At 40.4% G+C, this 72089-nt stretch overlaps 3 protein-coding genes and 2 non-coding genes across 5 annotated transcripts in view; 2 read left to right on the top strand and 3 right to left on the bottom strand.

Moving 5' to 3' along the window:
• Positions 1 to 1674: 1674 nt before the first annotated feature.
• On the bottom strand, positions 1675 to 7123 carry serpine1 (serpin peptidase inhibitor, clade E (nexin, plasminogen activator inhibitor type 1), member 1). The gene is made up of 9 exons (XM_074624266.1): positions 6965 to 7123; positions 5093 to 5331; positions 4774 to 4998; positions 4427 to 4621; positions 4110 to 4308; positions 3095 to 3195; positions 2915 to 3001; positions 2221 to 2304; positions 1675 to 2134 (listed from the first exon to the last, which is right to left on the bottom strand). Exons 1-9 carry the CDS (start codon positions 7081 to 7083, stop codon positions 2088 to 2090), a joined length of 1296 nt encoding a protein of 431 aa, XP_074480367.1. The 5' UTR covers positions 7084 to 7123; the 3' UTR covers positions 1675 to 2087.
• A 17165-nt stretch (positions 7124 to 24288) lies between these two features.
• trnat-agu (transfer RNA threonine (anticodon AGU)) lies at positions 24289 to 24362 on the top strand. Its single transcript has one exon. It is a non-coding gene; the product is annotated as a tRNA-Thr (tRNA).
• Positions 24363 to 24520: 158 nt separating this feature from the next.
• Positions 24521 to 24602, bottom strand: trnas-uga (transfer RNA serine (anticodon UGA)). Its single transcript has one exon. It is a non-coding gene; the product is annotated as a tRNA-Ser (tRNA).
• A 4048-nt stretch (positions 24603 to 28650) lies between these two features.
• On the top strand, positions 28651 to 59044 carry zanl (zonadhesin, like). The gene is made up of 63 exons (XM_074624540.1): positions 28651 to 28679; positions 30406 to 30428; positions 31319 to 31468; positions 31640 to 31905; positions 32935 to 33019; positions 33105 to 33257; positions 33366 to 33533; positions 33629 to 33726; positions 33867 to 33972; positions 34058 to 34660; positions 34772 to 34965; positions 35125 to 35266; positions 35394 to 35638; positions 35779 to 35927; positions 36027 to 36155; positions 36281 to 36416; positions 36508 to 36649; positions 36909 to 37105; positions 37216 to 37354; positions 37931 to 38281; positions 38393 to 38586; positions 38746 to 38887; positions 39014 to 39258; positions 39399 to 39547; positions 39647 to 39775; positions 39930 to 40065; positions 40157 to 40298; positions 40555 to 40751; positions 40855 to 40993; positions 41793 to 41909; positions 42228 to 42352; positions 42766 to 42911; positions 44320 to 44463; positions 44934 to 45041; positions 47706 to 47875; positions 48263 to 48465; positions 48677 to 48821; positions 48974 to 49221; positions 49504 to 49681; positions 50541 to 50649; positions 50745 to 50839; positions 50930 to 51106; positions 51990 to 52198; positions 52280 to 52424; positions 52526 to 52623; positions 52990 to 53136; positions 53255 to 53419; positions 53743 to 53870; positions 53970 to 54241; positions 54321 to 54529; positions 54646 to 54790; positions 54928 to 55175; positions 55258 to 55387; positions 55483 to 55684; positions 55806 to 55967; positions 56129 to 56259; positions 56577 to 56779; positions 56876 to 57011; positions 57226 to 57363; positions 57703 to 57796; positions 57977 to 58021; positions 58234 to 58286; positions 58888 to 59044. The coding sequence occupies exons 1-63, from the start codon at positions 28651 to 28653 to the stop codon at positions 58944 to 58946; spliced, it is 10062 nt and encodes a 3353-aa protein (XP_074480641.1). The 3' UTR covers positions 58947 to 59044.
• Positions 59045 to 62095: 3051 nt separating this feature from the next.
• The window catches only part of trappc14 (trafficking protein particle complex subunit 14), an 11898-nt gene continuing 1904 nt past the window's right edge, over positions 62096 to 72089 (bottom strand). Inside the window, exons 2-12 of the mRNA XM_074624260.1 lie at positions 69737 to 69820; positions 69407 to 69536; positions 68999 to 69085; positions 68773 to 68893; positions 67704 to 67851; positions 67490 to 67551; positions 67127 to 67299; positions 65959 to 66101; positions 64752 to 64939; positions 64492 to 64659; positions 62096 to 63066 (exon numbers count right to left, since the gene is read on the bottom strand). Of these exons, the coding sequence (XP_074480361.1) occupies positions 63063 to 63066; positions 64492 to 64659; positions 64752 to 64939; positions 65959 to 66101; positions 67127 to 67299; positions 67490 to 67551; positions 67704 to 67851; positions 68773 to 68893; positions 68999 to 69085; positions 69407 to 69536; positions 69737 to 69820 (1308 nt within the window). The 3' untranslated portion in view covers positions 62096 to 63062. The remainder of the gene's footprint in view (positions 63067 to 64491; positions 64660 to 64751; positions 64940 to 65958; positions 66102 to 67126; positions 67300 to 67489; positions 67552 to 67703; positions 67852 to 68772; positions 68894 to 68998; positions 69086 to 69406; positions 69537 to 69736; positions 69821 to 72089) is intronic.

The following is a 72089-nucleotide window of genomic DNA, read 5'->3' as shown; positions in this document are numbered from 1 at the left end:
TCGATGCTATATGAGGGCTTTTTGTGAATTTGTTAATTCTAGAAACTCCAAGTTACATATTTATTTACAATCTATATTATTAATTTAAAATTATTTTGTTTGTTTTTTTGTCTTTTTTAGGGGGGTCTTTAGGGGTAGATAGCAGGTCAACAGTAGATGTCACATTTAAGTGGATCAGATATAAACATTAATTAATTGATCAATTATTGAAAATAAATAGTAAAAGTGTATAAGGGGTGAGAATATTATGATATAAGTATATGATGGTCATGCCCATGCTCTATTATGTATCTTAAGGTCCTTCCTTCCTGCGGCTGTCAGACTCCACATCCAGCACTGCTCCCATTAGACCAAATACACACCAAAACTGACAATAACTGCACAATACTGTACACTGACTGTGCAATATCAATACTACTCAGGTGTAATTCTCACTATGCAATATCATTTTTCCACTTGTACACTTGTGTTAATAGTCTTTATTTTAATAATGTATTTATTTATTGTGTTGAGTTGAATGTGCTACTTATTTTGGACTGTAATTACCTTGTGCCTTTTCTACCTTTTTTCTTTTCTTAAAGCTGACTCGGTGTAAACTGCTCAGAATTCCAATGTGCTTTGGTGCAAATGGCAAATAAAACTCTTGAATCTTGAATCTTGAATCTTGAGTCTGGTAATAGTCAATACTGTATATATTGTTCCTATTTTTTATTTTTCCTTCTATTTAAATTGTTCATATTTTGTTTCACTTTTGTTTTTGCACTGTGTTGTACTGTGGGACTAATAAAAGGAATATCTTATCTTATCTTATCTTATTTTATAAGTTATTGCAGCAATTTTGGGGTTGATATCTTTTGTTTCACAGATCTGGTGCTAAATTTATAAATTTTTTACCGCTCAAGAATTGATAAAAATTATAAATAATCCCTCCAAAATATCACATGAAGACACCAAGACCTCGAGGAACACCATAGAAGAAGCCAGGCTGTGATTTGGGATCAACAACTTTTGATATATTTTAAGATTTCTGCAATATTGCATTTTTCGGCGATTGGATGGCGAGCACTTCTGTTGTGTAAACTGCTCAGAAACCTCCTTATCATCAATCTAGCTAGGAAAGCCATCCATCCTCTGAATGCTCTAGGTCTCTAGTTTGTGGCTGTAAAGTTTCATGAGGCTGTGATTATCCTAGAGGTCACCACAGGTCATTTTATACAGTGAGGTCAAGTTTTAAAAAAAAAAATGGTCTCACTAAAATGAAATGTCTCCTATGGGGACTAACATCATCACACATGAATACAGTTGGGCTCATTGGATCCACAAGAGTCTCAGCTTTACAGTGAAACCCAATTAATGTAATTCAAAGACTGTTTAGGGACCCCAGTATGCAGAAATATTCAAACACACCATTTTAGAATAGGAGTAAATAACACATTTAGACCCACATCTATGGTGCTTATAGCGACTGATAACGCCTGTTTAATGGCCTGATAATCGGGTGCAAACTACAGCTATTTGAACAAATTATGGCCTTTAATTTACCTAATAAAATTTTTTGTATTATATTGTATTATATTTAAGCAGGCCTTCATTAAGTGTATATAGAGTCGTGATATTTGGCTGTTTGAACACAAGAGGTCAGTGTTGACCACAGATCACAGAACAGACTGCAGATTTGTAAAAACATAGTATTTTAATAAATATAAATACGGAAAAATACAAATGTAACTTAAGGCAATAACAAAAATAGACATTAGACATAACATTGTAAAAAATAGATACATATTTTGGTACGTATGCAGTGCATGTTGTGTCAGACGACAAGTAAACTACTTAATTAGGTAACTCTTTCCTTCATAATTCTTTCTGTCTTCTCAACCACAAACGTTCAGAGGAATAAATTAAACATATAAACTCTCAGTCAATCATGTTTCCAATGTGTTAAATCTGTGTCTTCCTGTATTAAGCGCATTATAAATAAATCTTTTAGTGAATTAGTCTGTCGAATGAACCCTGTACGGTCGGTGTGGTGTGGTCATCGTGAGCAGCAGTAGTCAGACACAGTGGAGGGAAGTCTTCGACGTCGGTTACTGTTGTTGAGGCTGGTTGACCTGACCCATGAACAGAACAGCACCTGGACACAGGAAGTAGAACGTTAGACACACCAGACCCACACAGTCTAAAATGGGATTTCAAAATAAAACGTAACGAGAGTGTTACCTGTTTGTTTGTGCTGGATGATGAAGAGGAAGGGTCGGTCCAGAGTGATCTCCTCCACCGCCATACGAGAGAACATCACAGCAGCTAACGGAGGGAAGGAACGAAGAACAGGTCAGACACTCCTGAATACACCTTCACTCAATGTTGTTTGTTATAATTTGATTAAACACAAAACATATTTAACGAAAAAATCTAACGAAATCATTGGTACCAATCATGTCATACTAGGTCGTTGGGAAGTAGGCTAAATAACGCTCCAAAGTTACGCTATATTTTGGCCATTTCCAAAGGGGTCCCTTGACCTCTGACCTCAAGATATGTGAATGAAAATGGGTTCTATGGGTACCCACGAGTCTTTTTGGATTTGGTGCTAAATTTAAACAATTTTTACCACTCAAGAATTGATAAAAAATGATCAATAAACCCTCTAAAATACCACATTAAGACACCAAGACCTTGAGGAACACCATAGAAAAAGCCATGCTGTGATTTCTGCAAGAATCGCATTTTTCGGCGATTGGATGGCGAGCACTTCTGCTGTGTAAACTGCTCCCCTTATTACCAGTCTAGCTAGGAAAGCCATCCATCCTCTGAATGCTCTAGGTCTCTAGTTTGTGGTTGTAAAGTTTCATGAGGCTGTGATTACCCTAGACGTCACCACAGGTCATTTTATACAGCGAGGTGAAATTCCTACCTGTGGCTGCTGCTCCTTTGGTTCCTAGCTCGTTCACCTCGATCTTCACTCTCTGCAGAACCTTCGACACGCACAGCCTCTCATCAGCTGGAGGGCAGAAACAAACACAGATTAGACACGATGCTCGCTGTAGTCTTTAACATGGTTATAACTAACTACTGCACTGAGAGGTTAACTTACAGGTGATGCGTGTGAAGTCAGCGGTAGCCAGGTTGAACATGTCTCCCAGACCCATGTTGAGCAGAGCGCTCTTCAGATTCACCTCAGAGTCCAGAGTAAACCTGCGAAAAACACACACAAATATTACATTTTTCATCCTGGTTGCTGAAGGCTGGAAGAATGTCACAAACAACCGTGAAACTACAGACTGCAAAGTCTTCACCAGAGGAAAACTTTTGGATGCCTTAAAGTACCCAGGTCTTAACGAGGATATAGACTTTACTGTAAAATAATTAAAATGTTTTGTTTTTTCCTTTAGGCTCCCATGTTTGTCTTACAGCCTATGTTAAAACCCTTTTCATTGGTGTACTGTTTTCTGTTATTTCTTCATGATATATTTTATATATTTCATTCCTCTTTTGCCACTTGTTTTAATATTTTGGAGTGCCTGTATTGGCTTCCTGTCCAACCCTGTGAAAGTACAATTGAGAAAGTGTAAAATAAATAAATTAAATAATGTGATGAAATAATAAATATTAATATATAATTATTAATTAGTGTTTTATTAAATAATTTAAATACATTCTTTATTATTCATATATTCTTTATTATTTATATATTTATATTTTTCATTATTTTTAATTATTTATTTATATATATTTATATATTATCTTATTAAATAATTTAAATTTAAAGAGTTGTTTTAATTATTTTTATTTTTATTATTTATATAATCATTATTTCTTATATATTATTATTAGTTATTATTTTATTAAATAATTTTAATTGAAATATTTTTAAAATGTATTTTTTTATTTCTATTATTTTATATCTATTATTAATTATTATTTTAATAAATAACTTAAATTCAAATATTTTATATTTTAATATTATATAATATTTTATGATTTATATATAGATATGTTTTATATATACATTTTACAAATAAAAATATATGAATAATAATAATAATGAAGTAAATTAAAATAATTTCCTGTTAGCTACCCCCATGCTGTCTGACCCTTCCCCCCCTCACCTAGGCATGGCCAGCTGCCGCTTGACATTCCTGAACTCCGTTCTCCACTGCTTCATCCTCTTGCTGCTCAAATCCGCACTGAGTGTGCTCAGTGAGACTTCAGGCTCAAAGGGCGACACGAGGAGCATGCTCAGTGAGTCGCCCTCGTATGGGACCTCAATGACATCGTAGTCCACCCCTTCGGCAGTCACGAACTCACCTGTTGATTTAACAAGAAGCAGATAGATTGTAATTTATATGTAGTAGCACACACACAGTCTGTCATGATGCGGTATCACGTTTAGATAGGGTGCATTGGGTCAGTGTGTTGAACCCACCATAGTTGAAGCGGTTGGTGAGTCTCATCATGTGCACGGGCACATCGCTGCCGTTGGCGCAGTGGAACATCCTCTCCTGGGTCAGTTTGGGGTCAAAGGGCACCTTCCAGAGGCCCTGGAAGTGGAGGGCGTTAAGGAGAACCAGGCGGGTCTCATCAGTCAGAGATCCAGGCGCCAGGAACTCAGGGATGGTACCTGAAGAAGACAAGAGGTCACAAAGGATTCAAAAGATGTCCCTTAGTTTATTTTATGAAGTACACTTAAGTACAGTTCAAGTATAATCCCAAGTATACTTTATGTAATAAAAGAAAGCAGAGGAGTTACTGCTGGCCAGGTGGTGTGCGTACCTGCTGTGTGGTCTGAGACCCAGGAGTTGATGACGCTGACGGCCTGGTCCGAATTGGTGAAGTCCACCTGGTTGGCGTGGGCCTGGAAGGCCTTGGCCAAGGCCCGGCGGTATCCCTTCTCCAGGCTCATCTTCCTCTCCAACATGACGCCGCTGGCTGTCTCCACGCCCTCCTCGCTGGACACATCCCGCTGCAGGAGGCGCTGCTGCCGGGACATCCCTCGCTCTGCAGGAGAGGCCACATGACGGTTTGATTAGACAAATAATACATATTTATTTGTTAACAGAATCATAATAACGTCAATGTATGTATCACAAACCTTGCAGAGAAAAGCCCATAGCAGCAGTTAAGGCCTTGCGGGTGCTCCCAGCGGCACCGAGCTGAGCCATGGCCAGGACGGAGGCCACGCCGTACGGGGACAAGACCACGTTCTGGTCCGCAGAGTCCCGGGCCAGCTGAGAGAAGACCTTCAGGCCAAAGTCAGTCTGTTTCTCCTGCAGAGAGCCCAGCCCCACTCCGCTCAGGGTCAGCAACAGGACGATATACACGCAAAGCATCCTGGGAAAGAAAGAAAGAAGATTGATTGATTAGTTTGAACACCACTTTCTCAAATATTGATGCCACTGGATCGCAAGAGAAACTGTTGGGAAGCAACATAGCAACCCCAACATTTGTTTGTGAGTTTATTGTTTCTGTTTCTTATTAAGGAGGAAGAACAGTGAGTACGGTATGTTGGATTACTCAGAGAAACAGCTTGCAGATGTTTTCAATCAAACGCTGGGAGTTAGGAAAGAAGCCGAGGCTCAGAACGGTAATAAATAATGGAAGTTAAGTTAAGATAACAGGAAGTGATTCCACATCAGTAGCCTGACCTTTTCTTACAATATTAAAGATATTGTTGCATTACAAGAAGGGCTGTCAAAGTTAACACAAATTTGTTTTAACGCCACTAATTTCAGCTTAAAAGTTAAAGCTAGAGTGAAGATACTGGTATCATATGAAACTAGAAAACCTGATGAATCCATCGGTACCAACCATGTTATACTAGCTTGTCAGGAAGGAAGTTAAATAACGCTCCAAACTAACGCTAAATTCTGGCGAGGAAAAACTGTCATGGCCATTTTCAAAGGGGTCCTTCGATCTCCGACCTCCAGATATGTGAATGTAAATGGGTTCTATGGATACCTACGAGTCTCCCCTTTACAGACATGCCCACTTTATGATAATCACATGCATCATCATTCAAAACATCATTGATCATCATTCAAACCCTAAACCCAAAGCTCTAAACTGTTTGTGTTAGGTATGTGTGTGTGACTCATGCTGGATGTGTATACATTCACATCAACGTGTCAACTGGAAAATCTGTGTGTGTCAGTAACATTGGTTTTCCATTGCAGACATCAATAGTGTATAGTGTATAGTGTAGGTACAGAAGCTTTACATGCTGTAGCTGCTGGGTCAGAGGTCAGCGCTGTGTCCTCAGCCTCTGTTTGCACAAAAGCCGTCACTTCCAGCTCTGAACACACATCGCTGACCACACACAGAGAACTACACACACACATGCTTGATTGCCTTAGTCTAAGAGAAGCCATAATAGTACCTCAAAGTTGACAACCCTGGAAGACTGACAGTGATTCTTTCATTTTGCATGAATTCTGTTATTGCACACTATTATAAAAAAAAACAGTAACACTTCATTTTACAGGTCTTTAAATTATAAGTTCACTTAAAGAAAACTTACAAGTATACTTGCAGTAAAAACTATTAAACTAGTAGTTTACTGAGAGTACATTTTAAAGTGTACTTTCCTATATTAAGAAGTGGGCTACAAGTTTATAATTAGTAAACTAACAGTATATTTTATTTATTTTAATATGATATATATATATATCGTAATAAAATATACTGTTAGTTTACTAGTTATTTACTTGTAGCCCACTTTTTAGTTTAGGAAAGTAAACTTTATCGTTAAAATATATGCTATTTTAGCATATAATTATTAAATAATGTTTACAATAAAGTCATTTTCGATACATTTTGAGGTAAATATTGGGGTAATTTTGTAGTAATTCCAAAGAAATTTCTTGCTAATTATCACGTAATTACCATGAAGTTTGCAGACCTGTAAAGTGTTACCAAAAAAAATATTTAAAAAGCTTTAAATGTTTAGTCCAGTTTTGGTTCTTACCTTTCGGTTGTGTGAGATGTAGTAGAGTAGAGTCTGTGTTGTTTCAGCTTCAGTCTGCTGCTGCTTGAGTCTGAATGTCTGAATGAGTTTCTTTCCTCTTTTATAGTGTAGAGCTGCATGTGTGAAGCTCCACCTCCCTCCTACGCACACGTACAGAAGTTATTAGAGAGGATGATGTCATCTGACACTGTCTGGACAGGCTTCCCTTTCATGAACATCCACTCTCCCTCCCTCTCTGTCTGACTGTCTCTTTTTGCCCCAAAGCATGACAGAGCAGATGGAAATTCACTTAACTGTTTTCCCTGTCTACATCACACACTCACACACACACACACACACACACACACACACACACACACACACATCACTCTGGCATGTTCAGGAAGGACGGCGTCCTCAGAGGGAAAACCTGCAGGTTGGTTTTGTTGTGAAGTATTTTGTGATCTTGACACAACCCCAAACTCAAATGTTTTGCCTGATGTTCATGAAAAGGCTTCAGTCCAGAGAAAAATGTTTTGTCCAGATACAACACGGAAAACTTATGAGAAGTGATAGTGAAACAATAAATCTAATGGTGATAGTGAAAATATACCCTACAGTTTGCCATATTATTGTGCAATGGAACAACAAACCTGTCTTAGAATCGGAAATTCACTGTCAACTAAGAAGAGAAACACAGATTTTACACATTTGATGCACATTTAAAAGTACTTTATCTTGCTTAAAAAAAAATTCTAATTTTGCACAACAATAATAAAAAATAATAAAGACTTGGAAAGTTTAAAGAATTTCCATTTTCGTTGGAAAATTAAAAAAAACAGTGTTTTTATTTATTTTTTCTACTATTAAAGCAGCCCGGACTCACCAAACGGCGTATGAATGACACAACAATTTCTAAGTCATTTCACGTGCAATCACAACGCCGCCATGTAGTCTGTACTGACTGCAATGTAAACATATCTGTGTGACTACTGTATGTACCAATACCCACTAGAACTGACTGATATTAGTACACATTATTTAAAACCAGTTCTTAAAAGGTCTCAGGTTGCTCAGCACAATCTGAGTGTTTTTTTTCAGATGATTTATTTATTTTATTATCTATTCGTTTATTTATTATTATTTTTATTTATTTTGTATTATTATTATATTTTTTTATATTATTATTGTAATTATTTTCCATTTATTATTATTATTATTATTATTATTATTATTATTATTATTATTATATATAATATTTCAGACGTATTTATTATTTTTATTGTTATATTAATTTTGTATTCTTATTCTTATTATTTTTCATTTTTTATTATTATTATTACTTTTCATTTATTATTATTATTATTATTATATATAATATTTCAGATATATTTGTATTTGTTTATTTATGATTTTCATTATTATTATATTTATCTTTTATTCTTATTCTTATTATTTTTCATTTCTATTCTTCTAATTATTTTTTTCATTTATTATTATTATTATTATTATTATTATTATTTTATTATATATAATATTTCAGATTTATTTTATTTCTTCTATGGGGGCTGACAATTTGGGGGTTGCGCAAACAGCTATAGTCCATCCATAATCTCCACAGAATCATTATTTCATTCAATGCCACAATCAGGACAAAATACCCACTTGATCAACACCTCGGCCCGTGCAAGGATGCCAAGGAATCCTAACGTTCTTTTGTGTCTCCTCTGACCCTTTTGTTCATCAGGCCAAAATGACCACTTTGAAAAAACAAATAGCTTTAATCTGAATCGCTTATCTTGCATACAGTCACCCTATTGGCCTCTAACTTTGGGGGGGTGACACATCAAATCACCAAATTTGGTCGCGGCCTCCAGCATTCCTGATCCCGCGACTCACCAGGCATCTGGTAGACAGAACAGAGAAAACGGGAATTAACACACTTTTTCCAGATCTCTCTGGAATGAGGCCTCTGGCAGAGCCACAAAGATCCTAATTGAAGCCACTTTTTCTCTTAGAAGTTAAAAAGCAAAGCCAATAACAACTTACACACAGCTACGGAGCGCTTGATGTCTAATTTTTTGGTTTATTACATCAGTGAAAAAAGGACAAACTAATGTATCCAGAAGTTGTTTAGGCATGGTGCATATTAAACCATACGGGATGAAAGGGCTTCGGTCAGCCACTTTACAAACAGATATGTTTTCTCACTTCCCTCTAGCGGTTCAGCATCTATCCACACAAACAGTGTTTGGTTTTATTCGTCCAGGGTTTGAGATAAATGTCTCAGTGATTTCTTTCTACAATATCTGTGCACGGAAGATACGCTGCAACCACTTCCAATGTTATCAGCCTCATAGATATGGGTTAGAAGTAGGGATGCACTTTTTTCCAGACCGAGTAGAAGTACTTACATTTGGGTGCTCGCCGATACCGAGTACCGATACCGAGTACCGATACGAGTACTTCTCTGTGCCAAAAGACCCTCGTTAACAGCCAGCTGGAGGGTGTGAGCGACACACGGCAGGCTGGGGAGTCCGGCATACGAGGCGATGCGCCGCGACCGGCTCTAGGTCGGCTTGGAAAGGCTCGGAGCGAAGGTGCTGGACAAAGCGTCACCGGGACGGACCATCCTTAGTGCGCCCCAGCCGCGTCGTGCCGCCAGGGCGGGGCTCGGCCTACGTAGAAGGCGCCAGGGGTCTGCGGCGATGTCTGCAACCCACCCGACCCGTCTTGAAACACGGACCAAGGAGTCTAACGCATGCGCGAGTCAGAGGGTGCAAGCAAAACCCCGTGGCTTAATCAAAGTGAGGCCTGACGCGCGCCGGCTGAGGTGGGATCCCAGTCCCGCGGGGTCGGGCGCACCACCGGCCCGTCTTGTCCGCACCGTCGGGGAGGCTGAGCGTGATAGGACCCAAAAGACGGTGACGAGAGGTTAACGCCACACTGCCGTAAAGTGGTATCGGTGCCGTTGTCTCAGAGCCGTTTTGTGAGTACGAGTACGAATACATGAGCACAGTATTGGACCCGATACTGGTATCGGTATCGGTGCATCCCTAGTTAGAAGGGGCCTGCTACACCTACTATCAGGTTCAGAAGGCTGTCATCGTATATTCACATGGATGATCACTGATACAAATACAAGACGGGAGCAAAGGAGGAAGTCAGTTGACGTAGTATAAAGAGCGATACAGTCTTGGGGTGGATGGATGGGTCAAACAAACACAGGAGCCTAAAATGGCTCTTTTGATAGTACATTTTGCAGACCCCTGGTTTAAGGTAAGGCAAAGATCGTAGTTAGGGTTAAAAAAAATCTGTTAAACATTGTTAGATTGTTACGGGAGCACCACCTCGAACCTCTACACCCATCACGTCATCCCTCCTTCAAACTGTGCATGGAGTTTAAGCAGAGTGACACACCTGCTGTCTCACTATAACACCAAAGAAACGGACAAACCCAGGCTATAAACAGAGATGACAAGTGTTAGGAACTAGACTGTCCTGATGTCATTGTCTTCTGCCTTTCATCTTTCTTCATACCAAGACAACAACGTCTGTGAGGGACATTTATAGGCCCATTTACATCTGTCTTGTTTGAGAAGACAGCGTAAATGGGCGGTTATGGTTCTGTGTGTTGCTACACTTTAATTGTTAAATCACATAGTGCCACTAATTTATTATCAAACCTAAAGAGCTGCAGTTACCACTAAATAACCTTGTGAGCGTGTTGAACGAACAGAAGCACACAACAGAGAGAATAATAGCTGTGAGGTCGACGGCTTCATGAGTCATTGATGGAGACGTGTTGTTTCACTACTGTTGTTGCTGCAACATGTCATCGTGTTGTTTGTTGCCAAAAATAAACAGAATGACCCCCACAATCCCCCCGAGGATTTGGTTCATCCCATATACGGTCGTGGATGGAAATTCGGCATGTACCACCCACCCATTTCTCTGTGGGGGCTTCAGGAACATGGGACCAACTGTTGCCAAGACAACACACAGCATCACACACACAGACGTGGTAGTCAGTATAAGGGTAAACTAGTAGCTGTTGCATGACTTGTGAAATATATAAAAAATAATACGAGAAATAAGAACTTCACATTTGCAATTCTTCTCGTATGCTTTGTTGTAACTATGCAGAACATAACAATGTCTGTGACTGGAAATAAAAACATAGAAATGTTGGTCTTGGTCACACAAAAGAGATAAAAAGAAATAAGAAAGAAATAAAATAAAATAAAAAATAAATAAAAAAAGTGGATTGATATAAAATAAAATAAAATAAAATAAAATATTAAAAAAGTGGATTGATATAAAATAAATAATAAAAAGTGGATTGATATAAAATAAAATAAAATAATAAAAAAGTGGATTGATATAAAATAAAATAAAATAATAAAACAGAGAGAGAAAAACAAATTTAAGGTTTAGCTTTAGTTAAGAGTAACGTTAAGTAAGATTATAATAGTAAATAATAATAATAATAATAATATAATAATAATAAGTAAATAAAAAAATAAAAAAATAAATATATATATATATAATAATAAAAAAAGTAGATAATATAAAATAAAATAATAAAAGAGAGAGAGAGAAGAAAAAAAATTAAATGAGTCTACTTCTCACTTGATTTATTACCTCAGTAAACATTGTTAACATGAGTTTATGGTCTCAATTGCTAGTTTCAAGTCTTCTTCAATACAGCATGATGTTCATTTAGTAAATTATGGTCCCATTTAGAGTCAAATAGACCATAAAGCAGGGGATGCTTTAGGGCGGGGCTACTTTGAGACGGCGTTGTCTGTGTTTTCGTCTTACAACTTTAACGCCTTCACAGTCTGTTTTCTGTTCATGAAAGTGAATTATAACCTTTTTGGTCGTCTAAAAATGTCTTATTCAGCGTTCAGTTGTACTTCGACTCGTGTCACTTCTGGTTAAACTCAAGGCTACAAAACAGCAGTCCACAAACCTGCTATGTCTATTTTCATTTTACACAATATGCATTAACTGTAGCTTTCCTAAAATATTAATAATTATTTTGGGGGTTTTTCAGATGACAATAATTAAGTAATCAATACTATTTTGAGAAGAAATAAGTTAACATTTTGCAATGACGGATGTTTCTCCGGGGTCTCTTGGGGTCCCCAGTGGGTTGGTAGGATGAGGGTAAAGTTCCCCCACATTTCTATTGCATGCGCTAACATTAGGAAATTAGAGGAAAACCTCTCGGGAAATATATTCTTAGCAACCATGTTTATCTAGCGAAATTGTTTTTGTATGTCTTTACAGGAAAAAGACATCTACCCACGTATGTTGCAGAGGAGTAAAAGTTGAAGAAGTAAGGAAAGGGCGATGAGACATGGTGTTAAGTAAGAGGAGAGGGAATCCCCTTTTTCACTAGCTGACCTTGTTTGACCTTGAGGTTTTTGCTTTCTTGCACTGGACAGCATGTCATTGTGGATTTGAGTGTTCGTGTTCTCAGTCCAACCATTACCTGAAAAAAAACAATTAAAATATGCCCTGAAACAGAAGACTTAGCATGTGCTGGGTGTGTCATTAGACCGGTCTGAACTGGTGAGTTTTGCAATAAGACATACTGTAGTATTTGCTGCATCATCAGACCAGATGTCAGCACATCAGTGAGCATTTTTATTACCCCGAAATCACAAAAACTGCAAAGACAGGACTCTGCTGTTGGTTAGTCACATTTTCTTTGGAATGGAGCTGATACACATCAAAACTCGCCAGTCCAGACTGTTACGATGACACACTCGTCACAAGTCGTTTTTTGTCTGTTTCAGTGTGTTATTTTTCAGGTGTAATCAATCTCCTAATATCCTTACACTATGTGCTCACTGCCCTTCCCTTTGCTTCCTCATCTTACCACCCTTTACAATATACTTGGATAACGGCATGATATGATTTTAGGATGGCTTAACCATAATTTGTCTCAACAATTGTGCAAAATACATATATGTGATATTTTCATACCGGACAGTGTGGAAAGGTCTGTACGGTAAATATAAGGGAAAAGGGGAAGGGCTGAAAGGGAAATATATATATATATATATACAAATATATATATATATATATATATTAGGGCTGTCTAGGTTAATGCAATAATAACGCGTTAACGCAAATCCGTTTTAATGCCACCAATTTCTTTAACGCATTCATGCAACTTGGAGGCTAAATAACGCTCCAAACTAACGCTACATTCTGACGAGGAAAAACTGTCATGTCCATTTTCAAAGGGGTCCCTTGACCTCTGACCTTCAGATATGTGAATGTAAATGGGTTCTAGGGGTACCCACGAGTCTCCCCTTTACAGACATGCCCACTTTATGATAATCACATGCAGTTTGGGGCAAGTCATAGTCAAGTCAGCACACTGACACACTGACAGCTGTTGTTGCCTGTTGGGCTGCAGTTTGCCATGTTATGATTTGAGCATATTCTTTATGCTAAATGCAGTACCTGTGAGGGTTTATGGACAATATCTGTCATTGTTTTGTGTTGATAATTGATTTCCAATAATAAATATATACATACATTTGCATAATGCAGCATATTTGTCAACTCCCATGTTGATATGAGTGTTAAATACTTGACAAATCTACATTTTGAACAGATAAGAAATGCATGATTAATTAGCGATTGACAGCCCTAATATTTGCTCCAATTTTACGCACTGCAGCTTTAAACAAATAGGACACAAAATATTGACTATAGCCTGCATCAGTATTTGGAGTGGAGTACATCTTTAGGGTTTGAAGCCCCAGTCAGCATAAAGATGCTCTGACGTGTTCCTAGTTTCTGGCAGAAAGGTGTTTGTTTGTACAACTCTGTGGTAACTGTCGAACCCCCCCTGTAAGTAGAAGGAGGAACAAACAGGATCAGCCCTGCTTTTGTCAGGTTTTGTCATGTCGCATCAGACGACAGCACACGCCTCACGGGATTAAAAACAGGAAGTGAATCAAGGGGGCAGAGATAGTCACTTCCCGGCATCCCAGCAGAGACTCACAACAAAGGTTATCTTATTGCTTTTGGACATTCTTAGTACTGTGGTATGCTGGAAAACACGTTGAATAGAATTATACTGAGGTTGGTAGGTGAGGCGCAGTGTCGGACTCATGCTGTCTGAGGGGCCAGCCGATTAGACTGTTGTCAGGCTATTAAATAGGCATTATCAGTCACTATAAGCGCCATAGATGTGGGTTAGTAGCGGCCTACTACACCCACCAGTAGGTTTCTATTCGCATGGTAGATCCCCAAAAGAAGGAATGAAAGAACACGACAGCGACCTCCAAACGTAACTGTTTTTTTTTGCCCAAACCGTAAGAAGTTTTTGTTGCCTAAACTTAAAGAAGTTGTAGTTTTATTACCTAAAGAAGTTGTAGTTTTGTTGCCTAAACCTAAAGAAGTTGTAGTTTTATTACCTAAAGAAGTTGTAGTTTTGTTGCCTAAACCTAAAGAAGTTGTAGTTTTATTACCTAAAGAAGTTGTAGTTTTGTTGCCTAATCATAAAGAACTTGTAGTTTTGTCGCCTAAACCTAAAGAAGTTGTAGTTTTGTTGCTTAAACCTAAAGAAGTTGTAGTTTTGTTGCCTAAACCTAAAAAAGTTGTAGTTTTGTTGCCTAAACCTAAAGAAGCCTTTTTGTTTGTGTTCAAAACGTGACGTTTCATACAATTGTTTTGTTAGAACGTGTTGCTTTTAAGTTTCACTTTCACTTTTACAACATAGTAGGTGTAGTAGGCTCCTAATGACCCACATCTATGGTGCTTATAGCGACTGATGACGCCTATTTCATGGCCTGATAACAGTCGAATCGGGTGCAGCGCAAATAACCCCAAAGAAGGACTGGCTGGATCTGGAATAACAGGAGAATTAGTGTGTGGCAAGAAAACCAGAGCAGACATCAGAATGAATATTATTTCCTCTACTTCTGGTATTTCCAAAGGAACGCCGTCATCAATCCTATATAAAGGAGAAAAGGGAAGTAGAAGTGTGCGTGCGTGTTGTTGATAACAACTCAGACATTAAGGGGAAAGCTGCTGCTGTGAGCGGTAAATGCATCATCTCACACTATAAGAATTTGTCGAAATGACACATTCATCATCCTTGATAACAGCAACAGGACCCATGTTTTCCATGACCAAGAATGACCTGAGCACACTGTGGCGTTATTCATGATGCTGAGTAAACCGCAACAGCCCACTGTGTGGCAATAGTGACAGTTTAGCACTCTTAATGGAAAGTGAACCTAAGTGAAATTAAACCAAATACTTTTTCTTAAAAAAACCCGAAACTGATATTAAAATCCAAATCAACAAACCAAAATTAACTAACAAACTCAGTAACAACTATCCTCAATCAATGATATCACGTCATGGATAACATCTGTGATTTTTCAAGCATACATTATATTGTACTTGAGTAAAGACCTGACAGTACGGTTGTAAATTTCCTCATGATTTCCCAGAAGTATAACACTGGGACTACCAGATTTTCCTCGCCCAACTTTGGAGCGTTATTTAGCCTCCTTTCCAAGCTAGCATGACGTGATTGGTACCAATGGATTCCTTAGGTTTTCTTGTTTCATATAATATCTGTAGCTTCATTTTAACCCTAGAACCGAACCTACTACAGTCTCTGAAAGACAGTTAAGTCAGTCGGGATCGCGGGTCTCAGGGGGTTAAACAGTTTATTTAGCTTAAGACGTATAGGAGAATTTTCTCAACACATAAAGGAACAGTTCTTCCGAAACTTTATTGCATAATCTTTCCATTACTCTGAACAGAATGATGCTCAAAGAGGTCACAGTGTGTACGCAACAGGATGTACAGGATGATCTCTGATAGTGAACCACAAAGTAGGAGTTGAAAGGAAAAAGGAATGGAAACTCTACTGTTTGTCGTGTTAACCCGCATGCGGTTAAGAGTGAGTAAGTGGGTGAGGTTATGGTGAACCAGACCGAATGTACACACAGCCGATTGGCACGCTGCATTCATGAATACACTTGCATTAATCTAGACACCTGGACATGCATAGTTACATAACCTGGCCAGTTCCAAAGATCAGACCAAAGAGTCAGAGACACCTCACATACTGGAGCTCTCCAACACCGGAGCAGTCATAAATCTAGATAAGCCCTGCAGTGATTTCATACTGGACTCTTATCTTGGCCCTGATCTGGATTTGGCCTGGATCCACCTAATTTTTCCTTGCATGGCATGCACACAGACAGCACAAACATTTCCAGGAACCTTCAGCTGATGTAAAACGCAATCATAAATGTGCTAAAGGGAGTTTAATTTGTTGGGTAGCTGCTGTTTAGTTCCTTGGGGCTTCTTAGTTCTTTGGACGATAAATCATTCTGATGTAAAAAAACAAAAAATCCACCTTGTTGTTTCCGAAGTTTTCAGGTGAGGTAAGTTTGACTTTGTGTTGAAAGTTTTCTTGTCAAGCCGCAATTCCCAAGGCCAAGATCGAACCTTCAATTCAAATGTAGGTTCACATCTGCCCTCGGAGGCAACGTAAACATGTCAAAGCTTTCCAAAATGACCCATATAAGCATTTTCTTATCCGCTGTCCAAGTCGCCAGGATGATCATTTTTCAATCTGTTACAAATGATAAATCGCAAAAATGATTCATATAAGCATTTTCTGATCTACCGCCTTTATGGTTAAGGTCCTGTTAAGTTTGTTCTCATCCCAGCTCCTTGGTGTCATTCCCCTTGGCGTTGGCGTCACTCCCCTTGGCGTTGGCGTCATGCCCCTTGGCATCACGCTTTCTACGCTCAAAGGTCCCCCGCAACGTCCTGCCTAATGATGTGTTCGCACCAAGAGCGAAGTGAACTTTTCGCGCTATTACATACAAAGTCAATGCAAAGAGGTGAACAGATGCAAATTTGTGTTGAGCAACGCGAATGACGTGACGCGAACATGCGAAATTCGCGTCATTTGTGTATTCGCAGGAGTTTAAATATTTCAACTTGAGGCAGAAATTGGCGTGACGCTGTGTCGCGAAAGCCTACCAGCGTTGAGATGGAGGAAATAAATATCGCAGCTGTCTGTCACCCAGAGCTACGATAGTATACATAATATTAGTACAGAGACCGGACCAAACTCTGTGTATAAACCACAGACTGTTTATGGTGTAAACAGCAACGTCGCTGCCGTATTTATACCTGGATGACTTTATCTTGAGTGTTGATGGAGCAGCTGCATAGCCTGGCACTGATCGATCCAAACTCCATTCAGAAAACAAGCAATTTAAAAGTGGTTTGATTGTCGTCGTGCGGACAGACCTGACAAAGCATCAATTCAGACTTTCTACAAATTGGCATCATTATGTTGTTATTTCGGCATACTCTTTATCCGTTTACAACAATGTTGCTGCCGTGTTTACGCCTAGATGACGCTATGTTGAGTGTTGATAGAGCAGCTGATTTACCCGCAGATTAATTTATCTGCAAGTTCTGACTTACCTCCACCCCACCCCTTCCTTCCTACCTGCAGAAGAGAGCGACTCACCGTCTCGTTTAACCTCATTTGCACCACCCATGAGGGCCCATGAGTCAGTGTTTGAGAGTGCACCCTCATCTGTAACTGTAACTTCGATAACAGAGTCTAGCAAAAATACACATAGTGTTTAGTCTGGTGCTCTTTAACCCAGTGGGCTTGGGTGTGTATTTGTGTGCACAACCAAAACACATTAATATTACTTAAGAGAACTTTCCAATGACTACACTCACTCATCGGCCCTTAACTCAACCCCATTCCTCACCTAATGACACATCCAACCACAGGGAATTACAAGGATGCTTTTTTGGGCACCATTTAAATGAATTCACATGGAAAAAAAGTGCAGTTAAGGATATAGGGAGAAGTGCAAAAAGGGCTTGGTGATAGAGCGGGTGTGTTTGTGGTTGGAGGTACGCCGGGAAAAATACAGACGGATGACAAATTAGAAGATAAAGTGTGTCAGTAACATGTTGGTCATGTTGGCTCATGTTCAAATTGTAATCGTATAAGGTGTTGGCTAATTTGTGATCATAACAAAGAAAAAAAAATCATTACAAAAAATCTATTTCAAACATTTATCATCTTATTATGTAGGATACATATTTATTGATTCTCCCAAAGGATATTCCCTAATTGGTGTTTTGCTTCAGCCTTTTAAATTTGTCATCCCTGACACACGGCTGCTGTTGTGGCTCCCAGTGACTGGGCCTCATAAAAGGACCTGATTAGACAACAGACTCAGCAGAAGTCATTCAGACTGATAATAGTCCAGGCTCTAGCTGTCAGACAGGGCTGAAGAAACCATTCAGAACACAGATGTTATGTCGTCTGTATTTTTCTGGGAATTTGGCAGTTTACATTTCATGTTATTTTATTTAAAAATGTTTACATTCCTTAAATATGCTTTAAGAAATACATCAACAAACTACTGTAGAAAAGTACACTTAGTAGAGTGCAGAATGCAATCGCAAACAATTGCCACCCGTCTAGACCGCAAGCACGTCAGACGTGATTTTCACTCGCACGTCTTACGCCACAGATGCACTCTCATTGTAATCTATGCAGCTGTCTGCACCGGCTCTGTGCAGTTTTTTCACCCGATTCGACTGTTGTCGGGCCATTAAATAGGTGTTATCAGTCGCTATAAGCACCATAGATGTGGGTCAATAGGAGCCTAGTACACCTACTACGTTGTAAAAGTGAAAGTGAAACTTAAAAGCAACACGTTCTAACATAAAAACTGAATGAAACATCACGTTTTGAACACAAACAAAAAGGCTTCTTTAGGTTTAGGCAACAAAACTACAACTTCTTTAGGTGTAGGCAATAAAACTACAACTTCTTTAGGTTTAGGCAACAGAAATACAACTTCTTTAGATTTAGGCAAAAAAAAAGAAAAAGGGAAAAACACATTACACATTATTGGCTTCACATGGGATGCAAACTCTAGCCTCCTGGATGAAAACCATGTATTTTGTGTCCCATCCATCGTCCCTGACCTCCACCCATTCTGGGGTTACTACGGTCGCTAGAGGTCACTGTCGTGTTCTTTTATTCCTTCTTTCTGTGATCTACCATGTGAATAGATGATAAAACCTACAAGTGGGTGTAGTAGGCCCCTATTGACCCACATCTCTGGGGCTTATAGCGGCTGATAACGCCTATTTAATAACCTGACAACAGTCTAATTGGCGGTATAAAACGATAAATAAATATAATAAATAAAATATGTTTTTCAAAAAGTGAAAATTACTGCATCCACGAGCATGCATGAGCACAAAAAATATCAAGCTAATGGGTCCAGCAGTATGCAAGATTAGCCGTGGACAGACAGACACGCACACACAAGACCGAATACATAATCTCCAGGTGGATAATAATAAATAAATCAGTGACTTTTTTTCCACCAGAATTGATCTATTTATAGAAATAAATGTCTTGGAAAACAACTATGGGAGCAACATGTGGAAACAATAAGGGAAATGCACATTTTGAAGGCACCGGAGACAATATGTTCTTATGTTCCAACAGGAGCCGAACCTCCCTGCAGTGATTCATTCCTCACAGCACCATGACAAACATGCCCCTTCAACCTCAGTCAACTTTCCCCTGCTGTGTTTCCATCTCCCTCTGCGTCCTGGTGGAGGTTCAAACCCTCAAGAGTTGTCGGTACAAGTCGAGGCCCGACCCTGAGCACATTCTTCCATTTGCTCGATTCACAGTTGGGCTCAATAAATCCCGCTCACTTCCAGTAAAGTGTGATCTTTTTACGACAATAACAGAGCGAGGAACAGAGAGCTGCTTCTAATAAATGGAGCACAGATTCAGTTCAACCATCCTGCTGGTTGTAGGGTATGTGTTAACTCGGCCCAGCCCACACCACCGTTACTCAACTGTGCACGCTTGTTCCCCCGGGAATGACATGGAAAAACGGTGTACATTGAAAGTCAGAGATTTATTTATAAAATATTACTCATTTCTCCCAGGCAGCACTTCTCTTGAGGAGTACCCCTCTGAGAGATATGTACTGACTTCATCACCACTTCCTGCTCCTTTGTCAGTTCATTACAGCAACACACACACAGACAGAAAAAGAGATGGGAAAGATGTAAAACAAACGAAAACCAGCTGTGCTGCAATTCCAACTATTGCCTCTTACAGACAAGAAAAGTAGGAGCAGCAGAAGCAGGGAGGGAGGCCCTGAGACATGGGCGCCGAAAGGCCCTGTCCCACTTTCTTTTCAAAAGACTCGATAAATAAATAGATATGTCTTTAAATGTAGCAAAAATAATATTAAAAATAAATGTAGCTTTTAATTAATTGATAAAATGTGACATAAATTTATATTTTTCTTTTAATTTGCTTCTTTATTTACTTATCTTTGTATTAATTCCCTTATTTATTTACTCTTCTGTTTAATTTATTTATGTATTTATTTTTTAAATGTATTTATTTATTTGCATTTATTTTACATTTATTTTTAAATGTGTGTATTTATTTATTTATGCATGATTTTTCCTTTGCATTTTGTCCCTTATTTATTTTACCTAATGTATTTATTTCTGTTTTCTTTTCTTTATACATTTCTTATACATTTTAACAATTAATGGCTACATTTATTTTTAATATTATTTATTTATTTATTTATTTATTTATTTATTTATTTATTTATTCATTTATATATTCATTCATTTATTTTAGATTTTGGCAGGTTCCATCCTCCATAGTAGACACCTGGTGGAAAGCACTAAATAAAAAACAGCTTTATGGTAATTTTTGAGGCCGCGGTTGTTGGAAATTTTAATGTGCCATTTAACACCATTATGATAAATTATAAGATAACTTGGTTTTATTTAATCTGGTCTTTGTTAGCAAGAAGAATAGATTTTTAATGTCAGGCATCAATGTGAGGAGAATTGCAGACCAGAGAAGAAGAATGACGGATGACGAAGTCACATCATGATGTAAAGATGAGTCAGGAACATGCTGTGTCACTTTTAATGTCTTCTCCATATACAGTCAGTATTTAACAGGACAAATGTGTCTGATAATCTGACTCATCAGCTCAGTATGGAGGACTGCAGAGTGTGAAAACATACTATATGTTATATTTAGGTTGTTATACGATACACATCTGTGCAGGAAATAACGTGCAGGAAATAACTTGAGATCCGCAGTGGGACTGAGTTAAATTATGAGCAGCAGTCAGTAACATCCAACAGGTTGACGGGAAACGGCCAAACAAACACATGAACTCTGGGCTTAGAATCACATACGTGCCTCACAATTCAATTCTTTCTATCACCGTGACCACATTCACAGTAGAAGAATCATTGATATGCATCATGCAAGGCCACAGCCAGGATTTAAAATACTGAAGTACACATCTCCCCTAAACACAGACCCCCTCAGAAAAATCTAAAATGTTTTTTTTTTTTTATTGTTATTATTTATTACTCATATTTTTTTATTTGGTTAAAGGGATATTTAAATAAATAAATATAAAGATTTATAAAATTAAATACATGAATAAATATAAGGGAAAATTAAACAGAAGAGTAAATAAATAAGTGAAGTAATACAAAGATAGATAAACAAAGAAGCAAATAAATAAAATAATAAAATAAATAGAAATATTAATTTATGTCACATTTTATCAATTAATTAATGCCTACCTTTATTTTTAATATTATTTTGTCACATTTAATGACATATTTATTTATTTACCATGTAATTTATTTATTTATTCATTCAGTATTGATTTTGACTTGGTATATACTGTAAATGCAAATCCATTTAAACAAATATGGGAATTAGTACAAAGATAAATAAACAACGAAGCAAATAAAAACAGAATTAAAAATTTATGTCACATTTTATCAATGAATTAATGGCTATGTTTATTTTTAATATTATTTTTGCTACATTTAATGACATATTTATTTATTCATGGAGTCATTTATTTATTTATTTTATTATGTTATTGTTGTCATTTTTTGTTTTTTCTAGTCTCTTTTAGCAAAATTATTAAATTATTTATTGTTTTTTGTTTTTTCCTATGTGAAGCACCTTGTATGGAGGACGGAACCTGCCAAAAATAAATTAATTAATTAATGAATAAATAAATAAATAATTATTAAAATGAAATACATAAATAAGTAAAAGGGAAAATTAAATAGAAGAGTAATAAATAAGATAATTAATACAAAGATCAATAAAAAAGAAGCAAATTAAAAAATAAATATTAATTTATGTCACATTTTATCACTTAATTAATGGCTATATTTATTTTTAATATTATTTTTGCTACGGAATTATTTATTTATTTATTCATTCATTCATTTAGTTTTTATTTTGACTTGCTATATAAATGCAAGTCCATTTAAATAAATATGGGAATGGGAGTCATTTATTTATTTATTTTTGGTTCTGTATGAAAGGGGCTATATAAATAAATGACTTAACTTCCATGCCGGTGCAGACAGCGTTCATTCCTAACAGGGAACGCTCCAATAATAGACGCTGAATGTGGTTAGAGAGGAGGAAGCTGAGTGGTGGCTGGGGGTGATTAGTAACAGGAAGTAACTCATGGAAAATGAAAGTTACACACAGAAGAAAAATATGTGTTTGTGTGTCTATTTCATAAGAAATGTTCAGAATGTAGAATATTTTAACTGCTCATAACTTAATGTAGTCTCTGAAGATTTCATTTCAATTTCCTGGCATTATTATTGTGCATTGTGTAAGGATGGGCTTTTTTTCAATTATGCAACTCTGTTGTGATTAATACCATATTTCAAGGCAACATGCAGGGACACGGAGCGAAAAATAAATTAAATAAAATTATTTAAAAAATAACTCAAGGTGGCACAAATGTCATCATATGACCTACAGTGTGACCTGAATCACACATACTGCATGATCATCAATAGGGTTTTATTGGTGGCAGGGCTGCTCATAAGAGCAACACACAGACAGAAAAAGAGAAGATGTAAAAACAAATGAAATCCAGCTGTGCTGCAATTCCAACTATTGAAAAGAAAAGTAGGAGCAGCAGCAGCAGGGAGGGAGGCCTTGAGACGTTGGTGCCGGGAGGCCCTGTCCTACTTTCTTTTTAAATGACTCGATATATAAATAAAATGTCATTTAATGTAGCAAAAATTATATTAAAAATAAATGTAGCCATTAATTAATTGATCAAATGTGACATAATTGATATTTTAGTTTTAATTTGCTTTTTTATTCACTTATCTTTGTATTAATTCCCTTATTTATTTTCTCTTCTGTTTAATTTATTTATTTATTATTTTTTAAATGTATTTATTTATTTTTCGCATTTATTTTGTATTTTATTTTCAAATGTGTGTATTTATTTATTTATTTCTGCATTTCTCTTTTTCTTTGCATTTCGCCCCTTATTTATTTCCCCAAACTAATTTATTCATGTATTCTTTTCTTTACACATTTCTTATACAATTTCTCAATTAATTAATGGCTACATTTATTTGTAATATAATTTTTTTTGCTACATTTAATGACTTATTTATTTAATTATTTATTTAGTTAGTTAGTTAGTCATTTATTTTTCATTTTGGCAGGTTCCATCCTCCATAGGAGGATATTTATTTATGTATTTATTTATTTTTGTATGAAAGGTGCTATATAAATAAATGAGTTGAGTTTCATGCAATAAATTAAAATAAATTAAATAAAATTATTAAAAAAGGTCCACTGGCACAGATGTCATCATGTGACCTACAGTGTGGAGAGTTTTTACCTGAATCACATCATGCACATCAATAGGGTTTTTAATTTGTGGCAGGGCTGTTGTTAATAAATTACAATATATTACTTCTATTATTTTGTCCATGTCTTGTAAGCAGATTGACTTTTTTTCAGATGGGATAATAAAAAAGCTGCACAGCTGCAAACATCTGCAAAAGTTGCACATTGCAAACATCTGCAAAATCACCTGCACATTGCAAACATCTGCAAAATCTGCACATTGCAAACATCTGCAAAATCATCTGCACATTGCAAACATCTGCAAACATCTGCAAAAATCACCCCCAATGATGATGTCTTCATGGCTTCTTAGCGCCACTCTGTGGCACCATATAGTTACTACAGAAACATGCACTGTGAGCCATTCAAGCTGATCTATTTCAAGTCTGTTTGCTGTGATATGCAAACCAAGGCTCTTAAAATTAATGCATACTAAATAAATATACAACTATGAAGGTAAAACACCATTTTATGCATGCTTTTATCACTCATTTATAAACGGTTATCCCGGCCAATGGTGATAGGTGGCGCCGTGGCTTAGTTGGTTAAAGCGCCTGTCTAGTAAACAGGAGATCCTGGGTTCGAATCCCAGCGGTGCCTTTTGTAACCGCAAGAAAATTACATATTGCTGTTTAAGTATTGTTTCTTTAACAACACCACGTTTTAACTTCATGAAAAACTGTCAAATTAACGGGTTTATCTCTACTGCTAGAAAATACGTCACTTCCGTTTGTGTCATCGCAAATGAAAAAAACAACCGCTGCGAGCAGGGTTCGAACCTGCGCGGGAAGATCCCATTGGATTTCAAGTCCAACGCCTTAACCACTCGGCCATCGCAGCCAGTGACTATATAGTTATATACTTTACATTTTTCAATTCACCGATCATGCTATGATGTTGTATTTTGTTGTATTGTTTTGTCCCTTGTATTTTATTAACATTTTGTCATTGTCATAATTTTGTGTTTGTTTTGTGTCTTTTAGGAAAATTGTATTTATTGTCTTTTTTTTTTTCCTATGTGAAGAACTTACGTATGGAGGACAAAACCTGCCAAAATCAATTAATTAAAAAAAAAATGAAACTTGTATGATGTATTTTTTTAAAGTTTTGTTGTATTGTTTTATTCCTTGTATTTTATTAACATTTTATCTTGTCATTGCCATAATTTTTGTTTGTTTTGTCTCTTTTAGCAAAATTGTATTTATTGTCTTTCGTTTTGTTTTGTTTTTTTCCGATGTGAAGAACTTATGTATGGAGGACAGAATCTTCCAAAAATCAATAAATAAAAAAAAAAAAGCAAAAATAATGTAAAAATTAAATTAAATGTAAAATTAAATACATAAATAAATAAAAGGGAAAATTAAACAGAAGAGTAAATAAATAAGGGAATTAATACAAAGATAAATACACAAAGAAGCAAAACAGAAATATTGATTTATGTCACATTTTATCAATTAATTAATTAATGGCTACAAGTCTAAAAGGTCCAAAGTTTTAGCTTCTCCAGAGAGGACCCTTATCTTTCAATGTTCTTTCCACAATAACTCTCTTTAGTAAGATTTATGTCCTCATTAAGAGGTAGCCATGACAATTCAATGTTTGTCACATCCACTTGCACTTTGCTTTAACAGTCAACAGACACTTCTGCGCCACACCCAGTCTGTTGCTAAGGTGATGTGTAGGTGAAGTGGTACAAAGATCAGTGATTAATCCCCTGGTTGGCCCTACCTTGGGGTGTTTTCATGGATGCATATCATTCATTAGGCTAATCATAGGCTTTCCCTATATAAAGAATGTTGATATATGTTTAAATTTCCCCACTGCAGTACTAATAAAGGAATATCTGATCTTATCTTATGTATTTATGTTGCGGTAGACTGAGTTTATTCAGCCCATTAGGTACATTATGTTTCATCTTACTGTGAATTAATTTTAGTACGTATCAAGTCTTTCTGAATGTTACATTCAAAGATACAGAAGAATCAGCTCTTTGTTTGTGTCCCATGTTCCCAGCGTTAAAGGTCCCATATCGTGCTCATTACCCAACATAATTTCAGGTTCATACTTGTATTTTGTGTTCCTCGTACTGTCTGTTTAAATATACCTGTATTTACCCTCTGCCTGAAACGCTCCGTTTTAGCGCATTTCAATGTAATTGCGACGGAATTGCCTTGCTAGGCAACCGTTTGGATCCATGTTTACCTCCTGTCAGCTGATGTTATTTACATACACTGCAACAGGAAATAAACTGGGACACATTTAAATGTTTACGTTTAAAACCGTGTAATGGTCTAAATATTGTATATTTGTGACATCACAAATGGACAGAAATCCTAAACGGCTTGTTTCAAACGCACAATTTCTGAATACGGGCTGTGTGTATATTATCTGTGGATTAAGCGTTTTGATATTTTCACAGTATTTATATATCACTTAAACCTGCTTTATAATATAAAAGACATGACAATCTCCATCCATCCATCTGCAACCGCTTATCCCGTTAGGGGTCGCGGGGGGGCTGGAGCCGATCCCAGCCGACATGACAATCTCACTTTTTACAATATGGGACCTTTAAGTTTCAATATCTTTTTACAAACATAGTAATTTTAAGCCCAACCATGTTGTTTTTTTCCTAAACCTAACAAAGTGGTTTTGTTGCATAAACCTAAGCAAACGTTTTTGTTTAATTAACAACCTTAAGCATGTGTTTACTGCGACCGAAATGTGACGCCAAGGGGTCCTGACAAAGCGTCGGTATGTGGCGAGTTTGGATGAGAACGCGTTGGAAATTAATACTCGATTGCAATCACACCCATCAGAAAGCTCTTTAGTATTCATGTCATGATGAGAATGTCCTCAGCTCACGTTGGAGGAGTTCCCTCCTGTCTCAGTATCTTTACGAGGCCGGGACTCCCACACGCACATAGATAACTGACTCATGTTGATGATGTTTTTTATGATGGTGAAGTCCACAGGACAGCTCAGGGTACAGTAGATTTAATTTTTATGTTTCATTTTTACATGAGTGAGTTTTGGAGGTGAGATTAACTGTGGGAAATGCAGACTGTACGGAGAGTTTTGAAAAAGTAGCTTCAGTATTGACCGATGTCACGTTAACCTAGAGAAAAATTCCAGCATTAATCAAAAGCACTGATACTTGTTCAAACATAAGAAAGGGCACAGGGTGACGGCTCGCCATTCATTACCCCCGTGTGACTCAAAGAAAGGCAAACCATCAGAAAAGATCAGAACAGAAAAAGAAAGTACATTCTCTCTTTATACACACCCGTTGTTCAAATACTGAGTCCCCAGCCTGGATAACCTGCTGACCCTGAACCTCCAGGGTCCCGGGTTCAACGGCTGCTTTGTGGTGATTTGAACAGTTTCAATTCAGTGTGATCACATAACCAAGTCAAGTGCCAAATTAAGACTAACAAGTCTCAAGTCAAGACCCAAATTAAGACTAACAAGTCTCAAGTCAAGATCCAAATTAAGACTAACAAGTCTCAAGTCAAGATCCAAATTAAGACTAACAAATCCCAAGTCAAGTCCAAAGTCATGTCCCGCTTCAAGTCCCAAACTAAGTCTGACGAGTCCCAAGTCATGTCCCAAATCATGTCCCAAGTCGAGACTAACAAGTCCCATGTCAAGTCCCACATCGTGTCCCACATCAAGTCCCAAGTCAAGACCCAATTCAAGACTGACAAGTCCCAAGTCCAGTCAAAATGCAAAACTGTCAAGTCCAAAATCAAGACCCAAGTCAAAACTGACAAGTCCCAAGTAGAGACTGATAAGTCCCAAGTCAAGACTGACAAGTCCCAAGTCAAGTCCCAATGCAAGACTGTCAAGTCCCAATGCAAGACTGTCAAGTACCAAGTCAAGTCTGACAAGTCCCAATGCAAGACTGTCAAGTACCAAGTCAAGTCTGACAAGTCCCAATGCAAGACTGTCAAGTCTCAGGTCAAGACTGACAAGTCCCAAGTCAAGTCTTAAGTCATTTAAGTCATGTCCTAAGTCCAGTCCCAAATCGAGGTTGACAAGGCAAGTCCCAATGCAAGACTGCTAAGTTCCAAGTCCTAAACTTTGAGTTTCAAGTCCTGAACAAGTCATAATGCACTCTTCACTAAATGTAATGCCATTTTAACAACAGAGTAATAATATATTCATTTTACAAAAATCAAGAATGCTTTTTAAAATTTGTATTTAATTTTTTTAAAACAAGTGTGACTGAACTAAATCCTAAAAAAAGCCGACTTACTGGAAATGAATAGTGTTAACGTTAGTTTGTGTTTGGGGGGGAAGGTATCAAGTATTTTGAAGTCGAAAGGCTCAAGTCCAAGTGAAGTCACGAATCATTGAAGTTAAAGTCAAAGTCGCGTTGCAAGCCTAATTTAATTTTGACAAATCGAGTCCAAAGTCATCAAATTTGTGACTCAAGCCTTTCTCTCATGCATATCAAACTCTGAAAAGGTGCGTCCATGTAATCAAAGTATTCTGTTTATTACACAACGAGCTCTATAACGACTTACAGTACGAGTTGGTATTTGTAATATAGTGTTTGATGGGCATCCCCACCCACCTTCTGAACTGCTCAGAGGTCAAAAAGCTCACGTAGACACAAACGGGCTCAGATACACACCTTCAAGCTCACACCCAAAGGGAACACACCCTGTCCCTATCGCTCACAGTTACTCATTTACACATTTTGCGACGTCAAGTAATTCAGCATCCACACCACCCACCCAATACATCCACCCTGGTCCGACCCCCACCCCCATACCATCCTGTCCCTCTATATAAAGTCCTCTGCTCTGCACCTCGGTCTTCCTCTCCTGCTAACTAACCGTTAGCCATGGATAGGTTAAAGTTTATAATCCTGCTCTTATGGATGTGTGGAGGACAGGCGACACAGCTCAGGTGAGTCCCAAAACCGATCACGTCCAAAATATATTTAAAAAAAATTTTCTTTTTTTTTAACAATTTTGTCATACCAACACGTCAAAAAATCTGTTAAAATCATATGAAAAAGTAGAGCAAATTTCTGTATGTATGACTGGAATCAACTATCAAAAGAGTCAATAATTAATATTCTGTCAAATTGCTAATTATTCAAATCTCTGCATTTTGTATTTACTTATTTGCTTTGTGGTATATATGTCAAATATTGCTTGTCTTAATGCAAATATTTGTACATATTTCTTATATTCTCATTTCTTATTTTATATTCTCTACATATATTGTTACATATTACATACTCCTATATTTATATATATATTTTAAATATTTCTTTATGTGATAGCAACTGTTATATGGAGGACCACATCAGTCACGAAAATAGTAATAAAGCATTTAATTGATTAATAACCAATTTACAACAAAAATATCCAATAATAAAATAAAATAAAAACTTTGTTGGCAATTCTTTTTATTAATTTATGAATAAATGGACTAAACACATCTGTTCCTTTTAGCTTTCCCCTAGGGTTTTATAATTACTATGATTTTATTGTATTTTTAGTTGCTTTTAACTTATGTTAGGAAGTAATTTGTCTGTAATTTTACTCGTCCTATTTTGACGCTTTTAAATGTTTCTTGTGTAAATTGTCTTATTTAATAGTAATTCATTATTTTTTACATTTTAATGGGCAATAAAAACAAGAATTAAAAAATTAAATATGAATCCATCAATAAATAGTTCAAATTAAAAAGGGATTTACAATAGAATTTTAAATTTCATTATTTATTTATGAATTCATTAATGTATTTTTAAATTATTTTAAAATTTTTAACAATTTTTTGATGGAATCATATTTCATTTGAAAATTCTTTTTATAATTCTTGTTTTTATTGCCCATTAAAACGTCAAATAATGAATTACTTTAATTTACTTTAATGTAATTTAATAATAATAATAATAATGAATTGAATTTACATTTTACGTGACTCATGTGGTCCTCCGTACTGTAACGCCCTCCATGGATCAATAAAGTATATCTGATTCTGATATCATTGCACTTTTCCCTGCATTTTCTCTACGAGCTGGTGATCGCTAGCCAGACTGTTGTTTCCTTCACAGAATGATTCATTTTAAATAATTATAAAAGCCTGAGGAGTTGCAAAAATATAGACTTTTTTAAATGTATTTCTTATCCTCTCTGAGATTCCACACCCTCGGGTTGAGAACTGCTGCTATCAGTGTGAATTCCTATTAAATCCCTATAAAAATAGTGAGTTTATGGGGATTTTATTGTCCTCAATGATATTTTTTTACTGATGCCATATTACACTTTATGTCATATTATATCCAGCGCTAACAGGGCTGTCGCACGCTCATGCATGGGTCACAATTTCGATGTTTGTTTTGATAAATTTAAATTTTGTTGACTAACCCTTTACATAGGATTATGTTCAAGGTTTAGATACATCTACATTTTAAATTCCAGGCAAATTTATATTCTCATAATAGATGCATCTGGACCTATTACACCGCCATATAGAGGTGTTTGAATTCATAATTCATCCTTGGTAATATTTGGAAATCAATGTTTTCTCTCATTAGGCTTCTTAACTTGATTATAAATGGAAAAAAAGCTTCTTTGAAACCAAACTTTAATCTGTTCCTGTGTCTTTCTCTCTTTTCCAGCCTGCAGAAAACACACAGAGATGGTAAGTTGGTTTTAATCATGCAATTAACTCTGTGCATCTTTATCTCTTAAATCTCAGAGCATAAGTACGAGTTGGTTGGCATGCTTTTACACAGTAGCATGGCATGTGACTCCACCTCACTGTCCTTGGCATGGATGTTGGACTTTACCTCTTTACAGCTCCTTATCTTCCCTATTCATAACCAACAAACACTTCTACACTGCGCAGACATGTTAACACAGCCCAAACATACACAGAGCAAACTATACAGAGAGACATCAGTTCTCACTCAGAGAATTAAAGAGGACCTGTTACTGTATGTCCATTTTCAGATTCATACTTGTATTTGGGGTTTCTACTAGAACATGTTACATGCTTAAATGCTAACCAAACTCTTCGGACTCCGGTCTAGCTCCGCTCTAACTAGCTTTGTTTGAGGGCATACCAAACTAACTAGAAAAAAGTATTTTGGGGCCCAATGGCATCACATGACGGACACAGAAGTTGTAGTACCGCCGTTTGACCACTACAAAAATTGGCATCTGTGGAGGAAGTCTCTCATCATAGGATTGCTCTGAATTTTAGCACCTTTAAGTGTTCATACTGGCGAGTTGATTTACCTTTGACAATTTAAGTCAATGGGGAAAAGTCTGTTTTGGCCAAATGGCATCAAATTGGACCCGGATTTCATATTTCCATGGTTTTGCCACTATGTCAAATTGGCTTCAAACCCTCTGATCTCATCTTTTTGGAACCACTCATCCTTGAATCCCGGAAACTTGTTAATAGCTAAATCCTTTATAACAATGACAGATTGTTTTGGTGGTAAATGATATTAATTGCTATTCTTAACCTAATTGACCTCTACAATATCCAATTGTCTATCTGCCTGTGTTGTGTTTCTCCTGCAGGAGAGGTGCTGACTTCCTGTGACTTTAACCAGGACAGTGCACCATTCTGCAGGTTCAGTCAGGACAGCACAGACAACGGTGACTGGACCCGACACAGAGGTCCAACCCCGACAAATAACACTGGCCCCGGTGGAGACTACCCTAATGGAGGTCAGTCCTGAATGCATGGTTTCAGTGAAATATTTAATTTCTGCACAATTACCTCAGTGGTAATAACCAGGCTATGATTGAGATTAATGTAGAGTCCTAGGATGGAAACACTGAATTGTGACTCATGATAAGATAAATACACATCTTCCTCCTGTCTCAATCTGTCTGCAGAGGGCTTCTACATCTACCAAGAGTGTGACAATGTGGCTAATGGACAGAAAGTTCGTCTGCTGAGCCCTGCCCTCTCATCGTCGGCCTCTCAGATCTGCGTCCAGTTTCGTTACTACATGTATGGCTCGGACAATCAGAATATGTTGAGGGTTCTGGCCAAGAAGCTCGGCGGTGAGACGGAGGTCTGGAAGAAGACGGGTATCCAGAGTCCATCCTGGCTGAAGGGCTCCGTCACCGTGTCCAAACGCAGCAGTCAGAGCGTCACTGTGAGTGTTAGCGGGTCACTGTAGAGTTTGATTTAACCAGCAAAAGTACATCAGACCGGCAATACGTCATCCAGAGTAGGCTCACGTGACCACGCCCCAAACCCGTGTCCCTCATAGACGGTAACAACGTAAACAGAAGCTGAAACATGTCTACAAACTTCTACATTAAACAAACCGTAATATAGTAATAATGCTATGCCGAAGAGATGCTGTGTAGTTGGTTGCACCAACAATAAATCAAAAAACGCTGATCTATGGTTTGTTCCTCTACCATGTCCTAAAAAATATGTAATTGAGGGACTTTATGGCTCCAAGCTGCGCTCCCTTTTGGGGGGAAAGAAACTCGCCGTCACAGGAGAGAAAAGCTGTTGTTTAGCGGGTTAACTGAGGCTTTCACACTGAGATTTGAGGCTCATACGATACCTTAATATTCACTGCCAGTGTGGTAAATCACTAAATGATGCTGGTGACGGTGACTAGCATGAGTGGGAGCCTATAGATCAAACAGTTAGTATTAACACGTTGGTTATCTACAGACAACACTTAGCCTAATGTGATTCAATCAAATATGTAGAGATATCTGGATAACCAATATCTGGCCACTGTGTTGGACGGGCGAAGACTGAAGGGACATGGCGGCGATCAACCTTCATTTATTAAGGTATCACGAATGCTCAGGTTCAGGCAAAATAATTATTAGACATGTGTATAAACAAACGTTTGTATAACAAGAGATGAATGCATACGAACTTGTCAAATTTACAATCCAAATATACATCAAATGGCATTGAAGTCTATGGGATCTTTGTTTTTTTGTATCCCCCAAAAGGGGGCGTGGCCTTGACTTTTTGCAAAGTACCCGTATGTGCATATGGCAACTGGGATCCAGTGCGGAAAAAAAGTGTACCTGAGATCTGCGTGTACCCTAATCGGTCGGACAAAAAGCTGAAATAAATCTATAACTTGTCATACAGTACAACTGCTGTATTATTATCATGCAGGGTGGTAATGTATGCTCTGTATCTATAGATTGTGTTCGAGGCTCAGAGAGGCTTCTCTGCTTCCTGTGACACAGCTCTGGACAACATCGTCATCACTGAAGGAGCATGTCCCTGTGAGCTTACACACAATCACACTCATAAAGCAGCACATAAACTCAAACTGTTGTATCATTGGTTGTCCAAATGTTTTGTTCACAGCTTGTCTGTCTGGCTGTGATTTTGACACCGCTTCTGAGCTGTGTGGGTGGACGATTCAAACTGAGAATCCTGATCTATTTGGCTTTGAGCAGTGGACCGGGCAATCGCCAACTGAAGGCACCGGACCTGATGATGACTTCTCCAAACCTGGATGTGAGTGGTTCTTGTTTTGTTTTGCCTAACTTCAAACATTTTCAACAAATCTTTTCGCTTCCACTCACATCTTTTCTTTGTTGTTTATTTTGACCCTTCTATATGTAGTGGGCCTCTATATGTTGATGGATTCTTTCGAGGCCATCCCCGGAGCCAAGTCTGAGATCAGAAGTCCTCTGATACTCCCCTCCTCTGGATGTCTGGACCTCACCTTCCACTACTACCTGTACGGCACCAGCACCAGCATGGAACTCAGCGTCCACACCGTCACCACAGGTGAAAGACTGCATTTACTGTAATGTCCATATAGACAGGAACACAGACAACATGAAAATGTTTGTTTCACTTGAATTTGTTTTTCTGTTTACCAGGTGGAAGCCTTGGATCTGCTCTCTTCACGGTCAGGGGGAACCAGGGTCAGAGCTGGAAGCCTGTAGAGGTCCGGTACGTGGGATCTGCTGCCATTCAGGTAAAAGGAGGTTTAAGGGAGCTACAGTGTGCGGACCTTCTTCTGCGTTTTTTCATTGCTGTCTTCTACTGGTCCAGCACCGGCACATTGTTTGTCATAGGTTTACATTAACTTTCTTGTCACCTTTATATGTATTTCAGTTTGTGATTGTGGGTACCTTTGGAGAAACTGCTGAGACAGATATTGCTGTTGATGCTGTGTGTGTCATGGCCTGCAAAGGTGAGAAACTGACCAGAGGGAATTCAAGTTACTCTCAGCACCATAAGAAATACGTATATGCTGTGACAGTGACAGAAGACTTCAAGACAAACAACATATTTTTCATTTATAGCTCCGCCAACAACTCCTCTACCACCGGTAACAACTCCAAGACCATCTACACCCAAACCATCAACTCCCGGTCCATCTACACCTAAACCAACAACTCCAAGACCATCTACACCCAAACCATCAACTCCCGGTCCATCTACACCTAAACCAACAACTCCTGGACCAACTACACCAAAGCCATCAACTCCTGGACCAACTACACCAAAGCCATCAACTCCTGGACCAACTACACCAAAGCCATCAACTCCTGGACCAACTACACCCAAACCATCAACTCCTGGACCAACTACACCCAAACCATCAACTCCTGGACCAACTACACCAAAGCCATCAACTCCCGGTCCATCTACACCTAAACCAACAACTCCTGGACCAACTACACCAAAGCCATCAACTCCTGGACCAACTACACCAAAGCCATCAACTCCTCGACCAACTACACCAAAGCCATCAACTCCTGGACCAACTACACCCAAACCATCAACTCCTGGACCAACTACACCCAAACCATCAACTCCTGGACCAACTACACCAAAGCCATCAACTCCTGGACCAACTACACCCAAACCAACAACTCCTGGACCAACAACAGCCAAGCCACCAAGTATGACATGTCCTTATCAATGCTTCATTCAATTATTCACTTCTTTCTTTCTTTCTTACATTTATTTTCCCCTTTTTTAATCAACCAATTTCTGTTCTTTCCGCTGTACAGAACCATGTCCTCCCGATGCAGAGTATATTGAATGTGGTCCAGCTTGTATCCCCACCTGTATGGAACCCTCCACCAACTGTTCTGGCTCCTGTATCAGTGGCTGCTTCTGCAAACCAGGGTTCGTCTTCAAGGGACGGCGCTGTGTGCCACTGGAGAAATGTGGCTGTCTGGATGAACAGAATAACTATTATGAGGTCAGATGTCCTAGTTAATATACCCATATGCATACATTGCTGTTTAGTAAAAATATATAATGGTAAGACAGTAAATGACAAGAAGGTTGTACGATGTTGTTATAGTGACACACGGTACTTTATGCCAATATTAATCCTTTGTTCAATCCTTTGTTTTAGCCTGGCGAGATTATATATGGAGATGGCTGCTCAAAGCTGTGTCGCTGTGCGGGGAACTACACTTTGGAGTGTGTTGATAACTCCTGTGACGCCACTGAAGAGTGTCGCGAGGTTAGCGGTGTTGCAGGCTGCTATCCTAAAGGTAATAATGTCTGGTAAATTGTCAAGGAATTGGTACAGGAACTAGTACTAGAAGCTTCGAAATGATCTGGTTCAAACACTGCGTTGTCCAACCATCTGCTAACATTCAGTTCCTTTTTACCTTGTAGGTACATCCACATGCATAGCATCTGGTGATCCCCACTACACCACCTTTGACAAACGCAAGTACAACTTCATGGGCAACTGCAGCTATTTGATGTCTAAACCCTGCAATGAAACAACTCTGCCACACTTTGAGGTCCACGCCGACAATGAAAATCGCTTTAACAGGCCCACCATCTCCTATCTGAAGGCCGTACATGTATATGTACACACGGTGAAGATCTCCATCCTCAAAGGTGGCACTGTGCAGGTAAGAAATGAGGGGAGGAACTAACAGGGTTCTTTTTAAACGGCAGAGTGTAACCCTGGATATAGGTTTTTAATAACTAACTGTTTCTACTTCCTCAGTAATCACCCATTATGTTATTTCCGCCTGCTTTCCCCACACAGGTGAACGGGACCAATGTAAACCTGCCGGTGAGTCCGGCCCCAGGTGTCTCCGTGTTCAAGTCAGGAAAGCACTACACTGTGTCCATGAACTTTGGTGTGACTGTTCGTTATGATGGAAACCACTTCATGGACATCAAAGTGATCAAAGAGTGAGTGAGGACTGAACAGAGAGATCACTAGCTCTAACTGAAATGTTGCTCTCTCGCTTCCACAAATCACTAACTTGCCGATTTTCGTGTAATCTGCAGCTATGAGAACAAGCTGTGTGGACTGTGTGGAGATTACGACGGATCTGCCAAAGACGACTTCCGTAAACCAGATGGACTGTTGACCAACAATGCCAATGAATTTGGACACAGCTGGAACACGGATCCAGAGTGAGTAGCATACATTAATATTTCTATAAACCACAATCACATACTTTATCTGATTGGTTTTATACGTTAGGTACGGGACAAAAAACTAACTAACCAACTCTCTAACTGACTGTCTGTGTTGACAGGTGTAATAAGAAACCCAACACCACCATCCCTGAGTGTGAAGGCGAGCAGGAACTGTATGAGAGCTCTGGATATTGCGGCATCCTGCTGGACAAAAAAGGTCCTTTCGCTGTGTGCCACCCCAAAGTCAACCCTAATGTAAGTCACTTGAAATACAAGCACTACAATGTCATTAAAAATAAGAAGTTAAGAAGACAGAAATTACAATTTCTGATGTGTGTGTCTTCAGAATTACTTCAGGGACTGCGTCTTCGACCTGTGTGAGCTGGACGGAGCCAAGCCCATCCTGTGTGAAGCCATAGAAGCCTACGTCAATGAATGCCAGGACCGCGGGGTAAACATCGGACCATGGAGGAACGAAACCTTCTGCCGTGAGTGTTTTGGGTGAAAGAATGGATGGAGAAATGATAGATGGATGGAGAGATGTAGGGAGGGTACGATGGAGGCAACTAGGGAGCCGCTTCCCATGGGTCGGTAAGGTTTTTGGCTGGACTGCAGAGGTCCAGCCCAACAAACGCTTTTCAAATCTGTATAACACAATTCATAAATACAAGCCCTGGTCTCAGCATATGCCTCCATACGTCCACCACTATCACTGACTTCCTTCTACCTTCCTATCCTCCCCTCCAGCTCTGAATTGCACCCACAACAGCCACTATGAGCCCTGTGCAGACCCCTGTCAGGAGACCTGCACCGGAAAACCTCCCTCCTGCGGTGGGCCTTGCTCCGAGGGCTGCGTGTGTGATCCCGGCTACGTCCTGAGTGCCGGCAAGTGCGTCAGCAATAGTTCATGTGGCTGCACGCACACCAACGGCCAGTATTATGAGGTACAGTGATGTTTGGTGGGAATGGTGAGGACATTTGTGAGGTATATTGTGACTTTTGATTTGAGCTTCCTCCTGCTAACGCAGTTCAAATGTGTGTGTCTGTGTATCAGCCTGGAGATGAGTTTTATGTGGAGGACTGTAAGCTGAAGTGTAGGTGCAATGCTCCCTCCGTTACCTGTGCCGCCTCTGATTGCCCTCCACTGCACGAGTGTAAACAACAGGACGGAGAGCTGGGCTGCTATCCCACCAGTAAGTTTACACCCACCACACAACTAAAACTACTAACAATACCAAGGTAACTGAATTGGGTATGAAGTATACTGTACTTGTAGCAGCATATAAATGACAAAGCTAAAACATGCTCAGTTGTACCGAAGGGTAGGATTTTGTGCTCAACTTGTACTCCAGTGCCTTGGTAAATACTCATGTAGCTTTGATTTTGGACAGAATTGAAGACAACCCTGTGGTTCCGCTTTTAATAACAGTAAAACCTCTTTGCATAGGCATACTCTGCTTGACAACTATGGAGGACGGAACCTGCCAAAATGAAAAATAAATGAATAAATAAATAACTGACTAAATAAATAAATGAATAAATATGTCATTAAATATAGAGCAAATATTATTAAAAATAATTGTAGCCTTTACTTAATTGATAAAATGTGACACAAATTGATATTTCTGTTTTAATTTGCTCCTTTTTTAATTTATCTTTGCATTAATTCCCTTATTTATTTACTCTTTTACTCTGTTTATTTTTCCCTTTTATTTATGTATTGATTTTTATAATTTTTTTATTTTATTAATTTATTTTTGCAACTCCAGTTACAACACCAAAGCCATCAACTCCTGGACCAACTACACCAAAGCCATCAACTCCTGGACCAACTACACCCAAACCATCAACTCCTGGACCAACTACACCAAAGCCATCAACTCCTGGACCAACTACAGCCAAGCCATCAACTCCTGGACCAACTACACCCAAACCATCAACTCCTGGACCATCTACACCAAAGCCATCAACTCCTGGACCAACTACACCTAAACCATCAACTCCTGGACCAACTACACCAAAGCCATCAACTCCTGGACCAACTACACCAAAGCCATCAACTCCTGGACCAACTACACTCAAACCAACAACTCCTGGACCAACAACAGCCAAGCCACCAAGTATGACATGTCCTTATCAATACTTCATTCAATTATTCACTTCTTTCTTTCTTTCTTACATTTATTCCCCCCTTTTTTAATCAACCAATTTCTGTTCTTTCTGCTGTACAGAACCATGTCCTCCCGATGCAGAGTATATTGAATGTGGTCCAGCTTGTATCCCCACCTGTATGGAACCCTCCACCAACTGTTCTGGCTCCTGTATCAGTGGCTGCTTCTGCAAACCAGGGTTCGTCTTCAAGGGACGGCGCTGTGTGCCACTGGAGAAATGTGGCTGTCTGGATGAACAGAATAACTATTATGAGGTCAGATGTCCTAGTTAATATACCCATATGCATACATTGCTGTTTAGTAAAAATATATAATGGTAAGACAGTAAAAGACTAGAAGGTTGTACGATGTTGTTATAGTGACACACGGTACTTTATGCCAATATTAATCCTTTGTTCAATCCTTTGTTTTAGCCTGGCGAGATTATATATGGAGATGGCTGCTCAAAGCTGTGTCGCTGTGCGGGGAACTACACTTTGGAGTGTGTTGATAACTCCTGTGACGCCACTGAAGAGTGTCGCGAGGTTAGCGGTGTTGCAGGCTGCTATCCTAAAGGTAATAATGTCTGGTAAATTGTCAAGGAATTGGTACAGGAACTGGTACTAGTAGCTTCGAAATTATCTGGTTCAAACACTGCATTGTCGAACCATCTGCTAACATACAGTTCCTTTTACCTTGTAGGTACATCCACATGCATAGCTTCTGGTGATCCCCACTACACCACCTTTGACAAACGCAAGTACAACTTCATGGGCAACTGCAGCTACTTGATGTCTAAACCCTGCAATGAAACAACTCTGCCACACTTTGAGGTCCACGCCGACAATGAAAATCGCTTTAACAGGCCCACCATCTCCTATCTGAAGGCCGTACATGTATATGTACACACGGTGAAGATCTCCATCCTCAAAGGTGGCACTGTGCAGGTAAGAAATGAGAGAAGGAACTAACGGGGTTCTTTTTAAACAGCAGGGTGTAACCCTGGATATAGGTTTTTAATAACTAACTGTTTCTACTTCCTCAGTAATCACCCATTATGTTATTTCCGCCTGCTTTCCCCACACAGGTGAACGGGACCAATGTAAACCTGCCGGTGAGTCCGGCCCCAGGTGTCTCCGTGTTCAAGTCAGGAAAGCACTACACTGTGTCCATGAACTTTGGTGTGACTGTTCGTTATGATGGAAACCACTTCATGGACATCAAAGTGATCAAAGAGTGAGTGAGGACTGAACAGACAGATCACTAGCTCTAACTGAAATGTTGCTCTCTCGCTTCCACAAATCACTAACATGCCGATTTTCTTGTAATCTGCAGCTATGAGAACAAGCTGTGTGGACTGTGTGGAGATTACGACGGATCTGCTAAAGACGACTTCCGTAAACCAGATGGACTGTTGACCAACAATGCCAATGAATTTGGACACAGCTGGAACACGGATCCAGAGTGAGTAGCATGCATTAATATTTCTATAAACCACAATCACATACATTATCTGACTGGTTTTATACGTTAGGTACAGACCAATCACCCCTTCATTATAATGACAAGGGACAAAAACTAAATAACCAACTCTCTAACTGACTATCTGTGTTGACAGGTGTAATAAGAAACCCAACACCACCATCCCTGAGTGCGATGGAGAGCAGGAACTGTATGAGAGCTCTGGATATTGCGGCATCCTGCTGGACAAAAACGGTCCCTTCGCTGTGTGCCACCCCAAAGTCAACCCTAATGTAAGTCACTTGAAATACAAGCACTACAATGTCATTAAAAATAAGAAGTTAAGAAGACAGAAATTACAATTTCTGATGTGTGTGTCTTCAGAATTACTTCAGGGACTGCGTCTTCGACCTGTGTGAGCTGGACGGAGCCAAGCCCATCCTGTGTGAAGCCATAGAAGCCTACGTCAATGAATGCCAGGACCGCGGGGTAAACATCGGACCATGGAGGAACGAAACCTTCTGCCGTGAGTGTTTTGGGTGAAAGAATGGATGGAGAAATGATAGATGGAGGGATGTAGGGAGGGTACGATGGAGGCAACTAGGGAGCCGCTTCCCATGGGTCGGTAAGGTTTTTGGCTGGACCGCAGAGGGCCAACTCTACAAAACGCTGTTCAAATCTGTATAAAACACTTCATAAATACAAGCCCTGGTCTCAGCATATGCCTCCATACGTCCACCACTATCACTGACTTCCTTCTACCTTCCTATCCTCCCCTCCAGCTCTGAGTTGCACCCCCAACAGCCACTATGAGCCCTGTGCAGACCCCTGTCAGGAGACCTGCTCCGGGAAACCTCCCTCCTGCGGTGGGCCCTGCTCCGAGAGCTGCGTGTGTGATCCCGGCTACGTCCTGAGTGCCGGCAAGTGCGTCAAGAAGAATACATGTGGCTGCTCGCACACCAACGGCCAGTATTATGAGGTACAGTGATGTATGGTGGGAATGGTGAGGACATTTGTGAGGTGACTTTTGATTTGAGCTTCCTCCTGCTAACACAGTTCAAATGTGTGTGTCTGTGTATCAGCCTGGAGACGAGTTTTATGTGGAGGACTGTAAGCTGAAGTGTAGGTGCGATGCTCCCTTCGTTACCTGTGCCGCCTCTGATTGCCCTCCACTGCACGAGTGCAAACACCAGGACGGAGAGCTGGGCTGCTATCCCACCAGTAAGTTTACACCCACCACACTACTACCACTACTAACACTACCAAAATAACCAAACTGGGTATGAAGTATACTGTACTAGCCTTGTAGCAGCATATAAATGACATAAAGCTGGAACATACTCATGTAGCTTTGAATTTGGACAGAATTGAGGACAACCCTGTGGTTCCGCTTTCAATAACAGTAAAACCTCTTTGCATAGGCATACTCTGCTTGACAACTATGGAGGATGGAACCTGTCAAAATAAAAAAATAAATGAATGAATAAATAATTGACTCAATAAATAAATAAATATATCATTAAATGTAACAAAATAATATTATAAATAAATGTAGCCATTAATTAATCGATAAAATGTGACATGAATTGATATTTCTGTTTTAATTTGCTCCTTTTTTAATTTATCTTTGCATTAATTCCCTTATTTATTTACTTTTTACCTCATTTATTTTCCCCTTTTATTTATGTATTTATTTTATTAATTTTATTTGTTTATTTTTGTATTTATTTTTTAATTATTTGTATATTTTTAATGTATTTATTTATTTATTTCTGCATGATTTTCCCTTTGCATTTCACCCCCAAGTTATTTTTCTCTCTATACCTTCTTTTTACAGTTCTTTATGCATTTCTGCCTCAATATGCAAATGAGTGTATCATCATAGGGTCAGGGTGATATTTCAGCTAACGTTAGCGTTAGTTTGCTATATCGACATATTGAGGTTGCAATGTTTACCTTTACCTTGGAGATCGTATGGCATATTCAAACTATTCAACTATACTCTCTCTCTCTCTCTCAGCCTCTCAGGACTGTGTGGTGTCTGGAGATCCTCACTACAACACGTTTGACAAGAAGTTCTACAGCTTCATGGGAACATGCACCTACACACTGGCCAGAACCTGCAAGAACAGCACAGGTAGGAACATTTAGTTTAATGTCTATAATTGTTGCAACCTGCCAAAAACTCCTAAATGCACAACCACATTTAAATGGCACATCTACTTCAAGTTATCCTGTAAAATCTGATGTCCTTGCACCAGGAGGTGGCACTACAACTACATGATAAATCAATATAGTGGGCATTAATCCGACTTATTGCACAGTTCATTGTTGTACAGTAGAAAGCAACATTTCCATTTGTGGTTTTTGGACGTTTTGCATGTTATAAATTCACATTTTCATGCTGTTAATGAAACTTAGTAGACAATGACGTGTTTGTTTGCTCCCTGTGCAGGTCCTTGGTTCTCAGTGGAGGGGAAGAATGAGGAGAGAGGAGCGCCAGGTCTGTCCTACCTGAGGAAGCTCTACGTCACCGTGAATGGAATCACTGTGACCCTGATGAAGACGAGGAGGACGCTGGTCAGTATGAACATTTAAACTAGCACACAATGTGTCTATAAATATACTTTTACAAGCTGTCAGTATCACAAGAGGATGACTGGACACCACATGTGTATATACATGTGCTGCACACACAGCAGCTGCATCACTCTCTCTATATCTTAAGCCCGTGGTTTAGTGAAATTACAGCTTTCGCCTTTTTTTATTTCATCTTATCCTTGACTTTTATCTCTTTTTAATGCCATAATCCCACAACTCTTCCTCCTCCTCGTCTCCTGTACTTATCCGTCCACAGATCAAACAGGTTTCTAAATCACAGCTGGGGTTTTTATTCACGTGTCAAATTTGAAAAGCTGACAGGAAACTGTAAATATTTCCAAAATATTAAGTTTAGCTTCTGTTTATCTTTATGTTGTCTTTTTCTCCGACAGGTGAACGGACGGCGAGTGGCCCTCCCTCACTCCCCCTCTCCTCTCATCTCCCTCAGCCTCGCTGGTCAGTACGTCACCCTGCAGACGCCCTTCGGCCTTCGGGTTCGCTGGGATGGAAACCATTACGCCCAGATCTCAGTCCCCAGGTTGGTATGGAGGTTCACTCAGATAAAACAATATGCACACATAAAGTTCAGCAGGTAAATGTTTCCATCGTTTTCCATCTTTTCATCAATAATTAAAGCTTCAGTAGGCAGAATATATTTGGCATCATTGGTCAAAAAAAGCCATAATAACCTTTCAGCATATTGTAATGTGAAAACTAGACTTCTGCACCTCCTCATGGCTCTGTTTTCAGGCTAAAAATAAATGTAGCCACTAATTAATTAATAAAATGTGAGATAAATTGATATTTCTGTTTTAATTGGCTTCTTTTTTTATTTATCTTTGTATTAATTCCCTTATTTATTTACTCTTTTAATCTGCTTATTTTTCCCTTTTATTTATATACAGTATTTACTTTAAATATTTTATAAATTTTATTTATTTATTTTTTAATTATTTATATATTTAACATTTATTCTTTATTTATTTTTGCATTTATTTTTTAATCATTTATATATTTAGCATTTATTCTTTATTTATTTTATATTTATTTTTAAATGTATTTATTTATTAATTTATCTTGCATTTTTATTCACATTGATAAAATGTGAGATAAATTGATATTTTTGTTTTAATTTGCTTCTTTTTCAAATTTATCTTTGTATCAATTCCCTTATTTATTTACTCTTTTCTCTGTTCTTTTTTATTTATTCATTTTTAATTTTATTTGTTTATTTTTGCATTTATTTTTTAATCATTTATATATTTTTGCATCTATTTTATATTTATTTTAAATGTATGTATTTATTTATATTTATTTCTCTCTCCTTGTTTGCTTGCATCTCCATGTGGAATTTTTCTTTTTTTTTATTCACATACACATAAAATTCAGCAGGTAAATGTTTCCATCGTTTTCCATCGTTTCATTGATAATTAAATCTTCAGTAGGCAGAATATTTTTGGCATCTACTGTTTATTAAAACGAAAGGAATTACAAACAATAACATAGGCTAACTGGAATAACTAAAGTACGTAACGTGAAGTGACGGTCAACAGAAAACATTTAAAATGATGAACACTAAATGTATTTAGACTGGAAATGAAGCAGTTGAAACACACCCTGAAAAACAGATTGATATGGGCTGTAAATAGTATAAGATGCTCTGGAAGGTCATAGTTTAATCTCGGTGGAGGTATATTTCAGGGGAAATCAGATCAATCTGTAGTTCAGAGGTCATACAGATGTCCTATTTCTAATAAATCTTCAGTCTTAATACCTTGCCTCTATATCTTCCATTGATGATGACTGATAGTATCAGATGAAGAGATTTATGTATTCTGTTTATTTGTTTATAAGGGCCAAGCACTATTTAACCTTTTAAGTCTTCTTAAGACGTCCGTCCTCATCTCTTAATCCCGTCCTCTCTTTGTCCTTGTCCCCCCCCTCAGCTCCTACTACGACCAGATGTGTGGTCTCTGTGGTGACTACGATGGGAACCCAGCCAACGACTTCACCAAACCAAATGGCGTTCTGGTGGGAAACGTCAACGACTTCGCGAACAGCTGGCAGACAGAAGAGGACGAGGATGACTCGTGAGTTCACACGCATTCGTTTTAGCAGCTGGAATCTGAGAATTTACGGATTTCCTTCAAACTTCCTTAGAAAATCACATGTAGAACGAACATGTGACTGAACTGCATGTGACGAGGCTCCAGAATCTCTACATGCATTCAGTTACTAATAGTAAAACAAACAAATTATATGAGTTATGCAATGTATGGAAAAATATTTTTTGCATTTTTTTTTATTATTATTTATATATTTTAGCATTTATCTTTTTTATATATTTTAGCATTTATTTTTCATTTATTTTATATATTTTTTTTAAATGTATGTATTTATTTATTTATTTTTTTGTTTATTTCTCTCTCCTCCTAACAAAGTGTTACCTTATGTTATACAGTGTGGAGAAATTATTAATATTATTCAAAGAATAATTCAATTTGAGAAAATTAAAAAATGACCTGTAACGTGACCCCGTTGTTGTGTTCGTATTGATCAGGTGTAACCCCGGCACCAAGCCCGACCCCGACTGTGACCCCAAACTGGAAGCTGAGGTGGTGAAACCAGACAAATGCGGCAAAATCAAAGACCCTGCCGGACCCTTCAGGTGAGAAAGCAGCTTTACTTTCTTACTAGTTATTCACTATTTACTTACGGTAAATGTCTTTATTCTTTTATTTGACTGATATATTTGACTTCAGGACATCTCTGACTACATACATGACGGAAAATCAAACATTTTACTGGATTAATTTAGATGTTTTCCAAAGTAAAAGTCCCTAGAAGTGTATAATTCAACTTTTTCCCATGATCTAGTGTTAAAAAAGTTAACAAAGATCGCAATAAATCGCTTTTTTGTTTACATTTTCATTTTTATTCATCATTGTTGTAGGTCTATGGTACGACGGTACTACGGAGTATTAGGGCCACATTGAGGAAAAAAAAAAAAATCTGAGATTTCGAGTATAAAGTCATAATATTACAATAATAAAGTAATAATATTACGAGAATAAAGTCATAATATTATAAAGAAGTAATTTTACGTATTATTTTCCTTTTTTTTCTCTCATAAAGTTATGACTTTATTCTCGTAATATTACGACTTTCTTTTCTTGTTAACTTCTGACTTTATTCTGTAAATCTCAAATGTTTTTTCCCTCAATGTGACCCTAATACTCCGTAGTACATTTGCTCTTTGGCCCTCACTGCATTAGACTTATATACTATATACTTAGACTATAAACTGTGTTACCTTCATCACAATGCTCAAATGTTTTATTTATTTCTTTTGCATAAAATGTCTCTTTAGATAGTAAAGGTTGTTGACTCCTGAACTAGCCTTAATGTTTTACTGTATTAACCTGCAGCTGTTCACCTTAAATCAATATGAGACCTCCCTGTTCTGAGCAGTGTCAGCACTTATTTATCTGGCGGGATGGGGGTCTATCAGATAACGCACTGTGGACAAAGGCTAGTGTGAGGGTGTGACTGTAGAAAGTGTTTTTTCAAATGACGGTTTATTGGTTCAATTTTGCCGCACAGACGGTGGGTGTTTTTTATTTTGAAAGGGGTTACCAGCGGTTACTGGAGGAGAGACAGATTGTGGTATCTTTACAAAGATTGTCTATCTCATTTATCTATTTCAGATTACAGTTATAGCTCGTTCTTGGAAGATCACATGAACAGCATTGGACTCTGAACCATATTAAAGCACACACACATACACATTTACATGTTTTATTGTTATACATACATGTTCGTTCGTTCATGGCGAGTTGATTGAAACCACTGTTTCCCCTTAATGCAAAACTATAAATCTGTTTTTTTCTTTCCATGGCAGGGAATGTGTGGTAGAGGGAGAAATACTTGAGTAACTAAATTCATAATAACACACTTATTGGATAATTTATGCAATTGTCTGTATATAAAACTATTTAAAAATGTATATTTATTTGCTACTTATTAGACCTCATTCTGTTTAAAGACGGTATTTCTGCACAGTTGCAGATAAAGATCAAGCTCCACTAATATTATACTATCATTATATTCTAGTGGTGGCTGCGTAGGATTGTTTCAGACTTGTGTGGTCCAAACGTTTTCCAATAACTCCAGAGCGTCGTGAAGTTCAAAAGTCAACATTTATTGAAAATAGATAGATGTAATCATTTCCAAAATTCACGACATGTTTTTATCTAATGAAATATTCTACTTCGATCCATATTTGTTGGCGTTTAGCCTTTCAAAAACAACATTTTCAAAAGGTTTCGTTACAAATAAAGATGCTTGGCGAATCTGTCAAGACGTCATCACTTTATGTTGACGAAACCGCCGAGTTATGTTCATTAAAGAAAGTTGATTTAATATAAAAAAGTAGGGCTGTTAAAGTTAACGCGATAATAACGCGTTAACGCAAAGCTTTAACGCCACTAACTTATTAAACGCATTAACGCAACTTTTAGGTTGTAGCAGGCTCAGTTTTAAAGCAAGAGTGAAGATACTGGTATCATATGAAACTATAAAACCTAAAGAATCCATCGGTACCAACCATGTCATACTAGCTTGTCGGAAAGGAGGTTAAATAACGCTCCAAACTTGCACTACATTTTGACGCGGAAAAACTGCCATGGCCATCTTCAAAGGGGTCCCTTGACCTCTGACGTCCAGATATGTGAATGTAAATGGGTTCTATGGGTACCCACGAGTCTCCCCTTTACAGACATGCCCACTTTATGATAATCACATGCAGTTTGGGGGCAAGTCATAGTCAAGTCAGCACACTGACACACTGACAGCTGTTGTTGCCTGTTGGGCTGCAGTTTGCCATGTTATGATTTGAGCATATTGTTTTATGCTAAATGCAGTACCTGTGAGGGTTTCTGGATCAATATGTCATTTTTTTGTGTTGTTAATTGATTTCCAATCATAAATATATACATACATTTGCATAAAGCAGAATATTTGCCCACTCCCATGTTGATAAGAGGATTAAATACTTGATAAACTTCCTTTAACGTGCATTTTGAACAGATAAAAAATTAGCGATTAATCACGATTAACTATTTTAATCGATTGTCTTAGATACAAGTAGGAGAGGCTTCAAGGAAAATAGGTTGGGAACCGCTGGTTTAGGATGTGGTTTCATGTATTTCTTATATACATTTTTATATTAGTATTTTTTTCAAGGAACGATTAAGAGGATGGTACAAGGGAAATCAGCAGCATGTCATTAGTTGAGCTCTGTCGGAGTATCTGAGTGTTTTCTATGTTCCAGGGAGTGTATCGGTGTGGTGGATCCCACTCCGTTCTTCCAGAGCTGCGTGTACGACATGTGTCAGTTCAACGGCCAGCAGCACGTACTGTGTGACCAACTGCAGGCCTACACCGACGCCTGCCAGAGCGCCGGAGCCAAAGTCCACCAGTGGAGGACTCCGAGCTTCTGTCGTAAGTCTTCGGTATTTTAACGAGGATCACGAAACCTCAAACTATACTAGTAGTACGTACTGATTTGGCCAAAATGTAGCATGTCGCATGCGAACAAAAGCAAAATCTCCAGTATGCCATTAATACCTGGATGACCCTTTTTAACATGACTCTAATATCTGGAGGGAGATCAGTCCACTGTTTTGTTGCTGTAACTGAAAAATGTTTTTGTGACTTTAGAGATGTGGCTGTATGAAACCTAACATTCATCTTTTCATCCTACTGCCCCTCCTTTTATCTATCCCTGTCTCTATCCAACCCTCCTTTGGTTCATCCTACTACCCCTCCTTAACTCATTCATCCTACCCTCCTACCATCCTACCCTCATCCCTGTGCTCCTCCATGCAGCCCTGGCCTGTCCTCCCAACAGCTCCTACTCTCTGTGCACCAGCCCGTGTCCGGAGACGTGTCTCGGTGTGGTCGGACCAACCGGCTGCGAGGACGTGTGCGTGGAGGGTTGCGAGTGTAACCCGGGCTTCATCCTCAGCAACGACAAGTGTGTGTCGCTGAAAGACTGCGGCTGCGTGGACACCGGTGGATCCTACCACCCTGTAAGTGGGAACAACGTCACGAAAGTCACTTGTCTTTTAGTCAAAGCGTTCATGTCCTGCTGCCACTCATAGTTCACCCTCTGAGACGCACTATAGACCTTAACGGAGGCATCAGTATTGATATGTTCCTGGTATTTATCTTGAAAGCATGAACAGACAATGTTTCAAGCACATACTCAACAATATTTTGTATGTGTGTGTTTAACGTCAGGCGGGTGATGACTGGTACTTGGAGGGTTGTGAGCAGAAGTGTGTGTGTCACAGTGGAGGTTTGATCCAGTGTCACAACACCAGCTGTAAACCAACCACCGAGAGCTGCCAGCTACAAGACGGAGAGTACGAGTGTCGTCCTCTGGGTACGTTAAACACAATCACACGTACAATATCTTTGAATTAAATAATGCAACTGGGAATTCCTTATAGCTCCATACAAGTGTCTGTTTAATGTGATTCACAACAAATTCCAAGCACTCGTACGTCGAGTTAAACTCTCCCCTCTCTCGTTCAGGAAGCGGTATCTGCTCAGTATCTGGTGATCCCCACTACACCACCTTCGACAAACACAGCCACCATTACATGGGAGCCTGCTCCTACACCCTGTCCAAACCCTGCAACGCCTCCTCCGACATGCCCTACTTCACCGTGGACACCCAGAACGAGCACCGAGGAAGTAATAAGAAGATCTCCTACGTCAGGGCTGTGATGATCAACGTGAACGGCGTGACCGTCATCTTCGGCAAGGGACGCACGGTCCAGGTACGTTAAAGCTTTAAGCTCTGCTCGATAGTTTAGTCATAGTTTTAGCAATAATTTCCCCTTCTGGACAGCTCCCCAAAAGTGAAGCCAAAACATCTGTATCGCCCCCTGGTGGCTGGCTGAAGTACAGGTCATAAACCCCGCCCCCTCCATGTTAGCGGATGAGCCATTTCTGACAACGTCGACAAACACGTCACAACTCGGCGTTCATATGGACTCATCTCATGAACACGGTAAACACGACCCCATATGATTCAGAATAAACGTGTCTGTGTTCTTCAGGTCAACGGGACGGCGGTCGTCCCACCTGTCACCTCCATCAGTGGAGTTAAGATCTACTTGAGCGGCAAGTTTGTCGTCCTGGAGACGTCCTTCGGCCTGAGGGTGCGTTTCGATGGCAACCACCACGCTGACGTCACCGTGCCGACCTCCTACAACGGCCTGCTCTGTGGCATGTGTGGTAAGAACCGGTTGTTTTCCATTTCAGGCTCTTAAACATCCTACTTAAACTCTCTCTTTGAAAATTGGGAGCCTATTTTAAGAAGAACTGATACCAATCAAAGCTTTGTCTATTCTTTCATGACTTCCACTGTATTAGCTTCAGTCTACAGTAGTTGTCCAACGCCAAACTACCAGACTACCAAACCAAAATGCTGTCTTAAAGGCAACCCTTAATGTCTTTATTAACATGTTGAGTCTTAAAGGAGAACTATGCCCATTTTCAAATAAAAAATAAATGCAAAAATAAACAAAGAATACAAAATAAATGTGAAAATGAATAAACTTAAAAATTGTATAAAAAAAAATAAATAAAAGGGAAAATGAAACAGAAGAGTAAATAAGGGAATTAATACAAAGATAAATAAATAAAGAAGCAAATAAAAACAGAAATATCAATATATGTCATATTTTATCATTAATTAATAGCTACATTTATTTTAATTATTATTTATGCTATATTTAATGACATTTATTTATGAAAAACTTTGTGTTTTGGCTTTAAGTCACTACGAACACAAAGAGCTGCTGTCGTGTTATTTTATACCTTCTTTTGATGATCTACCATGTGAATAGATGATAAAACCTACTAGTGGGTGTAGTAGACCCCTATTGACCGACATTTATGGGGCTTATAGCGACTGATTACGCCAATTTATTAGCCTGACAACAGCCAAATCTACTGACAGATCTTCTCTGGTTTCTGGCTTTTAGACCGAGTAGGTCACAGATATTGATTGACCTTTACTAGGCCATGGAAACAACATTTCCAATTTTTTATTTTGGTGGTGTTCCCCTTTAATGTTTGTTTCCCCCGGCAGGAAATTTCAACGGAAACTCCAAAGATGACAACTTGAAACCAGACAAGACACCAGCTGCTAACACCAATGAGCTGGGAGACAGCTGGCTGGTTCCTGACCCGCGGCCTGAGTGAGTCACATCACAGAATACATAAATACATGAGCCATTATTACACAACTAAATCAACACTTTACTAACAAATCTAATAAACCTCTCTCCTCCAGCTGCACCAACGGAGGTGGACAGGAAGACTGTGATGAGAAGGTGGAGGAGGAGGCCGCGAAGCCCACCAGCTGCGGCATGATCACGGATCCTAATGGTACGACACACACACACAGTCGCCCGATTACCATTGAGTAAACTGTCTGGCGCCTCCACTACATCTCTGTGTCTCCGATGTTGACTTTAGGTATCTTTAAGTCCTGCCACGCCGTCGTGCCCCCGGAGCCGTACTTTGAAAACTGCTTCTACGACATGTGTGCCACCGGAGGTCAGACCGTGGCTCTGTGCCAGGCCGTAGAGAGCTACGCTGACATGTGTGCTGCTGCAGGAGTCCCCATCGCATGGAGAAACAACACCTTCTGTCGTAAGGACCATTTATGATTTTATCATTTCAGAGAATTTTAAATTTTTTCGTAAATTTATGAGTTTGTTTTTTCTCGCAAATTTATGATTTTATAATCTCAGAGAATATTCAAGTTTCTTTCTGGTAAATTTGTGACTTTAATCTCAGAATTTCTTTTTCAATTTTTTCGTAAATTTATTTGAATCTAAATTTTTCTCGTAAATTTATGATTTTATAATTTCAGAGAATTTAAATTTTTTTTGTAAATTTCTTAGTTTTTTCTCGCAAATTTATGGCTTTTTAATCTCAGAGAATATTCAAGTTTTTTTCTCAAATTTGTGAGTTTTTGTCTTGTAAATTTGTGATTTTATAATCTCAGAGAATATTAAGACTCTTTCTCGAAAATTATATTAACGTTTTTATCTCGTAAATTTACGACTTGAATTTCGGAAAATTCTTAATTATTTCTCGGAATATTACGCCCTCTCCCCCAGCTTTGTAATTATTATTTATTTTACCTACAACGGCCCTAATCAGCGTCGTAGTGGGCGCTTTTCAACAAAAGGCTTCTTCAAGAATATAAACTTCATCTCCTTTAGATTGGGAAACACGAGATACACATCCTCCACCAGTTCTTGCTCAGGCAACAGACACAGTTCAGATTGTGATTCAGTTCAGTGAATTTCAACAGCAAGATTTGACTTGCACTACATATACTGTATGGTTATATAGCTGCTTAGTATTCAGTATTTGGACACACAGACACAGGATTTATCAGTACTGACATCCTTGCCAGCATTTACAGTAGAGTTGCCAGTATGAGAAAACTATAAATTGCAGCTTTGCATTTGAAGAAAAAAACTCCAAACGTCCTCCAAACATCCCTCTGTCCTCGTCCCTCCAGCTCTGAAGTGCCCCCCAGGCAGTAGTTACGACCCGTGCGGCCCTGCCTGCTCCCAGCCCAGCTGCCAGAACCCCGTGGGCTCCGTCGGCTCCTGCAACCACCCCTGTGTGGAGGGATGCATCTGTAACCCCGGCCTCGTCCTCAGCGGAGACAAATGTGTCCCGCTCACCGAGTGCGGATGTACTGATGGAGACGGACACTACAGACCGGTGAGTGTGCTCAGGTGGAGGTTTTTTGCTAGATGAATATGTTGCATTGAACTTATTTATGTGCACTATTTGTGTGTGTAGGTTGGAGACAGTTGGTTCACAGAGACGGACTGCTCAGAGCGCTGCAAGTGTAACGGCAACCACAACATCACCTGTGAGCCGTGGCAGTGCAGCCCTGCACAGGAGTGTAAGGTAGTAGAGGGAGTACTGGACTGCCACTCGACAGGTAAACTTAACAACCAAAGAGTCACTGCACTGCTCATCATTTCTCTTTCAGCCAATCGTCAAATATGTTCATATTTCACCGAGCCTCGTTTCCCTTCGCAGGTAAAGGAGTGTGTCACGTGGCTGGAGATCCTCACTACTACACCTTTGATGGTGTGATGCACACATACATGGGCACCTGCACTTACACTCTGGTGGAGGTACGTGTCTTTTTCAACTTGATACACATCTGGGATGTTTGTGCTGCTGCTGTTTTGAGTCTCTTTGTGGTCAATTTGCGTGTCTTTGTAGTTATTTTGAGTCTCTTTGTGGTAATTTTGATTCTGTTTGTCGTCGTTTTGCATCTTTTTGGAGTCATTTTATGTCACTTTGTAGTATTTTTGTGTCTCTTTGTAGCCGTGTTGTCTCTTTGTAGTCATTTTATGTGTCTTTGTAGTTGTTTGGAGTCTCTTTGTAGTTGTTTGGAGTCTCTTTGTAGCTATTTTGTGTGTGTCTTTGAATCATTCTTAAACTATAGGAAACATGAAAGCATGTTTTTTAAAATGATTTCTTTTTCAATCCTCTAGGTGTGTAACGCAACCAAGGTAACATCCTTCAAGATCGTGGCTAAAAACGAGGAGCGTGGTCAACCAGAGGCCTCTTATGTTCGCTCTGTCAAAGTCTACCTGCCTCATGACACTGTGGTTGAACTGCAGAAGAGCCGCAGAGTTCTGGTAAGGAACTTTTTTTTAATAGGTCTCTCGGGGCTTCCGTAGCGAACAGTAATGGGATAGGGCATTGTGAAATGATCAGCGGCTGACTGATGTCTGTGATCTCTCTGTCTTCTCTTAGCTGAACGGACGGCGGGTGCGAACCCCAGTTTCCATCGACGCGGCCGGAGCCAAGGTGATAACCAGCGGATCCTTCAGTCTGCTGGACACAAACTTTGGTCTGCAGGTGAAGTTTGACGGAGTCCATCACCTGGAGATCACTGTTCCTGGAGAATACTACAACAAGGTATAAAGACATACAGTATCTCATTGTACACTTTTACAGCGATACGATACGTATCACTTTCCATGGTTCCGATACGATTCAAGGACGATATTTGGCTCATCTAGAGCAATACGATACGATAAGATATCGAGATACGAATTCTTAGTATCAATACAACAGATTATTTACCTTGCAAGTTGATTTTACATCGATAAACGTCCCCCGTGAAGGACGACATGCTGAGTACCTATCGATGTGGTTGGATCGTAGGAATATAAATCAATACATCGATGTAGTAGATGAATCGTTACACCCCTAATAATAACCCTCTCCCTCCTCTCCAGCTGTGCGGCATGTGTGGGAACTACAACCACAACTCCTCTGATGACGACCTGATGCCCAACAAGAAACCAGCCAAGGATGTGATCGAACTGGGCAACAGCTGGAAATCAGATGGAGACAGTGATCCCGGGTCAGTGGGGTTACAGCCATCACACATCGGTCTGCTGTGATATGTTATAATAAATTCTGACTGTTGTTTAAATACTTTTTTAAATACCCCCTCCTCCAGCTGTCAGCCAGACACCCGTCCAGACATCCACCCCAACTGCACGGCAGAAGAGGAGAAGCTGTTCGAGGCTCAGTGTGCCGAGGTCATCCTCTCCGACCGCTTCAAGCCCTGCCACCCTCTGGTGTCCGCCGACGCCTTCCTGGGTAACTGCGTCTACGACATGTGCGAGTACAACGGCATGCAGGCGACGCTCTGTGACAACGTGGAGGCGTACGCTCAGGCCTGTCAGAGCGCCGGAGTCACCATCAGCTGGAGGAACAACACCTTCTGTCGTAAGTCCCACTTACACTGATTAACAGCTAACATTCTAGCTTTACTCTCTTAATACTTGACTGTGATCTCTCCCTGCAGCCGTGCCCTGCACTCCCAACAGCCACTACTCAGACTGCACCGCCCCGTGCCCCCCCACCTGCTCCGACCTCTTCCCCATGTTCTGCCACCTCCCTCCGACCACCTGCGTGGAGGGCTGCCAGTGTGACGCCGGCCACGTCCTCAGTGACAACAAGTGTGTCCCGCTGGACAAATGTGGCTGTCTGGGCACAGACGGAGAGTACCATGACGTGAGTGAAGCAGAGTCCATAAACAGAAACATGTGCAGGTTATAAGCATTAAAGGTGCATTGTCTTTGTGTTTATAAATGTAAACAAGTCTGTTGTGTGTGTGTTTATGTGTGTAGGTGGGAGACTCGTGGCTGACGGATAAATGTACCGACTTATGTTCCTGTAACCTCGGCGGCAAAATCACGTGTAAGAGCCACAGCTGTAATTCCAACTCAGTGTGCGCCCTGGACAAATTAGGAGACCTCTACTGCAAACCCACCAGTGAGTCCACCACTCTGATCGGCTTCATCTGTAATATTACAACACGCCGTACAGTTTAGAGACTTTAAACGTTAAATGACGGAAGTATTATTTAAGTCGTAACCCATTTTGCCCGTTTAATTTATATAATCTTCTAGAGTTCGACAAGTGCAGCATCTCTGGGGATCCTCACTTCCGAACATTTGATGGGTTCACCCACCACTTCCAGGGTCCCTACACCTACGTCCTGACTCAGGGCCACAACCTGCAGAACTCCCTGTCGCCCCTGGTGGTGAGGGGGAGGAACATCAGACGTGGGGGGAACAGGAGGGTGTCCTTCCTGGATCAGATGTACATCGACGTTTACGGCGTCAATGTCCGCTTCCTGCAGAAGAACGTCGTCCTGGTCAGTAGTTTGTCTTTGTCCGATTAAAGCATTTGTAGTAAAAAAAGTAGGTATTGAAATCATATTTTTATCCCCTCTATAGCTGAACGGGGAGCGTGTTGCACCTCCTCTCAGTCCAGTGGACGGTTTGACCATCACGATGAACTCCAGGCAGGTCCAGCTCACCACCGACTTTGGACTCACTGTGCGCTTCGATGGCAGAATGCGTGGAGGTAAGAGAAGAAGAAACCCCCGCCCTCACTGACTGACTGGCTTTGGCTTGTTCCAATCCATCCATTCATTCCCCTCCTCCGTCTCTGTGTTTCAGAGATCATACTGCCCAGCACCTACAAGAACTCCGTCAGAGGGCTGTGTGGAAACTACGACGGCATCACCAGAAATGAGTACATGAAGCCGGACGGAACAGTGGTCAGGAACCTGAACGCATTCGGAGAAAGCTGGAGGGTCAGCGACCGACTGGCGGACGGACTGAAGATCTTCAACCTTCCTCACACCGTCCACGCCCACAGGTAGGACCGCTCACTACCGAGCACATTACGACGCAGTTATTGAGAATCCTTAAGACACGCAGCAATTTTAATATTTTCTATTTCCTCTGTCCTTCCATCCTTTCTGCCGTCTGCCGTCCAGACGAGAGGTGGAGACTGATCCAGATTCAGGATTTGAGACATCGGACTGCTCTCAGTCTCAGCTCAGTGACTACAACGGCGTGGCTCAGTGTGGAGCGCTGTCGGACTCCAAGGGGCCGTTTGCTGCCTGCCACGCGACCCTGCCACCTAAAACCTACCAGGAGTGAGTAGTCTGGGAGTGTGTGTGTGTGTGTGTGTGTGTGTGTTTGTGTGAAGCAACTTGTGCACAACACATGATACACTTCACAGCCTTCTTCCAAATCTAAATATGACATGTTGTTTGGCTGCCTTTGCTCATGCTCAGTATGTCTGTTTGTCCCTCAGTGACTGTGTGTTTGACCTGTGTGCTGAGGAAGGCAGTGCAGCGCTGCGTTGTGCCAGTTATGATGCGTACGCTGCAGCCTGTCAGGAGGCCGGAGTCAAGCTGGGATCCTGGCGGCAGCAGCTGAACTGTGGTAAGACGACGCTGAACTCACACAAAGGCTGTATACGAAACCTCATATTACACTAGTAGTACGTACTGATTTGGCCAAAATGTAGCATGTAGTATGCAAACAAGAGTCAAATCTCCAGTATGCATCGGACCAGTCTACCTCGCCTACTGTATCCCACAATGCAAAGCGCTGGAACAGTACAGGCTACTGTTACAGCAGCCTGTACTGCTGTAAAAATATACAGAAAACTACATGTAGCTTGTTAAAAGTGAAAGTAATCAGCCATTATCCATACGAGACAAGGTCGTGACCTCTCTCTCTCTCCGTCTCTCTCCCAGTCATGACCTGTGATGCCAACAGCACCTACTCCCCCTGCATGTCACCTTGCCCCGCTTCCTGCGCCGACCTGGCAGCGCCCTCCGAGTGCGACACCACCTCCTGCATGGAGGGCTGCCAGTGTGCCGCGGGCTTCGTCATGAGCGAGGGGATCTGTGTGCCGTACACACAGTGCGGCTGCACCTTCCTCAACAGATACTACACAGTAAGAGGCCTTACGGAGATACAGCAGTATATGTCACTGTGTGATATGATGTCATTGTGAAGTTCTCCGTCTCACCGCTCTCCCTCCGTCCTGCAGCTGAAGGAGAAGTTTGTGACGGAGGACTGCTCTGAGGCTTGCGAATGCTCCATCACCGGCGCCGTGTGCCAACCAAAGACCTGCCAGAGTGGTCACGTCTGCACCATCTACGACTTCAAACGGGACTGCTACAGAGGTGTGTGTTTGTGCTCAATTCTAGAAAACTAGAAAAAAAAGACTAGAAAAGTGCACTCAGTGCAGATCTCTCTTTCCCAGGTGTGTCTGCAACGACCACTGCTATAATGTTTGATTGACTGAATACAAACCATAATTGTTGAACCCCCCCTCCGTCTAGATTGCAAGTGTATCAAGACGCAGTTTTCTCATCAGTAATGTGTTGTGTTTTGCAGCGAGTCCCTGCCTCAGTTACCCGTGTCTGAACGGAGGGACATGTGACGAGGCCAGCAACACCTCGTACTCCTGTCGGTGTGCGAACGGCTTCGAGGGCGCCAACTGCGAGGTGGAGATCACACAAAGCGGAGGACTGGGTACGGCTGTTACTGATGCAATTTACTGTTTAGTACTGTTTAGCTGTAATATGAGAAAGTCTGTGAACCGAAGATCAAGTTGAGGAAATACCAAGCACCGCCCACCAGCCGGAGCTCAGCCAATAGGAACGCTCTCTCTCTCTCTCTGTCTCTGAAATGACCTGTGATTGGTCAAAGTCTCCCGTCACGAGCTAGATTTTTTCTAAAGCCTGAAAACAGAGCCATGAGGAGGAGTAGAAGTCTAGTTTTCACTCAGAACACTTAAATAACAATATATTGAAAGGTGTTTTTTTGCAGCTTTAAGAGTCAAAGATTTAATTGAATTGTTGTTTGTTACAGAAACCAAGTGGATTATCCTGATAGCGTCCCTGGTCGCAGTCGCCGTCGTCATCATCGTGACCGCCATCGTGTGCGTTTGCAAACAAAAAGACAAGTGAGTCTCAACTGATTGTGCAAATATGAAAGCATTAGAAGGATGTGCATGGATGAGTGTGTCTTCATGACTGCTGACCGACGCTGGCAGAATGACTAACGTCTCCCAGCCTGAGGACGCTGCCGCTGCCGTCCGTCACTCCTTTCAAAGCCCAGATAAAAAGCTTCATTTTCCTTGCAGGTCACAAGTTTATGTAATTCAGAGGCCGCAGTCGTCTCACAGTGGGTGAGAGAACATTACAGTGTCATCTCCTTTTTTGGGGTGAATTTCTGGGAGCATTATAACTGTATCAGCACTGGGAACGAGGGCCTTCACTCCACCTTCACTATCTAAAAACACCCTCTGTACTCTGACCTGCAGGCAGAGATGTCTTATTCATTCATTAATTAACGTTCATTTTGAAGTGTCTCACTTTTCTTTCTCCTTTCTGTCCGCAGAAAATACAAGTGCAACGAGAAAAAGCTTGTCATGAAACCAACAACTAAGAACGGTCAGTATTGTTCATGGAGGAAATAAGATTACGAAATAGGACTCACACAGATCTTTGGTCTCAGGACTACATTTAAAAATAGCTAAATGTGAATCATATCACAGTATATAAACTGCTCAATAATCCCTCCAAAATACCACATTAAGACACCAAGACCTTGAGGAACACCAAAGAAAAAGCCATGCTGTGATTTGGATTCAAAAACTTTTAACATTTGGAGATTTCTGCAAGAATTGCGTTTTTCGGCGATTGGATGGCGAGCACTTCTGTTGTGTAAACTGCTCAGAAACCCCCTTATTGTCAATCTAACTAGGAAAGCCATCCATCTTCTGAATGCTCTAGGTCTGTAGTTTGTGGCTGTAAAGTTTCATGAGGCTGTGATTATCCTAGAGGTCATCACAGGTCATTTTATACAGTGAGGTCAAGTTTAAAAAAATGGTCTCACTACAATGAAATGTCTCCTATGGGGACTAACATCATCACACATGAATACAGTTGGGCTCATTGGATCCACAAGAGTCTCATCTTTACAGTGAGTAGTATTTAATCAATGATGATTATTAGCGCAGCTCTAATATCGATCCCTTTTGTTCTCTTTTAGGTGTTCCATATACAAACATGGACAACGAACAAAAAACCGACAAAGTGTCGGCTCTGTGATGACAAACTGTGTAACCTGAACGCAACACACCTTCTGCCTGAGTCAACATGATCAATCTGTTCTGAAGCTCGTTCAGCATCCAGAGAAGAATAAAACTCAAATGAAGGAAGTCTTGTGAGAGTTGTGAATATTATAGATATTGTTTTGCTTTCTTAACTTATGCTTTTGAAGATGTCATTTGAGTCAGACGTGTTCGTTTAATTAACAGAAGACTGGAAATCTCTCTCTGTGTGTGTGTGTAAATTTATTTATGGAATGAAATGCGTGCAAATAAATAAATAAAATGTCTGTAAGACCATGATAGATAAAGCTCAGTATTTTCATTCTTTCAAATATATATATATATATAAATATATATATAAATATAAATATATATATATAAATATAAATATATATATATATATAAATATAAATATATATATATATATATATATATATAGATATACAGTATATATCTATATATATATATATATATAAATATAAATATATATATATATATAAATATAAATATATATATATAAATATAAATATAAATATATAAATATAAATATATATATATATATATATATATATATATAAATAGACTAATGAATATCAAACACAGACCAACACATTACCCAGCAATACTTTATTTGCCATCAATGTAGGCAGAAAACCAGAGATCCTAAACATTTGTTACACAATAATACGCTCACTCTTTCTCTCTAATGGCTCAAATGTTTTGAAAGGAGGTTCAACCCCAAGGAATGAAATGACGAGACACATTCAGACAGAGAAGTGCAGCAGCAGCAGCTGTGTTCAGCTAGACTCAACACATCAACAACAACAGTCTCACTTATAAAATTACACACATTTACCCCTCAAATTCAAGATTTTATTATTGATTTTATAGACAATAATATGTCTTTAATGTGAAGTTACTTGAACACTCGGATGGCACAATGGAACAAACATACTGTATCTCAACAACTGGCTTGTTTTCCATTCATTTTCCAGGTTTTCTTAGAGGACGATCCTATGACTTTATTGACCCCTTGACCTTTTGTCTGGTGCCAAATCCCCCTAACCAACACTTTGGTCTATAACAAATCAAAGTACGACGTTTGCTGCTGCAGAGGAGGAACCTGAATGTTTTGGAGACCCCCTTTGGCCTCCTTTTTTCCTATGTGTATACATTAAAGAAACATCCAATGTGTAGAAAAACTGCATTGACATTTATGCTCCCCAGAGGATGAATCCTTTCAACGGTTGTATCTCCATGTCTTCATAATATAATAATCATAATTAGCAAGTAGCCTATTTGAAATTTCTTTGGAATTACTGCCAAATTACCCCAATATTTACCTAAAAAACACGATAAATTCAATACATTTTTAGGTAAATATTCGGGTAATTTGGTAGTAATTAAAAAGAAATTTCAAATAGGTTACTTGCTAATTATCACCTAATTACCATGAAATTTGCGGACCTGTAAAATGAAGAACAGTACAGTCATGCTCTCAGCTTCTTAGCACCATTTCTGGTAATGCCTCAGGAATATTTACAGTAAACCATCCGTACGTTGGTCTTTCTGTCTCAATCAATGCGGGATGTAATGAACATTTCAGCCTCAAGGTGCAGCTAGTTAATCCTATTTGTTACATTAACTCTCCAGATGTGTGTGGGATTCACATCTGTATGCGAGCTATAGCAGAAAATACTTAATAATGTCATATGAGGCTAAAGCAGCGGGATTTATATGACTATATTCTATTGGCAATGGAGAGTAACTCAGTGACAATACTGTATGTTAATGTGTCTGTTATCACATTCACTTCAACTTAGTTATTATGGTAAAGTTTTATTTTACATGTCCCATAGTTTCCTAGTAATTTCCTATAAAGGAAGTGATGTGTAACTAAATCATTTGGTACTAATTATTGGTCCAACAGAGACAGTGTTGACTGAGTAAAAACTGTGTCAACAGTCCAACAATTCAACACATATGAAGAATAAGGTTTCCAATAGTAAATTAATACTTTACTTTGCTCTCAGTGTTTCCAGTTATTAAGATTTTAACACTTCTTTAAAAGGAACTTCCTTCTGGAAATGAACAAAAGCACGGTCTCTATTTTCTCCATGATTAGTACCCGAAACAGATGATGACCCCAGGTGACACCCTAGACCAGAGATCAGCAACCTACGGCTCTTTAACTCCTCTCCAGTGGCTCCCTGTGGATTTTTAAAAATGGAAATGAATTGTTTTTTCGTTTACATTTTTATTTTTATTTATCATTGTTGTAGGTCTATGGTACGACGGTACGACGGAGTATTAGGGCCACATTGAGGGAAAAAAATAATCTGAGATTTCAAGAATAAAGTCTTAATATTATAAAGTAGTAATTTAACGTGTTATTTTTCACGTAAAGTTATGATTTTATTCTCGTAATATTACGACTTTTTTCACGTAAAGTTATGATTTTATTCTCGTAATATTGCGACTTTTTTTCTCGTAAAGTTATGATTTTATTCTCGTAATATTACGACTTTTTTCACGTAAAGTTATGATTTTATTCTGGAAATCTCAGATTGTTGTTTTGCGGCTCCAGACAGATTTTTATTTATTTATTTTTGCCTAAAACGGCTCTTTTGACAGTAAAGGTTGCTGACCCCTAACCCTAGGGAGAGTCTGAAAAACAAAAATGACAAATCTTTCTGGTGAAACACCCTAAGAAATGAATAATTCTGTTGTAATTATCTGACTTATTTAAAAGCTTTAATGAAATCCTATAAATGTGGATTTTAGAAATGTAAAAGAAGGTGAACACAAAGCGCCGGCTCGAATCAGCATTAGTTGGGACCCTGTTTCTACTGCAGACACTCGACACGAGGCTCACATTATACATGCAAGTCATTATCAGCGATTACGTCACAATGCTAGGGTTTGAATTACTGGACAATGAAATGAGGCGGACGACTACACTGTAAAAGGTGCTGGAATGAATGCGCGGGGTCAAATAAAAAACAAAAAACATCAACTTAAAACCTGAACATTAACAATAAATAGGCATCATTAAGACAATTGCATTTAAATAAATCAGCCAGTGTAAAGACTACTGTTACTACCACGGAGCTGGATCACACTCACATGTTTTAGTTTTATCCTATAAAAAAAATAGGCCGATATATGTCAGTCTGAGTGCAAACCACCTCCTGCTAAAGGTGCAAGACGACAGCCCTTCAAGTCGGAGTCGAGACGCAGCTCTCATCCAGTTAAAGTAAACCTATTTAACATACACATTTGTAACCTTAAATCTATCAATATTAATTTATGATTACTAACACATTTCCCAAAATGTAAAGAGCCCCTAAGACTGTTTCAGATTTCGATGACGAAACCTAAGCTGCCGTTTAATATCTGATACTGTAGGAAGTCCCGTCACACCCAGAATCAGATTCAGTAGATCAATATCAATGTTACATCTGTATGTTAAAGCAAAGAAATAGCTTAGCTTAGCACAAAGACTGGAAGCAGGGGGAAACTGCTCACCTGGACCATATAGTGCACACGCTGAGATAGGACTGTCGCAATGTCTGTGTTTTCAGATGCAGCTCATCTAACTGTGAGTTCGATGGCAAACAAGTGCATTTCACTAAATGTCGGACTGTTTATCAAAGGAAATACCAACTACTGGATCTACTACTACTTAATATGTGCTCCCAGGCAATCTGGGGGTTCCTATGAGAAAACGAGCTGCCATAAAAAAGGAAAAGAAAACGATGATTTCCTAAAAAGTCTTGTAAAGAACTAGTAACTATAAATATCAACAGGCATAGGAAGGCAGTGAAACAAGAAAAATGGAATGAAGGCTTGAAGGAAATGTAAAAAAACTGAAATGATAAACCAATGAAATGAAGAATTGGGGCTTTTCTTCTGACCAGCAGCTTCACCTTCCTCTCATCAGCACCACTGCTCCTCTCTGGCCAGTCACCGTCCCTCTCGGCTGCTCCTCCCTCCATAACTCCATCACTCCATCCACGTCTCGTTGCCTTCGGGCCGAGGATGATGAGGCTCTGGCGGCTGGACGGAGCCACCCAGGAACACTGTGTCTTCAGTAAAAACCTTCCTCTCCAGGTCATCTGAGGAGAAACAGTGAAGAGTCGCAATCAACATGTGTTTCTGAAACATAGCGAGTCTAAACGTGGTATAAAGTGCACTTCTTATGCCTTTAAACAATCCCAAGAATGAACATTCACATACAGTATTCCAGCATTCTACATATGTACGTGCATGTGCAAGTACACCTCATGGCAGATGGCTTGTATCTTCCTCACCAAGTCCCCGTCTCACATTCAGACCCGAGCAGATTCTCCACAAGAGGGAACTGTTTAATCAATGTCGCTGAGTTAAATAGTTTCCAAGTTCTGCTCCGGAAACTAAAGTGAAGATGGACAGACGGACGGACGGACGGAAGGACGGAAGGACGGAAGGAAGGACGGACGGACGGAAGGAAGGACGGACGGAAGACGGAAGGACGGAAGACGGAAGGACGGACGGACGGACGGAAGGACGGAAGGAAGGACGGACGGAAGACGGAAGGACGGACGGACGGACGGACGGACGGACGGACGGACGGACGGACGGACGGACGGACGGACAGACGGACGGGAGGACTGAAGGAAGGATGGACGGAGGACGGAGGACGGAAGGACGGACGGACGGACGGACGGACGGACGGACGGACGGACAGACAGACAGACGGACGGACAGACGGACAGACGGACGGACAGACAGACAGACGGACGGACAGACGGACAGACGGACAGACGGACGGAAGGACGGACAGACGGACAGACGGACGGACGGACGGACAGACGGACAGACGGACGGACGGACGGACAGACGGACAGACGGACGGAAGGACGGACAGACGGACAGACGGACGGAAGGACGGACAGACGGACGGACGGACGGACAGACAGACAGACGGACGGACAGACGGACAGACGGACGGAAGGACGGACAGACGGACAGACGGACAGACGGACGGAAGGACGGACAGACGGACAGACGGACGGAAGGACGGACAGACGGACGGGAGGACTGAAGGACGGAAGGACGGAAGGACGGACAGACAGACAGACGGACGGACAGACGGACAGACGGACGGAAGGACGGACAGACGGACGGGAGGACTGAAGGAAGGATGGACGGAGGACAGAGGACGGAAGGACGGACGGACGGACGGACGGACAGACGGACGGACGGACGGACGGACGGACGGACGGACGGACGGACAGACGGACACGCAGAGTGCTATATACCCCGGACTACGTTATCGCAGGGGTATAAAAAGTGAAATATGAGTGCAGTGATACACAATATTACAACTTATTGCGGTTCCAGGTCTTAACATAACATCACACTCCTCCGTGCTTTGACGAGACAGGTGGAACTGGTACCAAGCACATTCTGTCTTTTGAAGAATTATCACTGTAATTTACATTTAGATCATCACCGAGAGCTCATAATATGCTGTAAAAGTGTAAAAGCTGCTTTCTTACCTGCTGTGTGCCTCGTGGATCGGTTCCAGCACCAACACCTTACACTCTCTCTTGGCTATTTTGTCCAGTGAAATGAGGGCGTGGTCGGGGGGGGGCAAGTGCAGGCCTCTGCCCAGCGGAGATCCTACAGGAGGGGTGACGGCCCGGCGCTCCATCACACTGCCTGACCTGGAGCCGGCAGAGACACAGACACATGATGATGGATTAAAGATAGCTGGTTGAAGATACTGAAGCTGCAGCACGTTGCTGATCCTGCGTACCTGACGTGGTGCGACCTGGACGGTTGCTGGTGGGAGAAGCTCTGAGATCGGCCAACGCTGTGTCTCTCCAGCAGCTCTCTGGATGACGATGATGATGACGGAGACTTCCTCAGAGGTGACCGAGGCTCCACCGGAGGAGTCGGCGTCGAGGCTGTGAACTGGAGCTTCAGTTTCATGTGCTGGCTCAACTACGGTTGTTGCCGTGGAGGAGGAGAGGGATGGAGGAGACGGGAGAGGCACTGTGAGTGTTACTGTGTGTAGCAGCGTTTATTTTGTCAGTTACCCCTGTGAGACCCGCGATCCCGACTGTCTGTCTGACCTGCTGCAGCAGGTTCAGTTTTAGAGCTAGAGTACCAACAATGTCATGCTACCAGATCCAATGAGCCCAACTGTATTCATGTGTGATGATGTTAGTCCCCATAGGAGACATTTCATTGTAGTGAGACCATTTTTTTTTACCTCACTGTATAAAATGACCTGTGGTGACCTCTAGGATAATCACAGCCTCATGAAACTTTACAGCCACAAACTAGAGACCTAGAGTATTCAGAGGATGGATGGCTTTCCTAGCTACATTGATCAATAAGGGGGTTTCTGAGCAGTTTACACAACAGAAGTGCTCGCCATCCAATCCCTGAAAAATGCAATTCTTGCAGAAATCTTAAAAAATGTCAAAAGTTTTTGATCCCAAATCACAGCATGGCTTTTTCTATGGTGTTCCTCAAGGTCTTGGTGTCTTAATGTGGTATTTTGGAGGGATTATTGATCATTTTAATACATTTTTGTGTGGTAAAAATTGATAAATTTAGCATCAAATCTGTGTAACAAATGGTATCAGCACAAAAATTGCGGCAACAACTTATGAGACATAATAGAGCATGAGGATGACCATCATATACTTCTATCATAATGTTCTAAACACTTATACACTTCATTTAAAATAATTAATTAATTAATTCATGTTTATTACTGATTCATGACCAGAACAACTTGACACACAGTGCTGAGCAGCAACTCAAATTAATCTCCAGGTTCCCAGCTTTCAGATGATGTACACCACTTCTATGTGACATCTACTTCTATGTGACATCTACTGTTGACCTGCTATCTCCCCCTGAAGACCCCCTGTAGCCCCGTAAAAAGAAAGACAAAAACGTGTCTATCGTGGGTCTCAGAGGGTTAATGCATCTGCAGAACCATGCGGTACCTCAAAGAGTCCGGTCCTGAGGATCTGAAAGGCCACGGTGAAGGAGAGGGTGGAGCCCTTCCTACACTGGCCCAGGTTGTTGAGGGGAGACTGGCACACCACTGCCGGGTGGGCCTTGTGGTCCTGCTGGCCTCCTTTACCAGCTGATGGATGGATGGAGGATGGAGGTAGGGACCAGGGGGTGGAGGAGAGGAGGGAGAAAGAATATGAAAGTAGATTAGGATAGAAAACTGGATGAGTTTGCCATTTTTCTCACGCTGTTTCAACACGTGCTGAGTCTTTGGCAGCTTCTTCTGTTGGTGCCACATCATAGAAAGAACACGATCCGCCTGGTTTCTCTTTCCCGGGTACTGATAAGGATCTAATGCCCACCCACACAGAACTGTTTGAACACTGTGCTTCACTGTGCTGTTGGATTTCATCACAGCTGGCTTTTATCCCGACACACCCAGCCGACACGTCTCAAAGGCTGCTACAAAATGCTTCCACGCTGACTGCACCGAAGATTGCACATCTGGACGCTGACCCAGTCGTGATCACAGCTGGATCAGGGTGCCTGGCTTTATCTCACACCCGACACTCCCCAGTTATCATGGATTTCAGAGAACTGGATACAGCGTTGGAGACGGAGCCCGGTTCATTCCTATGAGAGTTGCTCAGTGGTGCATGATGCCAAAATGGCTGGAAAAGCATCCACTGGGTCCACAGAGCAGACGCCGTGGCGTCCGCTCGGTCACATGGCTCGGTCACGGGGTCAAGCTTAGCTATTAAATGTTATTAAACGGCTTGCCATAGTGACCGGCACTGTGAACAGATAAGTTGTTATAATGTTGACTGTAGAATGAGTCACAACTTGTCCTCCAGATTACATCTAATCTGATCCGCCTGTCAGAGTTATGAATAGTTTCATGTCGTAATGTAACTGCATGAAGCAAGCAGCACTACGACTTCTTAAGGGGACCATGAAATAGACCTTGCCTGTCTGTCAGAGCAGCAAAAACCAGCATAAGGGTGAGAAGACAGATGCAAACAGATGTGTTTCACTAAAGCAGGGGTCTGCAACCAGCGGCTCAGGTTGTTGACCCCTGCACTAAACCGAGGCGGCCCAAAGCCAGGTATTACAGGTGTGTAAAAGGCAGACGGTGTGATGGTAAAGTCTGCTACCCACCGTCAGAATTCCAGATCAGACGGACGGCCAGGAAGTCCTGCAAGTCGTTGAGGAGGGTGTATTTCACCCAGAAGTGCTCCAGAGGCCTGACGGCGCGAGGACAGGAAGCTGTCATCACCAGCCGAGGACGATGCAAGCGGATACTGGGCAACGAGTAACAGCTGGAGATGTATCTGGAGGGGAAAGCAAACAATTAGTATTTTAATTTCCATTTTGACTTGTCGTAGCGGGAAAAGCACAGGTGGAACAAAGTGTCCCAGGACCCTGGAACTAGCTCACCTAAATGGAGGTGTTATTACTTACACCTGTGCTTTTCCTGCTTAGACATGTACTACAAATGTTGAACAGATGAGGAGCAGTTACCTTGTTAAAGGCAGTGTTGGAGTGTACCACTGTAACACAGCCACCAGCGGGACCTCAAAACCCTACGGAAATATACACAATAAACATATCAGGACATGTGATGAACTAGAACTATAAGCGGCTCTCGTAGACGGCAGCTGGACGGCAGACTCCAGGTCAGCTCTGATCGGAGACACACGTATCGATGGAAGCCGCCTCCATCACGTCCTCTCACCTCACTGGAGTCCTCCTCGGCTTTGTCTTGTAGCTGCAGCTGGAACAGGAAGTTCTGCTCCTCCAGGGCGCTGAGCACGCTGGGCAAACGCGACGACCCGCTGTCTATCCGATAGAATGAAGCCACGGTGACCTCAGCTGATTGGTGGCTTGAGGGGGGGGAAGTGGAAACAAAGAAGTGTTTGTTAGGAGACTTTAAAGGACACAAAACACAGTTCCTGATTTTACCACATGAACTTTAATCTGTTTAACATGTTAAACAACTCTCAGAAATGTGTGTGTGTCTTCATTCTGGGTATTGTGGTGTGCTGATCTAGCAGAAGAGGAGTCTGATACAGATACTGCTGTGTTAGCAGCTCTCCTTGACGCCAATAAATGGTCCCTTCCAAACAGACTCAGAGGGATTTTTTTGCGAATATGTGAACACTCAAAAAGAACTCTCACTCCTCTGAAACGAACCAAACTCAGACGTCCTCGGCAGGTGGTCTGAGTTTGGTTCGCTTTAAGTCCTCGCTCCAGGTTCGCTTTGCCCTTTGCCCCATTGTATTTTAGCCCTCTAGGCTTGCTGTTAGGGATGGCCTGTGTGATCAGCCGGCGATCGTTATCGGCCAATATTCAGTAAAAATATGCAATCGGGAGATCGGCATTAATGGTTTCTAGTCAGCAATCTGTGATAATGCTGCGGTGTGAACAACAAATCTGTGTTGAAATTAACAGGAGGAGAGTTAGTAACGTTAGCCGTTAGCAGCCGGTGGGCAGAACAGTCCCGCTTGGTTAAATAACGGAGCTACTAACATTAACGGAGGTGCCATCGAGTTATTATTATGAGACGTTCAAGCTCTGCTCAGTAAAAATGACTATTGGGTGAAGGTAAATTACACAATATCAGAAATGTTATTCCTTCATTTAGCGAATAGATTTGAAAAGTGTCAGATAACATTTCTGAGTGGCAAACAAAAAAATATATTTGCCAGCCACAGTGGCAGACAGTGAAAAAAGTTTGTTTCAAATCTTTTCCCCTTCCTTTGGACAGATGTTTTTATCTGATATATGAATGCACATGTACTTACCAGACAGTGTCGACTATGAGAACTGAACCATCTGGCATTATGGGGAGGTAGGACGAGTTATAGTTAGGAACGATCTTCACATCTCTGACACACACCTCATCCTGAGAGCTGCAGTTCAACACTGAGGAGAGAGAGAGAGAGAGAGAGAGAGAGAGAGGGGAGGAATAACTCAAGCAGAGTGTCTTTAAAGATCTCTCTATGTGTGAGTGTGAGCTGCTGATCGAACCTTTGAGGACGGTCACGTGTTTTCCAGAGATAGTCATGTGCTGACACTGGACACTGGGAGGTGGAAGAACATTCAGGATGGTGCTGACTGGGAATAGAAACAAGACACAGACACACAAGAGTTAAAACCCGACACTTTACATCACTACTGGTGTTCAGCAATCACTGTCAGATTGGTACGACGGTACGAATTCTGAGTTTTTTCTTCCCCTGGCTTCGTATTTATGTAGATATTTAGTCATAGATTGGACAATTCTAAAGACATTAAATCTAAGACTGATTTTGTAAGCCATTCCCCAGAGAGATATCCTCTTAAAACCTGGTAAATTCCAGTTAAATATCAGGTTTTAGACGACAAACTGTCCCTCAGAGCTCATGTCTGGTGTTGAGAGAAACACAGTGGGTGTACCCTGGGCCTTGAAGGTGTTCAGGTCCTGCCTGAAGGTGAGTATTGGACTCCTGAGCTGCAGCAGAGTCAGGTAGCCATGTTCCCTCACCTCCACCTTCTCATCATCCTGACACCACACGGTCACTATGATCTGACAGCACAGAGACGCAGACAAACACAGAGGGAAGTTTAGGTTAATCATTTTCATTTTGCCCTCCTAATATGTAAGTCGTCTGACGTCTAACACTGTCAACAGTCTAACACAACCAGAGACATCAAAGGAACAGTTATGAAACAAAACGTTGACAAATGTAACCCTATGTGTATGTACTGTATGCAGATGTGTCTGACCTTGGCTTTAAGTGTGTTGACTGGCAGCTTGTCCAAAGAGACGTTGAGACAGAAGACAGCCTGGTCATCCAACACGAGAGAAGACTGCAGGAGGACAAGCAGAGGATGGCATGTTACAGATTAAACAGTTTGTTTTGGTGACAATATGGGGAATCAATTAGCATACAGATCATTAACAAGTCAAGTCTAACAGGGCTAAAATTACACAACACACGTCTGGTTCACAAAGTAATGTATGTTTGTGGTTCAAACATGGTTTCTCTCTATTTATCCTCCCAACACACACACACATTAATCTTTTGTGTCCACACAGAGACGTCATGTGCTTCCGAACGCTGAAAGGTGGCGACGATTGACAGTTTCCTCAATGACCTGATTGGGTGAACAATAGCAAACAATGTCCATATATATTAATATAAATATAAATATATATATATATTATGGGTAGGGAAAAAAATCGCCTTTTTTTTTTTAAAACCTTTTCAAAATAAGGTGTTAACAAAGGGAACTGTATATACAAAATACATATATGGGAATAAGATTGATTGGATAATATTCACCTGAAGTATAAAACATTAGATGTTCCTTATAAATTAAAAAGGAAATACCACTAATTTGTGAGGGTAATGTCTTTATTCTTTGATTTTTGGTTTGCTGGAAACATTTTAATAAACAATTCCTGACAATGATCCTGATATATTTGACTTCAGGACATCTCTGACTACATACATGCTTACATGCTCCTATTCTAACTTATATATATATACTGTATATATAAGTTAGAATAGGAGCATCATTTTATATGTATTTTATCTTAATATCACAGCTGGAAGAACTCTTATGGTCCACCTCTGACCAAGCATTTGGTGCCAACTTTTGGTACTTGAAAATTTTAAAAACACAATTAGGTTGGGACCAAATAAGTGTTGAGGTTCTACGTATATCCAGCCGTCTACAGACCGGTACAGACACTGTTGCCAGCAGCCTGTCAGCGTCTGTCATCTTCAGTATCTGGAGATCTCCTCCCTGACAGGTGAAAGACCCCTGAGGATATGACTGAACTGTCAAGTCTGGACTCATCTGGAGCTCAAAGATTACTGCAACAGGCAGAATAAAAGGCTGTTCTGTCTCAGAGGTGATCAAATCAAAGAGAAGAATAAATGTCAGCCTAGACAGGAAGTGTATGTAAATGACTGTGGTTTGGTTTCTCCTCAACTCAGGAAATATGTGAAGGTTACTTCCTCTTACTCTGAAGGTAGGTCAGTATACTGAGTGGTGATGATTGTGAGTTTAAAGGTTGAAGTTATCCAAACTGTCCTCCAACACATTTACAAGTTTTACCTATAATGCAGTTTTTTATTAGATAGTAAATACAGCGGAGAGCTCGACTCAGTCCGCAGAGCACTGAAGCCCCCCAGAGCGCTTTCACTTGTTTATTCAATGTGATTAATATTGAACGTGTCCAAGTTGCCACCAAATTCGACACAGCGCGCCCTCGGGGTTGGTGTCTGACTACTGTCCGTGTTGACGTTCACCCCGTGCGTGACATACAGTAAATCAAAGCCTCGTGGGGACACGCTCATGTGATTGGCTGAGAAGGAGGGAGACATCTGATTGGCTACAGATAATTCCCTGTTGACGAAGAAATGCATTTGCGGATCGGTGCACGTCAAGGGAAGTCTCATAAAACCCCACACACACAACATGCAGTGAAGTTCACACCAGACAAGTAGTTTGTAAATGCAGGTTCAACAGTTTGTATATAAATGCAACAACATCCAAATGCAAATAATAGGGATGCACCGATACCATTTTTTTCAGACCGAGTACAAGTACTTACATTTGGGTACTCGCCGATACCGAGTACCGATACGAATACTTCTCTGTGTCAAAAGACCCTCGTTAACAGCCAGCTGGAGGGACAAAGCCGCACCGTGGACAAAGAGCTTGCTGCGCCCTCCTTCCCCGCCGGGGACGGCCCGCTGCGACTGTCGACCGGGGCGGACTGTCCTCAGTGCGCCCCAATTGCGTCCTGCAGCCAGATCGGGGCTCGGCCCAAGTAAACGTGCGCGCGAGTCAAAGGGTGCGAGCAAAACCCCGTGGTGCAATGAAAGTGAGGGCCGGCGCGCGCCAGCTGAGGTGGGATCCGGCTGCACCACTGGCCCGTCTCGCCCGCACCGTCGGGGAGGTGGAGCGTGAGCGCGTGTGATAGGACCGTCGTCCACCAATCGGAAGGTCGGTGGCTCAATCCCCGGCTGCTCCGGGTGAGCACAGTATCGGACCCGATACCCGATACTGGTATCGGTATCGGTGTATCCCTAATTGAGACTGATCTGACCCCGTAAGAACGTGT

The sequence above is a fragment of the Sebastes fasciatus genome, chromosome 22 (genome assembly GCF_043250625.1).
Source record: "Sebastes fasciatus isolate fSebFas1 chromosome 22, fSebFas1.pri, whole genome shotgun sequence".
Classification (NCBI taxonomy): domain Eukaryota; kingdom Metazoa; phylum Chordata; class Actinopteri; order Perciformes; family Sebastidae; genus Sebastes; species Sebastes fasciatus.
This window is presented reverse-complemented; position numbering and strand designations above follow the sequence as displayed.

Excerpts from the sequence above, each read along its gene's own strand:
- serpine1 (XM_074624266.1), bottom strand. The coding sequence starts at position 7,083 with ATGCAGCTCTACACTATAAAAGAGGAAAGAAACTCATTCAGACATTCA. Across the intron at positions 3,196-4,109 it reads CGGCAGCTGGCCATGCCTAG|GTTTACTCTGGACTCTGAGG; the intron begins GTGAGGGGGGGA and ends TGTTTTTCGCAG. Across the intron at positions 2,135-2,220 it reads CATCCAGCACAAACAAACAG|GTGCTGTTCTGTTCATGGGT; the intron begins GTAACACTCTCG and ends TCCTGTGTCCAG.
- zanl (XM_074624540.1), top strand. The coding sequence starts at position 28,651 with ATGTGTGGAGGACAGGCGACACAGCTCAG. Across the intron at positions 42,912-44,319 it reads GCCCAGATCTCAGTCCCCAG|CTCCTACTACGACCAGATGT; the intron begins GTTGGTATGGAG and ends CCCCCCCCTCAG. Across the intron at positions 53,137-53,254 it reads AGAAGAGCCGCAGAGTTCTG|CTGAACGGACGGCGGGTGCG; the intron begins GTAAGGAACTTT and ends GTCTTCTCTTAG.